A 63,971-nucleotide genomic window follows, 5' to 3' on the forward strand; every position below is an offset into this window, starting at 1 on the left:
GTGACAGATTGGTTTTATCACCTGTGGTAATTCTTAAGAAAAGCTTGTTTGGAAAAACCAAGCGGCTATTGCCATTTCTGTTCTGCATACCTGTCAACCTGTACAGTTTTGCCTTACAAAGTACGTTTTTTATGCATTTTAAGACGAGTACGACGTACAAGGAAATCTGTACGGAAAAATGCAAATTTGTCAATGATGGGTACCATCCGGTATACACCGACTATCACGAAACGGCAAATCAATCAAATCAAAGGATTTCGCCGCGGAAGCCTCTATCTCGGTATCGTTTTTTTCGTTGCAAACGAAGCGAGCGATTTGATGCTACTGTGCGCATGTGTCTGCTGCCTGGGGATTTCCCATCATGCATAATTCCGAAAAAAAAAAAAAAAAATGGTGTACAATTATTTTGTATTTTGTTCGGGAAAATACGACAGTTTGTACGGTCATGGAGCCGTGGAGGTTGACAGATATGGTTCTGTGCCGTCTGTTGGACATCAACAAATAAGTTGAACTTTGTCTTCTTGCTATTTTCTCTGGTGAGGTCAGTTTGCAAGGATCTTAGAGTAATAAAAAAATGGAGGATGATATCTATTGCTGCTTTTATTCAAACGGAGCAAAGTAAACCAATAAAACGTTTTTTTCCCCCCTATGCTTCTTTCTTGCTGTGCCAAAGAAATAATGAATGAGATGTAAGTTAATTTGTTTGTAAACCTGACTGTGCCTCACCAGACACGAACCTCATCGCACCTCAAATTCCCACAAATATCCACTGCCCACTGCCCGATGATTGCTGGGATGGGCTCCAGCACCCCCGTGACCCTACTGAGGATAAGCGGTGCAGCTGATGAGATGAGATGAGATGCATGAAAATGAATGTACATATTCTGTCAAAGCAGGTTGCTGTTATTATTCACATCAGGTGTTTACTCACCGTACCGGTTGGGTTGCAATTTGGGCCTATTTAATCTCCTCGTCGTCATGTCTTCCAAATGTTGAGTGAACTTAATACAGATGAGGCGACCCGACCAAAAAAGGAAGCACAGCAGGGAAACATGAGAGGGAGGCTGGATGCCAATTTCTAGTTTATTCAGTCGTTCTCAAGCTAGCATTCAGAGGAGAAGGGATTTCAAAATCAACAATCCATTGCAAAGCAAAAGCACTGTTCAAAGCATGTACAGATAGTCGCTAGGTGCAACAGCTCGAGGTGCTGTAGTTCTTGAAAAATATATAAGCCCAAAATATATAGCAGTAAAAGTATAATAAGGTCATTAATGACTGACAGGCAGTGACGTGCAATGAGGTTCATGTCTGGTAAGGGACAGTCAGAGTCACAAATAAATAAACCTACATGTCCTTCATCATTTCATTGGTAGAGCAGGAAATCAATATATATAGAAAAACAATGTTTATGTCATGATTGCCGATTCAAGGCACCAGTGACTGCCCAATTGGCGCCAACAGCCCTGAAAGCTGATTGGCTAAGAGACTCTTTTTAAACCCCCGGCTTTCAAGAGAACACCGTCAGATCATTGCGAACCGATGCTCCCATCTAGGCAAGCTCACACTTTCAGATATTTTTCCTGCCCTGTTTTCCTCTGCCTGATACCCGTTGCCGACCTGTTTCTGGACCCGTTTCTGTCCTGTTCTGCCATCCCGATATCCGACCTGTTTTGCCCCGCTACCTGCCTGACACCTGTTGCCGACCTTGTTTCCTAAATCGATACCGCCCTTGCTCTCCTGTCCCGACTAACGACTAGTATTCCTGCAATTCTACAATCCTCCTCGCTCGACACGGAAGTGCCACTTCCGCGTTTCCAGTCACCTGCTACCCTGTCCGTCAACCATCGGTTCGTGGAAGCAAGCCCTACTCTCCCTCTTTATTAATAAAACTGAGTAAACGAGCGCTATTGGGTCCTGTGTCTGTTTCTGTTCTGTGACAGTTTTATTGTCTTACCCTAACTTTTTATTAGAGTCTATGTGCTGCTCCTTTTAAATATAAGCAATAGATAGGTAACACTACATTATGAAAAAAAAGGTCCATGCAACAAAAAAAAGACTTGATTGCTTGACTTGCTGCTATCTTTTTAATACTATGGCTAATTCTATTGTATGAGGTTAAGATTTGCGCCGAATCGGAATATTTTGTCTCACTATCGTCCTCTGCCATGAGGCAAGAGAATTGCATGCCTCACTCTACATCTGCAGACGCTCAACACAGTAATACGTTACATACAAATTGTTTTAAAATATTTACAATATAATGTAAAAATTCAGCTATATTTACAAATGAAATCTAAACGTTTTGAAGTTAAATGAGGACCAACTTTAACATTGGATACATATAACAATACAATATATTTTTAATTATATATTTTGATGATGGCAGGTGAGGCACAGGCTAATATGCCTCCCCTCACTACCAGTCACTCTTTAGCCAATTAGATTTCATCAGCAACTCAACAAACTCGGACTGGCTAGGAGGCCGTGATTTACCAAAGCGATTGCTCCTACAGCCATTAAACTAGAAGAGAATGAGTAGCACAAAAGAAATATATTGTTGTGTTGTTTCAAGATGGACTAATCGAAAAAAGCTCGACATCTTTTAGAAAAGTCGGGCAACTCTGAAACGTGCAAACCTTTCGCAACCTGGAAATAGTTTTGTCTGCCACTTTCAGCCAAGAATTAGATCTTCTTCCCGAGGCTAAAATGTCAAATATTACGGTTTATCTCCCGCTGACTTTTTAAAAAAAATTTAATTACCGTCACTGTTCTTCATTGTCTCTGTTTATACAGTTTTGTTTAACTTAGATTTTCTTAGAAAATGCATGACAGGCTTTACATGTACCCCAATGCCCCACTAAGCCCAACTAAACTTTTACTACTATATACGAAACTGCACAAATATAATAGGAAAATTCACTTCCGAGGCCGATGGAACCGGTTCAGCTTAAGGCCAAGGAATGAAATGCATGGCCTGTCACTGCCCAAGGATATAAACTTGTAATAAAGACTTAAAAAATAAAGGACCAATACATATTAGTATAGATAGCAAATAATTGCAGAGTAGTGGTTATAGACAGGCTTAAGTAGGCTTAAGTATATACATTAAAAAAAATAGTGCAATGACATTAGCAGCAACATTGTGCAAAAAAAAAAAAAAAAAAAGTAAAATTTGAATACAAATTTTCTTTTACAAGATTTTTTTTTCAGTCTTTTGTGCTTGTTTAGGGCGTTGATGGCTCTGAGCCTGTTTATTGTTGAGTAAAAAATAATTAAAATGAGCAAACTAGCTTGTCATGAACTATGCTCATTTTGAGTATTACAGATGCTGCCCTACTTACGAACAAGATCGTTCGTAAGTTGAATTTGTCCTTAAGTTGCTTCAGTGCTACATTTTGTATGCTTAAGGTTTATGTAAGGATACGGCTTGTATAAGTAACCTGTATTTTTATGTACTAATATGCCCCATAATGATGAATAAAAGTTAAGTTTAACTTACTCTTGGAAGATGAGCTTCAAGATTTAGGCGACTTCCTCCTCCGTGGTAGAAAGTGTCAGAAAAAAAGCAATCCAACCATTTTCTCAACCACATCAAGCTTTCTTATTCCACTTTCATTTCAAATGAAACAGCTCACCTCTTCTTTACACTTTACACTAACGATATTGAATGGACGCACAAGATATTAAACAGCACTACAGTACTGTCCTGTACTCAGAAAAAGGTGCAGACAATACAAAATCTAACTTACAGCAAAGTCCAGAAATGTTTTGACATAGCGAAAAAAAAACTTCGAATCTACAGTTTTTCGTGAGTCAAATGGTCATAAGTAGGGGAGTGTCTGTATTTTTCTCCTCTTAGTAATTATACAGGGAAAGAAAACCTATGCGATCTACCCGATTAGACAATATCAGTTATTTTAAGGATTGTTTATCCTTTTTCACAAAATATGAGCAAATTGAGCAATTGCATTTTCTGCCAGTGGTAAATATTTTGTTTTTTTTATTGTGTTGAACAATCACATGTCAGACTTGTAGTATTAAGTGTTATACAACATTGATGCTAACACACACCAGCAAAAAATGTAAACATAAGAAAATAAAATCATGAAGCAATAAAAAAAAGCCAATCAATCAAAACCACCAGGACACATTTCACAGTCCAATGAGAATGGAACCTACTAAGTTAAACAAATTATTCTTAAAACCTATTCTTTATGAAGGTTAAACATAAAAAGGGGACGAAATGACTGTGTAAACTCATTACTTAGTTAAATAATAGGTGTTGTTTGTGAAAGGGGTCTGACAATCCTGAGTTATAAACAGACTGCAGCAAAAATACATAAAACGATGGGACTTATTTGACTTTCCATCATCAATTTAAAAAAAGAGTTTAATTCTATGGATAACATTACCTTTTTTAACAAACAAAACTACAGTAGGCTTGGTACCACTACTAGTACGATGGCTCTCTCTAGTGGTATGTTAAATAATCTGATGAATTACTGTACTCAAAGTAACGTGTTTCGTAACCTTTTTTGAGCTAAGCGGACATTTTTCCCCGTTGAATACATCTTGTGACACCCCACCCAAAGAAAGAGGTTTCGTATTAAACAAATTATATTGAAATTACTACATTCAAATGTCAATACTTTTTCAAAATATCTTAACATGTTATTTGTTTAACTTTACAACTATTCAGACTTTTACTACTAGCCAGGGTAAAAAATAAAAATAATATTCATAAAACAAATTACAGGTACCGTATTTTCCGCACTATAAGGCGCACCGGGCTATAGGGCGCACCCCGAAAAAATAGTTTTTGGTCCTATTTTTGACATACATAAGACGCACCGGATTATAAGGCGCTACAATGGGAACGTCGACAAAACAGTCAGATAGTTCAGTCAAACTTATTACCCCCTTAACATTTCGAAAGCTTGCAAAGACGCAAATACATGTCGAGAACACGTGCGGATGCGGTGTCCGTACGATGTCACTCAAATGCATCGTTCCATCATTCGGAAGGTTAAAGTCTTGGGATTCAAGAAATGCCAACCATTCCTTAGTTTCTATTTTCTTTTTCGCTCGCAACTTTACTGTGCATATGACAATAAACACTTGGAATTGAGTTTAATTTAAAAATAGACACTCCATTCCATCCATTATCTGCACCGCTTATCACAGAAACATCGCGTTCAGTCTGAAACAAGATACAGGGATAATATATAGCCCGAGTAGCTCACCGGAGTCGTTGTGTTCATAATAATGTGCAGACATTGTCCTCTTATATCCGTGAGTTTAGTAAATCCAGGAGAATAAAATATATATATATATATATATATATATATATATATATATATACATATACAAATACAGAATAGTAAAAAAATGCTTCCTGTATGCCGTCAACCACGTGCTATAGACATTCATCTTTTTCGGCCAATTGCAGGCTTTGTTTTGCCATTTAAGCCTATGCCAGCCTGTAAATGATAAAAATGATCCGCCCCTTGACCTCCGAATAACTTTAGCCAATAGTGATCGATTCAACTGATGATTGACACGTCTTTTTGGCCAATTGCAGGCTTTGTTTTGCCGTTTAAGCCTATGCCAGCCTGTAAATGATAAAAAAGATCCGCCCCTTGACATCCGAATAACTTTAGCCAATAGTGATCGATTCAAATGATGATTGACACATCTTTTTTGACCAATTGCAGGCTTTGTTTTGCCGTTTAAGCCTATGCCAGCCTGTAAATGATACAAAGGATCTGCCCCTTGACCTCCGAATAACTTTAGCCAATAGTGATCGATTCAAATGATGATTGACACTTTGGTTAGCCAATGAAAGGCCGGTAAATAAATCCCAGCATACACCGCGGACTACTTGGCGTTCGGGGGAAAATCTAGTCGGCAGCTGCAAGTTAGTTGGAAGACTTTGCGACTTAATGTTGATCCATAAATAAGGCGTCCTGAACTGGTTACATGACGCACCATAAATAAGGCGTCCTGAACTGAACATCCTGAACTGTTTGCCGGCCAGTCGCAGGCCACACTCGCTCATTCACACCTGGGGACAATTTGGAACGGCCAATTTACCTGACATGCATGTTTTTGCGAATGTGGGAGGAAACCGGAGTGCCCGGAGGAAAACCACGCATGGGGAGAACATGCAAACTCCACACAGGGAGGCTGCAGTAGCTGGTCTTGAACCCTGAACATCCACACTGAGAGGCTGTACGCTAATACAGTAATATAGTTCATGTGTTTTTGTTTATTATTCAAATCAATATTGTATTTTGATGGATACAATTTTTACCATTTTTTTACCCTTTGATGGGGTTTTTTGCACCACTAGACAATGCAAAAAAGAGAAAAAATATTTCTTAGGTGAAAGTACAATGCATTGCTTGGTTCCAGACTTCTGTTTTCTTCTCTGTAGGACGCCACAATTAGTATGGCTTTTTCTGCACACAAAAGAAAATCAAACTTAAATTTGACATCTTGTCATGACAGCATTCCAAATCAAATCTCACCTGTAAGGAATATTTTCTCACTGTGGAGAGATAACACACCAGTCAGTCCTTTTAACTCAATTTACAGCAAAGTGACTTTTGGTTTTATGGCAGACGGAACAAATGTTACTCACCTTGGTGTAGGTATCTTAACATAAAATAGAGGATGGACAACAGTATGACCAAAATACTGCAAACAGTGAATGCGAACAACCAGCTTGTCATTTCTGAGGGACAAAACAAAAGACAAGATGAACTTCTGCACTCAAACTAGCATCGTGTTTTGATACACAGGGTGTTCCAAAATTCTTATGCACATTTGACATAAAATATCTTGGAAATATTAAAGATATTGAAAACCATCTGGTAAATTCAAAATGATCTCAATTTTTACACTGAATGTTCAAAGATGTTCAATGTGAGCACCATTGGTTACATGACGCACTTTAAGTGTCAGGACCAGAACAAAGACAGGACCCACTTGCGTGTGTTTCTCTTAGTTTTATTAGGAAGAAGGGAAAGGGTAGAATACACGATCTGTAGATCGTTGATCGTGGGGGGCAGGTCGAGAGCGGAGGAAATCAGATCGATGGCCGGGACGGGGGAGCAAAAACGTAGTCAAGTTCAGAAAAGGGGTCGGAGCCGGGAATCAAACAGGAATCAGGACAGGAAAGAGTCAGGGTCGGAAGGCTTGCCTAGCGTGAGGTGAGGTTCGCAGATGGACTGACCACGGGTGACGGGCAGCCAATCAGCATCCGAGGCAGTTGGCGCCAAAGGAGCAGACTCAGGTGCCCTGCATCAGTAATCATGACATTAAGCCAATAGTCTGATTCTAGCAAAACGCGTCCCAGAATTGTATTGTCAATGGTCCAATCCTTTCACAAATCCTCACAAAAAGAAAATCACATGGTGTGAGAGCTGGATATCTGGCTGGCCAGGACATTAGATTGTGATCATTCTGCCCAGATCATCCATTCTACCTGTTTGGGAGTATTATGTTCAGAAACTGTCTAACCCTTGAGGCTCCAGGGTGGTGGCGCCTCATCTTGTTGGAAAATGAAGTCACCAGACCCTTACTCAATTCATTCATAAACAAGTTTTCCAGCATTCTGAGTTACGTCTCATCACTGACTGTTGCTTTTTTAAAGAAGAATGGTACATAAAGAGTAAAGCATGATTTGTCATGAACCGGAACAGGATCAGGATCCAAATGCGTGTCGTTTCTCACACAAGCCTTTTATTTTACGAGAAATGGGGAGTCATGCACGTTAGGCCGACGAGATTGATACCAATTGCCCGAGTAGATATCGGACAGAATGGGACAGACAGGATTGATAATGAAACAGGATATCGAAATTAAACAGGACAAACTAGACGGGAATGAAAACTGGAGAGAATAATAAACAAGACAAAAATAGACGGGAACGAAACTGGAAACCAATATTAAACAGGACAAAAATAAACGGGAAAAATACCGGACAGGAAATACCAACAGGAAACAGGACCTAGTCAAACCCACGTCTTTCGGGGCAGAGGTTTGTTGACGGGCTGACAAAGGAAGAGTGAGAGCCCTAAGCTTAAATAGACGTAAAGCCAATCTATCAACAAGCCGCAGCTAACACCACACGGGCGGAGCCAATTGGGCGACAGGGCAACCGTGACATGAATAACAGAAACTGTAGCAACCATTAACAATGCAATGCTGGGACGCGTATTGCAGGAATATCATAGTCGGTTTGATGTGTGTCATGTAACCAGTGGTGCTCACATTTAACATCTTTGAACATTTCACGTGAAAATTGAGTTTACAAGCTTTCTGAATTTAGCAGATGTGTTTTTATATCCTCAATGATTTCTGAGATATTCCAAATCAAAATGTTACCGACACTTTTGGAACACCCTGTATTTGCCTCACCTTCAACTGTCAGGATAAAACTATTTTTAATGGGCCTTCGTAAAGACTGATGGGAGACGATGCATGTAAACTGACGCCCCGATAGTGTGCGTGACGCCTGGAGATAGAAGAAACCCGAGAGCGAATAGGTGTCGTCCATGTTGTACTTGTGACTGGAGAACAGAATGTTGTTGATGGTCTTCGGAATAGGACCACCAACCCTCTGGCCTGAAAATGCAGGATCCTGCTCGTACCACTCAATGTGCACATCCAGGGGGTAGTAGTTCTCCGCCTTGCATAGCACTTTCACCTCCTCGCCCTCTTGCAACGTAAGCTTGGGACCAACATTGATGGACACCTGAGGGGACTCTGGGACAAATAAACAAAAAGGAGATCAAACAAAGTGCAATTTCTGTAGAAATTGCATAGGAATCTTGAATGTTCTCATTTGACACTGTTTTTTTGTTCACATTAGACAATACATCTATCTAGTGGACAAATATTACACAATGTACCTTTAATTTATTTCAGATGCCTTAAAAACAAGTGATATTGCATGAAGAAAATGCGTGCTAATCGAGGTGAGCTATTAGGGTTGTGAAAATAACCAACGTGGAGCATTTCTCAATCAAAAATATTTGTTGTCTTAGGAGTTTGAACGGTGTAAGTCAGATCTTGTATGTGGGAGTTAGTGGGTGGGCGATTTTTGTTCATAGTATGATAGCATTGCCACTATTTATAAACAAATTGCGGTGTAGACTAGTGCCCCTTGATACTTGAATGCACGAACACCACAGCCCCTGGGATAATGGCAGTACAAATAACTTACAAACAGGACATCAAAAAGCAGAACCTACACCCCTTCGTTTTTTGGAGCATTTAGCTCAACTTCCAAGGTACCTACAGCTTTTTTATTAACAACAAAGTTCTCAGTCAGACACCATAAGGGGCCTATTTTGTTTAGGAAGCCATAATTAATATACTCAGAATGAATGCATCGGATTATTGGAGTACAGTAGTCCTTCCTGGCGTCCTTTTTGCAACTGATGGGGCGCAGGGGCTGTTATTACGGATGCTCCTCTACTTACGACCATTCGACTTACGAAAAACGGTAGACACGAAAAAAAAAAATTGGGATGTCGAAAAATATCCATACATTGCTGTAAATTAGATTGGGTATTGTGTGTACCTTTTCACAGGACAGTACTGTTGTGCTTTTTTCCGCCACTACCGGTGTTTGGCGCTGTGAGATGTCATCAGCATTCACCCCGAAGAAGAAATCCACTTTCTCTTCCAAGTTCGTGCTTAAACATTCTATACTGTATCTCCAGCGCGCTAAGAACGTTGACATTTTTATTGTTTAATATCTCGTGCATCCATTCAATCCATTCAGACATACTAGCTTACTCTGCTTCAATTGTCCACCTTTATTGGCTTCAGAAAAATCCCAGGTTAGGTTTTTCATCGCCACTATTCTAGAAACCAGTTTACACCCGAACACACCGGGGAATGTATCATCTGCACTGTCCAATAGACCACATTGGTTCCGATGCTGTGACCACAACCAAGAAGTGAATATTAAGCATCCTAAGAACATCAAAAGGTGACAATTTCGATTTTAAAACTCATGCTATTTTGGTTCGTAGATGGTTTAACTTCGGCTGAATCGCCTGTACGAATGAATAGCCAAATTGAATCCTATCAAAATAGAGATCCCATTCTTTTTAGGTAATATTAACTTACCGTGGTTACCTTACTCACCAGACATGGGGACTTGAGACTTAGTGACTTGGACTCGAGTCGACTCGAGTCGCTGTTTTTATGACTTGTGACTTGACTTGGACTTGGCAATCTAAGACTCGGGACTTGACTTGTGACTTGACTTGCCCAAGAAAAAAATACTTGGGACTTACTTGGGACTTGAAGGTGAAGACTTGAGACTTACTTGAGACTTGCACATGTGTGACTTGGTCCCATGTCTGTTACTCACAAATCAGTCAACTATTAGCTAAACACCTTCCCCCAATCCACATGCCAGACACACTCCATTGCCACTAACTCCCCCCTGTCCTTGTCTCTTACATTGGACACTTATTCTTTGTTTAATTAAATACCATGTTTAAATAAAACCTAGTGTGTGTTAGATTCAACAGCGTGTGCATACTGTTTTCATTCCTTCCGGATTGAAAATTCGTATCAAAATTCGTGAACCGTAGTCAAAAGAATTAATACAAGTTTTGTCTTCTGGTTACTAGAATTGATCAAGCTAAACATTATTGCGCCCGCCAGTGGCAAATTTTCCAACTGCTTCGAATAAAGAATCATTCTTTCTAAAAGCTGCATGGATTGAAATCAAAGCAAAATTCCTGACATAATCAAGCAAGATTGACGGTTCCTCACCTTGAATTTGTAGACTGATATCAAGGCTGACTGGCAGTTGAAACACTGACACCGTGCACGTGTATTTCCCCGCATGTTTGACTTGAGTGAAGGGGAGTGTATAAGAAAGGTCGCCGCCTGCCAATTGTCTCAGATCAACCCCCGTGCCCTCCATTTCCCCCGAAAGGCCGACATGACTGAAGAGAATGCGTCGTTCGCCGTGGTATTGTCTGTGCCACCGCACGCTCACGTTTGCTCTCCTGTGGTCCACAGCGAACTGGCAGTGGAGCTTTTTTCTTAATCCCAGGCCGGATGTTACCATCGGAGTTTGTGTTTTCATCATCACTGCAACTGAAAAAGCAAACAGGACAATTCAAAACAAAGATATTAGTCAACATGTTAACCTTGCTGTTAATAGTGTATACAATTAGATTCGATTAGATTAAATGAGCGAATTAGCAGATATCTATCACTTTTACACCGATTGTTTTTTTGTTTTGTTTTTTCAAAAAACAAAAGATTTTCTCCATATTCTGTACCGTGTCAAATGTTAAAGGTTAAGTGCATTATTTGACCACTAGATGTCACTGTATTGTGTAGTGCAGGGGTCTCAAACATAGCACCCTAAGAGCACTTGAGTAGCCTGGTTGTGAAAATAAAGTGGCTCAGCAGTATGGGTCATAGTGAATTTTTAGGAAAATCGATTTCTAACTGGCATGAGAAAATCAGTGTCTTTAAATACAATGATTTAGTCATTGACTTGAATTATTTTAAATGGACTTCTGATAATTACAATCTGGCAATAACACAATAATAACATTGTAACAACATACTAATAACATAAATTGCTATTTTAGAAAAGCATTTCAAACTGGTAGCCCTTTGCTCTAATTAGTAACAAAAAGAAAGATTGGGCCGACTGTGTTGTATGGTGCAGAGACTTTGAGCCTAAATGCAGATTTGAGATGGAAATTAAATGTTTTTGAGATGAAGTGTTTGAGGAGTATGTTAGGAGTGACAAGATTGGATAGATTGAGAAATAAAATTGTGAGAGACAAAACTAGAGTAGTTGTGGAACTGAGCAAGTGTGTGGATATGAGAGTACTCGGTTGGTTTGGACACATGGAGAGGACGGATGAAGAGCGGATGTTGAAGAGGATCTACAGAGCAGAAGTAAATGGAAGGAGACCAAGAGGAAGGTCGCGATTGACGTGGATGGATGGTGTCATTAGTGCACTGGTGGAACGAGGTCTAGATGTAGTGGAATCTAGGGCTCTTGTTAGTGATAGGAATGAGTGGCGAGGTGTTGTGAACGGATAGTGGGATATTTGGACGTGTTCTAAGGGATGGGCAGGGCACCTGTATGATGCAGCAGGGGTAAACCAGTGAAAGCTGTGGGGCCCTAATGTTGAACAGAAGAGTGTGTTGTGTCACCCTGACCCGAGTGACATGGCCGCTTTCTTGTGTCCCGTTTCATCTGAAGGGACAAAAGGATGACCAACTTGGGTGCTAAGGTGCTTAACATGTTTGGGTGTTTGGGCATTAGGGTTGGCCAACGTAATTTTTTTGGTGTGTTTTTAGCTACCTTTTCCTATCTTTGTTTTTGTGTATGTGTTTTTCTTGCTGTCGGTCACCCCTTTCGAGGGATATAACCAGGGTAGATAGATAGTAGAAAAGATTAGTAACAAAAAAGGTTGCCGACCCTTGGTGTATTGCAACCGAAAACGAAAGCTAAAAATACAAGGGACAATGAAAAAATCTTCTAATTGTTTTGCCCAACATCTAACAAGGTTTTTTGGTTGCCAGTAGCAGCAAAAAAAGCAAACAGTTATGTCAGCTCCCTCTAGTTGAGGCTCATGTTAAGTAATATACATGCCATTTAATAAATAACTACATCGAGAAGACAATGTATGCCCTACGTATGTTTATAAAACCAACACATTTACATGATGGTTCATGTATTTGTGCTTATTATTTAAATCAATAAGCATATTTGTTTTTGACGAATTATGTTTTTGAACACTATGAGGTACTAAGTTATATACATTGTCCCTTTAAGGATCAGAGCAAGTCACTAACAAAGTGACTAGTATTAACAGCTACAATCACTAACACGACCCCCAGCATTTGTTGCTAGGCTGCTAGCATTACCATCTGCTGAGTAAATGTGAGGGCTATTATCTACTTTCAAGACTCCATGCAAGTCGCTACTACTGTGGATAGCATTAGTCGCTAGCATTACCAACGTGGCTGCTAGCATTATTGGCTAGTGCAGTTAGCATTAGCACCTGCTGAATAAGTCAAAGGGCCATTATACATTCCTATGGATCTATGCTAATGACTAGTATCGTGACTAGTCCCTATTAATGTGACTAGTCGCTACTATCTTGACTAGCTTTAGCAGCTGGCATCACCGACACGGCCACTAGCATTACAACCGACAATTATGTCAGCTCTTCGAGGTGAGGCTGATGTTACGAAAAAAAATGCAGATTACTCAACGACAAATATTTTAAAAACTGCACATTTTTATGATAGTTCATGTATTTTTGCTTCTTATTTACTGTAGTTTTGTACAAAAAACAAAAATCTGTATTCAAATAATTACAATACGTTTCATGTTCAGTTATTGTCCAAAAGAACAACAAAAGGGATTTTGCAATGAGCATGTTAACCACAAGAGGGCACTTGAAGATCAATCTATATAATTCTAGAGACTCCTGACTCTATCCTGCCCTGTTTTCTGTCTGATTTCCGTTGCCGACCACTTTTCTAAACCCGTTTACGTTTTTGCTCCTCCGCCCCGGCCATCGACCTGTTTTTCTCGCTCTCGACATTGCCTTCAATCGACACGGAAGTGCCACTTCCGCGTTCCCAGCGATCTGCTACCCGTGACCGACGATCACCGGATCGTGGGTGCAAGTCCTTTCCTACTTCTAAATAAAGCTGAGTAAAACGAACGCAATTGGATCCCGTCTCCGTTCCTGGTCCGTGACATAAAAGGCAGAACAGTTACTGTATTCAGTATCATGTAATTGTAACTATTCATTTTCAATCTATTCCAGTATAAAAGGCACACGAGATTATAAGGCGCACTTTAAAATTTCTGGCCAATTTGGGGTTTTTAGGTGCACCTTATAGCCTGGAAAATACGGTAGATGAGAAGTAAAATGGTGAGTTTGGTCACTTAGGGTATAGGTAGTTTGAATTCTTTTTTATGCTTTCTAGCACTCGTTTTCAGTTGCAAGACAAAAATGCAAAATATTACAGTGTCCCTTAAATTTCTCACAAATTTTAAATGGAACAATAAGCAAATATATCATAGATAAGTGTAGGCTGGTACCTTTAGTAATGAGGGTCTGCCTCTCCTCAATAGCAGGCCAATTCTGGACGTGATCCCCTCCCATGTGAGGGGGGTCACAAGGATATCTGAGGACTGCAGTGACTGTGAACAATCCTTTTTCGTGTGTCAGGGTGATGGTGAACCAAGCATTGTAGCCATGGGACTTCTCACCCGGCCACTTCACATGGACATCCTCCGTGTTGGAGCGATGTATGTCACAAGTCACAAGATCCAATTCCATGTTCTCCAAATAGTGCCGCAGGTCCAGTTTGGACTCTTGACAGAAAACACAACAGCAGTGTCAAGAAATGGAACGTTTTTATTAACAACTTCCCAATATAGAGCTCACCAATGATGAGGAAAGTGACAGCATGGGGGTTAATAGGAGTGTCTCCCGGCTGACCAAACTGAAGGATGCTGGATTTTTGCAGGTGTAGAACATCATCTGTGCCCTCGTAATTAACGAATACAATATAATCATTGAACGTACAAGGCAGTAACGTAAGAGGATGGACATACTGGTCATCTGGAAAGATTAAAAATAAGTTTGAGTTCATAAAGTAGTGGTGGCATAGATTCAAGTACAGCAATCCCTCGCCTTTTCACTGAATGTGTAAGTCTGAAGCACATTGTAAAGCGCTTTGGGAGTTCTTCAGTGATTTGAAAAGCGCTATATAAATCCAGAACATTTAGCATTTTCCATTTCATCATGTATTGTATTCTGCATTCTGATTGGCTAATCAACCTCCCCACCTCTTTTCTGCTTGTGCTTGCCTGCTCGTCAGCCACGCTGCAGTCTAAGTTGTACACGGACGTAAAGCAGCTTGATGAACCTACATGAAGTACGCGCGAATCTTTTTCGATTTTTAATTTCTTTAAAAGCCATCCTGTCAACAAAACGCATAGTTTTTAGGTATCCTTAAACAGTTCAATATTACATACTTTCTATATTAAGTATGTGTTAACAATGCCCAACCGAGTTCAAAGAGCCTTTATATATTCATTTACATGTTTTTCATTGTGCCTATCAGCTTTAATTTAATTACTTTTATCATCTGTGTTCCGGCCACGGAGCGCATAAGGCTGGACGAATCAGGCGGGAAGGGGGTGGAGAGTGATTGCACGTGCGTGGTGGTTGTTTTCATTTATTCTCGGATGAAAATCGTGAAAGTAAGAAAAGATCCAAAGGTTAATCCAAACTCCCCAAAAAAATGATAAGAGAAGAGTTTATACAAGCGCGTTTAAAAAAGACACGTCCATGGTGCACGCAGCACTCAGGCAGCTTGACAGAGGCTGCAATGATAAAACAAGCCAGAAAATGCCGTCAGCAAGTAGAATATTAGCACATAATAGTGAAAAGTTTTACCTGTCACCAGGGTTGGGTAGGGTTACTTTAACTGGATTACTTTCAATTACTTTTGGATTACTCCAATACTAAATATGCTAACAGAAGACAAAATAAACTAAATATGAATAAAATTACAAAATTTTGTGCAGGCTTGGGGAGTAGCGGAATACATGGAACGGCAAAAATGATGTTGGCAAGCTGTTTGTATTTATTTTCATTTTGTTTCTGTCGCATTTTATGTTAGTTTTGCTGGAGATCAAAGCCAGGAGAAAAAGCTTACCACGTGTTGTGAGTCATAATTTTATTCATATTTACCGGTAGTTTCTTTTGTCTTTTATTAGCATATTTGCTATTGGAGTAATCCAAAAGTAATTGAAAGTAATCCAGTTAAAGTAACCCTACCCAACCCTGCCTGTCACTAAGGCAAAGTACATGCAAATAGATAGCAAGCATAACTTTAATCAAATTCGATCAAATTGACTTAAATCATTCGTGCAGTCTTATTTGACAGTCGAGAGTACCTTTACATACTGTCCTCACAAATAAGTAAAATAAATGTTCGGGTTAAACTTTTGATTTTTACTTACCACCACATAGATATAAGAATAAAGTCAATAACTTCAGCAAACTCATGATCCCGAAGTTACGATGTCCCTGGTTAGAGACTTATTGTGATTAAGGGCTATACAAATAAAAATGACTTGACTTGACTTTACAAAGTATGGTTTTGCTTTCACTTTCATTTATAAAACTAACACCGACTTTAGAGTTTAGTATTTGAAATGGAATCTAAATGTGAATAAAAATAAGATGGTACATTTCAAAACATTTGCATTTTATTAAAAAATACATTCAAAACGTAAAGTTTGTAACCCCGGGGACTTCCGGTCTGGTACCTTTGTCATGTTCAAACAAGTCGTAAGGTGGCGCTGTCGGTAAATGGCAGCACCCAGAATCTCCCTAGATTCGCCTTGTTGACTAAAGCCACCGGAAGCGTCTGTTTCCCGCATGCTTACAAGTTTATATATTCACAATGTTGTTTGTTTTCTGTAATGACGGTAAATATAGTTTGTATTCCACTGCTGTTTTGTTTTGACACGTATTAGCTTTTGAATTAATAAACGTAATGAAGCCATCTCCGACAACTTACATTATCATGAATAAAGGTAAAGCTGATTGTTATGTTGTATGTATATTCATTTCGCTCTTAACCCTTCTCGTGTGTTGGGGTCGTCAACGACCCGTTTTGGATTTGAATACAAAAAAAACACATTTGTTTATTGCATCAAGGCTTTTTGGCTTCGTCATGTATGTCTTTTTAATAAAAATAAAATAAAACGAGTTTATTGAAAATAATAAATTTGTATTATTACTGTAGGTTTCAAAATGACAAAACACTTGCTATAGCCCAAACTGAAATCATAAGTGGACTGGACATATTGTCCATCTACTACAAGTAATAGTTTTCCAAAGAAGACACCACAAGTGTCACTTTTTTCCCCACAAATGCATCTTAACACATACTTGCATACGTAGGCATGTTTTTGCACACATAGACTTCGAACTTGGTCCTTCTTGGCTGCTGTCCTTTCTTGCCAATTTAGATTTTGTGTTTCGATTTGATCTGCTTTTTATAGTCAAGTCAAGTCATTTTTATTTGTATAGCCCTAAATCACGAAGAGTCTCAAAGGGCTTCACAGAGTATTACACTATATTACACAGACTATTTTTCAGAATCAAGTCAAGTCACATTTATTTATATAGCCCTTAATCACAAAAATGTCTCAACGGTCTGCACAGGATTACAATTACAAAATTGCACAATTACCTAAACTTAAACCAGCATGTAGCAACTTGTATAAAAGCTCTAATCTAAACGTTTTTAACATTGTCCTTGAAGTAAATATGTATGGGTCAAAACTGACCCTAACACTAAGTGTTTGTAGGTAATAATATTAGAATAAAAGAAATACAAAGACAAAATATTTGACAGAAGTGTTGTAATACCCCTAAGTCATCGTCTGGTAACAAAATAAACTTTTTTTTTTATCTATGGAAAGCTTTAGAGGTTGATATTAACATTTTTTTTCATAATTGAAATTGAGGGGTATACCCCAGAGAGCCACGACAAAAAAAGACAAAACAATATTTTCATGCATAAAAAGGCCGAACAAGGCACTTGTGTTATTATACCTTTAATCAAATCAATAACTTGAGGAGTCTTTTGAGTATGGATACTTTTTTTCCCTTTCAGACTGGGCAGTACTTCAGGGATCTTTCCTCCTGGCTGATAAATTGTGTACGCCCTCGTCCCTGAGCTCCCTCCAGAAATGTGACTGGGGCAAGGTGGGCAGTCCAATCCTGGCTGCTCTGAGGGAAATCTGTGGTGAGGAGAATGTTGGTGATCGTCTCAACGGGGACATACCTTCTTTGAGAAAACAGTTAATTTGTGTCCTGTGGTTGAAGTTGTTGAGCATGGAGCATGTGGAGGAAGCATGGAAGGAAAACCCCTTTTTCCCACTCCAAAACCCCCTGCCGGAAGTCAACTATACTGCCCTGATAGAGCTTCTGAAATCCTTGTCAGCTGCAGACATATTTGCACAACTTTTACTTAGTCTCCCTCCGTGTCAAATGTGTTCTGAGTTGGAGCGCTTGTTGGAACACATGAAGAGCAACCCCGTGGGGGAAGATGATGTGCATTTCTTTCTTGAGTTGTGGTGGCAACTTTGGAAAGGCAGAGATGAGAAATTTGCAGAGGGACACAATGGCTTTGAAATGTTGTTTGCGAAGCAAGTTGCTCGTCTTACTTCTCAACCTTCTTGTTCGACACAACATGCTGCTAAGAGGCTGAAACTGGACTCATCGGCATTAGCAAACAATACTGACGTCCTGGACATTCTCTTTCAAACACTCACAGTTTTCAAAGATGTTATATCCAAACCGGAGCAATGCTTCCAAGCACTCTCTAATTGTCTAGATGCTCTTTACACAACCTTCCTAATGGATCATTTAGTTGTTCTTCCAATCAAAGACAAAGTGGAGTTTTTGTCCAAAGCTATGATCGTCCAAGAGAAAGACGGAAGCAAGATGACTTCTGAGAGTATTCGAGATGCCCAGCGAGACCTCAGAGCTTCTTACACTCCATCCCAATTTCAGCCTGGCAGATTGAGCTTTGATGAGGCCCTTAAGAGTGTTTCAGCACTCATCCAGTTGTGGCAAAACCATGACTTGCTGAAGGTTTCAAGCAACTCTCCTGTCAACAACTCCACTTTTAAACTAGAGCAAAGTACCCGTAGGATGTTAATGGCTCTCGAAAAAGTTACAGTGACGGGGGAACAAGAGTCAGAGAAGGTTAAATTCAGTCATTTACTGGCATCACTGTCCTTCCCCATCGTAGAGAGTTCTCCTGAGGATAGTATGAGAGTTGCGGTGACCATCATCACTCACCGGCTGGAATATTTCTGTGACGTTGCTGTGTTATTTGCCAGTGAGAAGAGCTGGTTGGCCCAAACCGAGCAGTGGCTGGATTGTCTGGAAAAGAATGAAGCGGCCTTCCAGCAGTGTGACGCGGTCATTCAACTGGCCTCCTCTCTCACCAGTCACCTCAACAGCGATGATTTTGGTTTGGACAGAGGCAAGAGGCTCCTGAAAGTCGTCCTATCAGTCTTCACCACACTTTCCTTGGAGGACAAGAATAAAGTTTTGGCCGTTGTTCTCAACTCCTCCACCGAGGGCTTCTTTGGGGGCCCGGGCAGCTCCGGTCTAGCCACCAGCTTTGAGCAGGAGCTCAACATGGCTTTCAATTGCCTCATCCAGGGAGGAGCTTCCAAGGCAGAAGGCAACCTTAGCACAGCAGTAGCTTTAGTCGCCAGAGTGGCTTTTCAGAACCCCAAGGCCACTTTGAGATCCTGCTGTCATTCTGCTATTTTCAATAAAGGGGCCTACGCTCTCATCTCTAAGATTCTTAAGCAGTTGCCTGTTCTTGGAGGTCGCCAAGAAGAAAGTGATGGGAAGAGGTGCCAGACGCGGTTACTGTGCAGGTGTCTGCAGGACGTCGTAAGAAGTCGGTCACTGTCTGACAATGACAAGGAACAATTCCTCAAATTTGTGGCTCTGTTGATGGTGCCAGTGTCATCAGGCAAAGGTGACAAAATGAGTCTTTTGTCACCGCAGGAGCTTGTCAACACTTTTGTCCTTCCTCACCTCTCTATGTCAGGTCAGTGGATTCATCTTTAATATCTGGATAATAACTTCTTGAGAGCTTTTTTTGTTATGCTGTTCAAGTTGTTGCAGGTTCAATGCCAAATTTAAAAAGGCGTGTAGCAAGGATATCCCAACCTTTTTCCAACATCTTATCATGGTATCAATATGTTGTTACTATGTTATTACCAGGTTAATTAGTTGACCTAGGGCTAAATAGACTCAGTCAAACACAAAAAGAATCTTAACTAGAAAAGCACAATGACCCGGCACTCGTGAGCTATTTTCAGAACAGGCCCGCGGGCACGTCAACTGTTTTTAAGGGGCAACGCGTTGGAAATCGCTGCCTTACATTAATCCCTCGTTGGATTCCTAAAAGGTCCCCCAACAGTCAAAACCCGTAAAGTAGGAACTAGGGCTGCAACAAATGATTGTTTTGATAATCAACAAGTCGGTCCATTATTTTTGCAATTAATCTATGAATAGGATTTAAAGAAACATTTTAAATGAATTTTCATTCAAATATTCAAGTGTTGGACAGTTAGACACTTCAAGTTAAGTCACAGTTATTTACTCATTCACACGAAGGGAACATTTGGACCGGCCATTTAACCTAACATACATGTTTTTGAAATGTGGGAGGAAACGAGAGTGCCTTGAGGAAACCCACGCAAGAACGGAGAGAACATGCAAACTCCACACAGGAGGTTCGATCTCATATCCTCAGAACTGTGCCGCACACGCACTAACCACTGTGCCATCGTGCTACCCTAGGTTGAGACAGAAATAACTTATTTTAAACCACTTTTAATGCAAGATTACAACACACAGCTGGTGATTAACTTGCTGAATGCCACTATTAACTTATTAGTAACAATTATTTAATATTAATTATTATGATGATTGATAGTTTTACTATATTTTTTCTGTATTCATTTAATTTTTTGACCACTTGTAACAGTTTTTTTTATGTATCCCAAACAAAGGTGATAATACACAAATTGCACGTCCTATAAGACTAGATACTGTATTTATTTAACGGGGCAGGTAGGAAACTTGGTAGATGGAACTCTAAATGTTTGTGACAGTTTTTTTTCTGACTGGTTTTTATTCGAATGATGTTTTATTGTGAATTGTTTGTACTTATCCTGTGCTGAGTTATTGCGATGAGTCAAAAGGAGCCCCTTGAAAAGGAGATACTAGATCTCAAACGTTATCCTTAAAGCAATAAAAAAAAGAAAACAAATAAGTACCACCTTAGTACCAGTAATTCAAATTTAACTCCTAAATTCTTAATATTAATTTCACGATTTACCAATTTTTTTTGAATTCTTGCTTTCCAAAACTTTGAATCAATACATTTCCCCAACTTTAGTATGAATCATACTGATCTCAGTTGTGCCTTATTCAATGCGTTAAGAGTTACCAACGTGCCTTTCAGATTATACATTTAGCAGTTAATCTTGGTTCATTTTTTTTACATGTTCCCATTTAAACATTTTGTTTTTAATCTCTTACAGGCAACAACTTCATTGATGTCAATCTTAGTCTCCAACTTCTTCATGCTGCCTTATGTGTGGACACCCATGAAGGGGCCTGCTCCTCTTCAGCTCACTGGGTGTTGGAATGCTCCCCATTTCCTTTGCTCTTCATTCTGACTCAGCTGCAAGACCAGGCCCTCAGGTTGATCACACCGCCAGTAGCAGTTTTTTTTCCCATATACAGGGATCAGAATTTTCCGCGGATCCGCGTATTTCCGCTGTTTTTGAACCCCAAAGGCATTCCGACTTTTTCACTTTTTCTCTTGCGTTGCAAACAAATTCAAAATCCGACTGTCTCACTCTTTCCTTTATTGCTCTGGCGCACCCTGGCGGCCGTTAGAAAAATTGGCCGCATTGTCGCACTAGCTGCAGGGACTGAACTGCATTTCAACTTATCTTGCAGTATTTACAAAAAAATCAGTTATGTGGGCAAATTATTTTAATCTTCTAAAAATGTTACTTAAATGATAAATATAAGCATGGTTTTGGACAAGTAAATTGCCTAAAACCCAGGTTTTTTGTGTGTGCCGGGGGGGTTTGGGTTTGGGGGGGCTCCGCCCTGGTTTATTCCTGGACGCTGGCTATTTCAGCTGAAAATGAAAATCTCCAGTCTGATCCCTGCATATATGCTGCAGTCCTTTGTTAACATGGTTAATGGGGACCAGAACCCCCCGCGATATGCAAAAGTCCGCGAAATAGCCCCTCTTCCATTTTTAGCGTGTGCTAGGCTGGTCCTCTGAATAATGGATTCCAGCCACATGGAGGCTGTTCATTTTTGGCGCAAAAAAAAACAGAAAGAAGAGCCCCTCCATGCATGTCACATAATTGCTTTCCAGTCCCTGGCTGCCAGCAAGAGTCAATTAGGGATGATAGGTTGCGGCCGTATGGGTACTGTTCATTTTAGACAGTAAGAAAAGGAAAAAAGAGCCACCACGCAAGAAACGAATTATATCGCGGCCAAAACAGTGCAGTTCATTTCATCTTAGGCGGGCCACAGTTGAATGCTTCAGCGACCAGATCCCAAAACAAATCGCTCTGCCAGCCCCTGCTCTCAGTATTACTTGATTGGAGATAATGGATTGTTGCCACAACCATGCGTTTCCTTTTTTCACTTCTCAGATCAAACTAAGCATTGTACGTGACAAACATTTTGAATACATGCAGCCAGGTGTTCATATATACCTTTCAGGAAAACTAACTTACTTCCCACAATGCCATTCCCTTCATTCAGTTCATTACGGCCAAATTACTTCCCACAATGCAATTCTTGTCATTCATTTAAAAATCTTGTGTGGTTTTTAAAAACTTTGCAAGTCAGCTGTACCACGGGCTAGTTTAATGTCTTACAATATTCTTGTGGACCGGCCCAATAACAACATCAACAATTTGGCACCATAACTAAAAATAGTGTGATGATAAGATAAGACCTAATGCCTTTTCATGCGTTATCTGTATCTCTAGTGGATGGGATCTGGTGCAATGATGTATGTCGGTGGATTTGTTCAGACCGAGGACAATAGACTTTGGCCTGGACGGATCTATTGACACTAACAAAGATGTTATATAATGAAATTGTGAATATGCTTGATTGCTAATAAGATTTTCGAGAAGGGTTGTTCAAACCTCACTTTGTGTTTGCTGTTAAAAACGTCATATTGGAATATAATATTGTGAATGTGCTTAATTGCTGTTGAGATTGTCATGATTGTTTTCTGTTATTAGTGTCAATAAATTTGTTCAAACCAAAAATTATGAGGGCACTTTTCCAGTGCGCCTCATTTATGGAAATATATATCACAAAAGACTATTTTTATGAGGTTGCCCTTTTAATCCAGTTTGCCTTTTAAAGTGTGATGAATATGGTTATCCAATTAATGTACATGATCTATATTGTTAGGATTTGAGGTTCTACACAACATAAAACAAAAATCCTCTGCTGTTTCGTTGCCTTTCTCTGTATCCAGGTGTTGGGAGCAAGCACCAGATGGCGCTCTAAACCACTGGTCCATGGAAAGCAAAGAGCTACTGACCTCGGTGCTAAACACGCTGGCCCAGGTGGTCGGCGCTCAGGTGCAAGCTTCTCCAAGTCGCTGGTCCAGAGCGCTCTTCTGGCTTCGCGATAAGTTGAGCGGACTAGACTGGACTGTTTTCTTCCACATGAAACCCGTGTGGGGAGAGCACTTCAAAAATGAAGTTCCAGCCTCATTGTTGGAAGTGTGTGATCTTCCTGAGCAGGTGGGGGTTCACTTTTCACAACACATTTTTTTTGGTCCGTCTTGTGACTCGAGGCCGCTACCTCTGGCTTGTGTCATGATTGCAGCCTCTCTTGCAATTATTCATGGTGCCTGTGCAAGTACGTGCATGTCGACAGACCCGAACCCGATTGAAAAGTAAAACAAAACTGGGACTAGCACAAAAATGAGGCCTCGTGGAGGATTTGTGTCATATTAAATGAAACAGGATTGCCCAGTCAAACAGGCATTTATCAGGGTAATTGGGTAATTAGGTCCATCCATCCATTATCTGCACCGCTTATCCTCAGTAGGGTCGCGGGGGTGCTGGAGCCCATCTCAGCTGCCTTCGGGCAGTGGGCAGGGGACACCCTGAACTGGTTGCCAGCCAGTCGCAGGGCACACAGGGACAGACAATTCACTCGCTCATTCACCACTAGGGACAATTTGGTTAGGCCAATTAACCTAACATACACGTTTTTGGAATGTGGGAGGAAACCGGAGTGCCCAGAGGAAACCCACACAAGCTCGGGGAGAACATGCAAACTCCACACAGGAAGTTCGATCCCATGACCTCAGAACTGTGCCGCACAGGTGCTAACCACTGCGCCGCCGTGCTGCTGGGTAATTAGGTCAACTAGCATAATTGGTACTGGGTTACAAGGCTAGTTGGAATTAAGCATGGGCAATAGATATCTCTTCCGGAAAAAACAAGGTAACTGTTATGAAATGACTTGATTTTGGTGTAATTGTGGCCTGTGGAGTCCTTTCAGACATTTTGTGATTGGGGCTATACAAATAAATCCTTCATTTTCACCAAATTACTTCCCACAATGCCATTCTTGTCATTCATTTCGGAATCTCTTGTGCTTTGCAAAGACTCTGTAAGTCAATTGTACCACGGACCAGTTTAAAGTCTGACAATATTCGCGTGGACCGGCCCAATAATATCAACAATTTGGCACCATGACTAAAAATAGTGTGATGATAAGACCTAATGCCTTTTCATGTGTGGTCTGTATCTCTTGTAATAATGCACATGTAACTATAGTGCTGGGATACGTTTTTTTATAGGAAGTCCTTACAGAAATTAACTGATACCAACCATACTGCTTTACACCTTACACTACCGCTTTTCTCTTCTTGAAAATGCCTACCGATTAAAAAAGAAATTATACTTCCTTTTCAAACGTAAACAGCAAAAAAACAATCTTGACTCAGAGCTAATATTTTGGTCTACGGCTGCTTTATTCTGAAGCAAGAGTAAGTCTTTGTGCGTGTATAAACTGCTCCATTGATCACATATGATTTCTGTTTTTGCAAAAGTTTGCCACTTATGGTACAAGTAAAAATTGGGTTGGCATGTATGCTAACAGGATTGATGCTAAATTGTAACGCCAGTTGGAATAAAGCATTTAATGGGTATATCCTCCCCAAAAATAAGAAGGTACTTGCTATTCAGGTAACAGCAGTTTTTTTAGGTAGTGCTCTCAGCAATTAACTATCCGGGAAAAACATTATTTTTCTCTCTAGTTTTTCTAATGCAAACTGCGAACCTGTACACAACTGCCAATGTTGCTTTGATAGCTAACAGGTTAGTATTGTACCTTTTGATATTTTGGAGTGCGTAGTTTGTCAAAATTTCGATCCTTCAAGCAACTCCAAGAGCAAATGATGAATCATCAATCATACACTAACAAATATAAATAAAGAAAAAACACAGGGAAGGGAATCACGTCATTCTTTCCATTCCTCCTTCTTAATATGTTCCGCACCAAATAGCCTCGCTAAAAGTAAGATGAAAGCATATTGTCGCGGTGGAAAAAAGAGCATAAGGGCTCTTGGAACTCAGTTGGGCATTGTTGAAACATTCTCAGATGCGGTGCGTTGAATGTATGCTGCAAACTGCAAATAAAAAATGCCGTTTTTATCAAGTTAATCTAGGTTTTAGATCAGTGTATAGTGTTATAATAGTCTGTCCAGCCCTTTGAGACAACTTGTGATGAAGGGCTATACAAATAGACATGACTAGACTTGACTATTTAAATGTTGACTTTTCCTTTTATTTATTTACCGGTACTGTCTTTCTAACTCTTTTTAACAGGACTTACATGAAACATGAAGATAAGTCAGCATGTTTTCTTTACTCCTATGTGTCTTTCCGTCGTCTTTAGGAGTGGTCGGGTCTGAACCTGCCCCAGTACGGACACGGCACAGGCCTTCTGGCGTGGATGGAGTGCTGCGCCTTGTCCGACTCCCTTCAGTCTACAATGCTGTCTCATCTGGCCGTGGACCAGCACCAGGCAGAACACGTCAGCATGTTCAGCAAAGGCCTGCTGGTGGCGCTTGCGCAAACCTTGCCCTGGTGCACCGTTACCCAATGGAGCCGATTACTCCGGACTTTGAAAGAACTGATCATTTCCGAGCGCCTCCGTGTGCCTTTCTCGCTGGAGTATGTGGAATTTCTCCCGCTCCTAGATCTGAGGAAGTTCTCCTACGAGCTTCGCCTCTCGGTCCTCATGCTCCGAGTCCTCCAGCTGCTTTCCGGATCCAGCTGTTCCGATTGGTTGACGGCCGACGGCTGGGCTCACGTCGCCAGATTGTACGCGCTATCGGTGAGGGAGGTGATGACTTCGCTGAAGGACAAAATGATCTTGCCCCAAGGAAACGATGGGGCAGCGAAAAACTCTGGATCCTGTGCTTCGGTCAATGTTCCGAAGATGCCCCAAGACCATTTAGAGAATTTTGCAGAAAGCGAGAAGGATGTGGTGCAAATTCTCAGCCAGGAGGTCCTTTTCGTTCTCAGTCAGATCTTCTGTCATGTGCAACACGTCCAGGTAAGAAAAATGAATATCAGTGATTTCATGAAATATTTAAGATCACGGGATGTCACCTGCTAAAGTCCGAAAAAGAATGTAGTAGTATTTAAAGGGACAGTGTGTATTTTTTGACCACTCGATTTTCATGTATTGTGTAGTCCAACCGAAAAAGTGATAAAAGCACGATGAAGAATACAAAATATGGAGACTCAAAGTAAACAAAACACACCATTTTACTTTTTATTTTTGTGTTTTTTTGGATAGTAGTAACAGAGATCACATTCTTGTCAACTTATACATGTTCCCGTATTTTATACGTTTTTGAAAATGTAAAATTGTGTACGCCACATTTTTATATGGGAGAAAAAGAAAAAAAGACCGATCTCAGCTTGCCCATTTTGGCTCTAGACTACATTGTCTCGGTCATATATTGCTAATATGGTCGCGGTGTTCTACATCGTCTGTCCTGCTGTGAGTAAATGGGTGCTGCGTTGTGGTCGTTATTATCACTTAATACGGAGGATTTACAAGTTGTCTTTCTTTAATAAATTGAACCCTCCGTGAAAGGTTTGCAGTGCTAGGCAATTAGCGTCGCAACCTCGTACCTCGCCTTTGTAGCATCATTTCACTCGCAGAGTCTCGTAAAAATGCTCTGCCATTTCGTTAAAACAACTTCTAGTTGTTTCGCCTTTTCATAGCATTTGTTTCCAGTCGTCAACATGTTTCATCTGGCAGTGCCTCTTAAAATTATATTCTTTGAAAACGGCCACAGTTCCTTGTCGAATTAGGCAGTTGTTTTGGATTTTGGTGAAAAAAATACTCCAATTTTCCCTTGTCCCGAAAGCAGTAGTCCTCACAGGCAACTTTCCTTTTTTTATTTCCAGTCACCATGTCCGAAATGGGATGGCTAAAATTCTCACAAAATGGCAAGAGCAAGTTGGTCAAAAGGCTACTGCCATCATCTGGTGAAATAATCAACAGAAATAATAAAATATACAACAGGAATTCTACAAAGAATACTACTACGGTCATACTATAATCCAGAAATAACACAACAAAAATACAAAAAAATACTATTACAGAGATACTGTACCTCAAAAAACCAAGAACTGTAAAACTACACAAATGGGACTACAGAAATACTAAAAGTATTACAAAAATATTACAACAGTCTATGCAGCCCTTTGAGTATTTTTGTGGTTAAGGACTACATAAAAAATATTGACTTGATTTGCGATCATTAATAAAGGGAGCATTTGGCAGAGGTTGACAGGTATGAGATAAACATGATGATACGTAAGCACTTACTGTACACTTAAAATGAAAGTTACTGTAACTAAATTAATATACACAATTTTTTTACTTGTAGTAGTTTGCATGAGCTAACTGGATCAGCTGATCCTAGCAGAAGGCAGTCATAAGCGTCTCTAGTGGTAGCTTCTGCGGACTGCTCCTGAACTGTTTTTTTTTTGCTGCAAACAAAAACTTGTATACCAAAATGTTCGCTGTTCTAGGTGCTTGAAGAAAGAGGTATCTTAGTAAATGCTTTCCAGAATTAAATCTGTGAAATTCTGACTGCTCAACAGTCTGTTCTTTACTTCATTGGATTATTTCTTGTCTTCACTCATGGATTTTCCACGTGGCTTTAAATGATTCATTTCGTCGTAAGGTGATGATGCCAGGAGGCCCACGTGAACCGCTCTTCCTGTCCAGCCTGGAGATCCTCAGCCATTACCAGAGCATCGTGACCTCTTATCCTGAAAGCTGCAGCCCACTGGAGAGTGAGAACACCAAGCACTTCTTCTGCACCATCACAGACAATCTAGACAACCAGGAAATGAAGTCTGTTCTACAGCAGAAGATTGCGCAACTTAAGTTATCTCCTGCATGATATTTTGTTTCTGATTTTTTATTTTGTCTTTGGGGGTTGGAAATCCACATACATTAAATTTAAAGCATAACAGTAATTTTGTGTTTCATCTGGATGTATTTGTTGAAGATATGAGCAAATATCCTTTCAAAAGTCTTTCAAAATATAAATCCTTGCGTGTTGATGGGAATTTTGTCTCTAGTGTCAGGTGTTTGGGGGACGTTTGGAAGGAAAACACAGAGCTGCTCTTTTCCACCATCCTGTCAACCTTTAATGAAATTTAAAGGTGTAGATTTCATCACACACTGTATTTTTTTGCGCTAAACACAACGGTCTCCAGGATATCAAACAAACCCATTTGCTTGTTTACAACCAAAAGTGGAAACCTACCAAAACGGAAATCTATTGGTTGGAGCGGTTTATTCACGCACAAAGACTAAGAGTTCAAAATAAAGCAGTCGTAGACAAAAATACTTGACTCAAGTAAATATTTTGGGGGGTTATTTAACTTTAAAAAAGCGATATATGAAAAAATATATATCTGAGCGTTTTAAGGGGAGAAAAGTGGCAGTCTAACTTGTAAAGCGGTAGTGTTGGTGAGTTTGGCTCTAAATACAAAACACTGTGGTGACGTCTGAAAACATTTATGATGCCCTTCTAGAAGAGTATTTTTTTTATGCTATTGAGGATGGGATCATATTGGATTGTCCAAACGTAAAGACAGATTTGTTGATTATTAGCCATTGCAAATGATGAAACGCCACAATACTAACGGATTAAGAGAAAGAACAAAATAATGCAAAACTTATTTCCATTGTAATTACGTAATAATTGATATAAGCATCCAAAGTTATTTTGGGGGCTAGTTTACTTGTCTTTGGGTTAAACAAGTCATCCCTGTTTACTTTTCAGTTTTGTGGATTTTGTTGTAAAAGAAAAAAACAGTACAGAACAGCAAAATCTTTTTTCAATATTCACAAATTTCATTATTTCAAAATTTTCACCCACAAATCAACTTAATTTATACCTCCGAATTATAAAACATTTGGAGGTATCAAGCTTTACATCTTCGAATCATCTGCGTCAAAGGCAGGTTGCTGAAGTTTCCTTTAATACTCGAGTCGCAATAAGAGGCAAATACAATTTGGTCCATTACAGCGGCAACCACAAAAGACACATCAGTGTTGCAATCTGGCACTATTTTTCCGCAGTATGGCTGCTCTAGGGCTGACTAGAAATAAAAGGATCAGATTTTACGCGATGCAGCTCTCACTTGTGTATTTTTTCTGCACAGTATTAGGTATGTGCTTGTTTTCGTAATCTTCATTTTGAACTTTCACATAAAAAACATGACGTAAACACCTGAGCAGGTGCTGGAAACGGCGTTAAGGGGCATGGCGCTGTTGTTCTTAAACCTAAGGGGTTGGCGCCAGACTTGGTAAAGAAGACAAAAATTCCAATCATTTCATGCATTTTATTACAGTCATTGAGGGCATTACCATCTTCCATTAGATTCATGGCACACATTGTACATTAGCATAATTTATTATTACGTCATGAAAGACAAATCACAAAAGTTACAACCCCACATCAAAACATTTCACAAAAATGGCACCTCCACACAAAATAAACGTTACACTGCTCCCCATATTACACAAAATATACAAATCCGTATGAAGCTCTCACTCTGTCACTTAGCCAAGCAACAATAGAACACGAATGTGATAATGCACAGAAGACAACAGGTGCATTCTCCAGTTTAACATCTCAAAGGAGAGCATTTAAATCCCTGATGATTTTAAATACTTAAAGTAGACTGCACATGTCTAAATCGCTGAAATGTGTGGAACCTCGTTTGAAATTATCCAGTCACTAAGTGGAAATAAGGAGAAACGGTCTTAATTCAAGGTATCTGTACTTGACACAGCAGATGATACTGGTCTTTTTCAAGATAAGGAACATGAAAGTAGGATTCAAATACTGCATTTACTTCCTGCTACGTTAGTTATTGTAGACTTGAATCAGCAGACAATCCTGAAGCGAAATAAGTGAAAATTTCATGAAATGTGTTACCTATTTCGACACTAGTCAATCACTTCAATGGATTATAAAGTGATTCAAATACATTTTTGTGTCAATCAAGCGTGCATGAAATGTTCTATGGATGCACCAACACTGTTTACAATCCTTAGGTGAGTTATGCGCAAAAAAATTATTCCCATCTCTTAACGTATCACGAGAATAGAAAGATCTTATAGTGTGTGTTGTTGCATTGACAATCAGTTGCGTTTCTTTGGAGGTCCAAAAATGCTCAAATTGAAAATAAAATGAAAACACAAAACGGTTATATGAAGCAGAATTTGAAACTAACAGATTAAACACATGTGGAAATAGAAAAGGTCGAAATTGCCATGCACTCACGATGATGCCGCCGGCGGCATGAAATAAATTTGAATACAGAACTTTTGTATGTATTCAAATTCTATTTACCGGTAGGCTATACAAATATATTTTGGTTTATGTCCACGTTTATATACGTTTTTGTTTTGTTTGTAGTTATTATTTACGTTATTTTATTTAGATCCTTCGAAAATGGCCTGATGTTTGTGGAAGAGAAAAACGTTTTTAAAATAATGAGGATATGTAAAAATAATGCAAAAGTGAAAAATAATTTTTAAAAATGTCAAATATAAAATGTGGGAAAAAAGAGTGAACAAAAAAAAATGGGAAAAATAATGCAAATGTAAAGAAAAGACAATAGACTCTTGATAATGGCCTGACGTTTGTGCAAAAAAATACATGTTTTGAAATCATTGTGGAAATCAGAAAATACAAATGTGAAAAAAAAAATTGAATTATTTGCACTTCGGCTTTAGTTTCATATTCCGAGGATGTTTTCCAAACGTTTGTTTAGTAAGTCCAGTATACACCATTCTTACCCCAAAATCAGAAGATTTAAAGAAATATTGGATTTTTAATGTATGTTTACATTTTTGGGGGGGACCATATACATTGCTTTTATTTTCATTTTTTATTTATTTCAGAATTCTATTTTTCAGTTTTTCATTTATTTGTCTATTCTGGCATTTCTGGTCCTCTGTGCAATTCTAGGTTAGCTGCACTATGTACAATAAAGCTTTGACAATTGGTTCAAAGTCCTAGATGAGTCCAAACCAATATTGTCAAACATACAGCGCTCGCGGGCTGTATCCGGCCCGCTGGATGATTCAACCTGGACCGCCATTCATTTCTGGGTATGTTAAAAAGAATTTCTTGGTGATTTTACTCAAAAGTAAGGATTTTTTTTTTTTTTAATAAATGCAAAGCAGATGCTCTCTCTGGCCGCTGTAGGGCAGTGTTGCGTTTGAATAGCATGGTGAGTAGGCACAGGTGTAAAACTGCATTCCTCAACTCTTAAAACGCATGCAGTACCGGACATGAAAATCATTTTCCGCCCATTGTTTCTGAAATGTGTTTAGAAAATATCCATAGTCATCCCTAGGGAAAATTCGTAGAGCAGGTTACTTCAAGTAGGCTTAATGATAAAGCGCAAGACTGAAAAAGCGGAAAATCTGGAGTTGACATTCTATTACTGATCCCTAGAGCCAAACTGAGTTTGACATCCCTGGTCCAAACTGTTTGTTAAATAAAATGAACGATAAAGCTAGCTCGGATCAATACTGAAAAGACATTTCTTTGAGAGTACGCTTACGGTCCGTTTTGGGTTACTCTTTCTTCTGCCTAAAGACTCGCCGAGCTTTCTTCAGCTGGAGGTAAAACCAGTAAAGCTGAGGAACGAGGATGGCCAGATTGCCCACGTTACAGTGCCAAGGCAGGTGGGAAGGCACTTTGTGCAGGGGGATGTCGAAATCGTGTCCGTACTTCCAGTACATGTAAGGGAAGATCAGGATCCGACACAGAACGAACGTGATGAGGACCAAGATGCTGTTGATTTTGTGCAGCCTGCTGTTCTCCAGCCCCACCTGCAGGTCAGGGAGAAGAACTCGTTTTAACAACACCACCAAATTGCTCTTTGGATAATAAGTCAATAATGATGATGAAACATATCAGAATAAGTCTCTAAAATAAATACATTACAAAAATATACAGTTGCAAATACATAGTATACATGGTTACACAGATTTACAAAGAAAGACGGTTCACCGAGAGAGTTTTCAAAGCTTTAATAATAATATTATAACTTTTATCCCCAACCGTGCCTGTGAAGGGTAGCAAAACGCTACTAGCAACACAGTAAACGGGTCTGTTAAGAAAACATACCGTCCTCATCTTTCTCCATATAATTGACGTCATCAAAGTAGTCTTCCTTCAGTATGGGAAAGAGACTTTGCCATATACAGGGAGTGCAGAATTATTAGGCAAATGAGTATTTTGACCACATCATCCTCTTTATGCATGTTGTCTTACTCCAAGCTGTATAGGCTCGAAAGCCTACTACCAATTAAGCATATCAGGTGATGTGCATCTCTGTAATGAGAAGGGGTGTGGTCTAATGACATCAACACCCTATATCAGGTGTGCATAATTATTAGGCAACTTCCTTTCCTTTGGCAAAATGGGTCAGAAGAGGGACTTGACAGGCTCTGAAAAGTCAAAAATAGTGAGATATCTTGAAGAGGGATGCAGCACTCTTAAAATTGCCAAGCTTCTGAAGCGTGATCATCGAACAATCAAGCGTTACATTCAAAATAGTCAACAGGGTCGCAAGAAGCGTGTAGAAAAACCAAGGCGCAAAATAACTGCCCGTGAACTGAGAAAAGTCAAGCGTACAGCTGCCAAGATGCCACTTGCCACCAGTTTTGCCATATTTCAGAGCTGCAACATCACTGGAGTGCCCAAAAGCACAAGGTGTGCAATACTCAGAGACATGGCCAAGGTAAGAAAGGCTGAAAAACGACCACCACTGAACAAGACACACAAGCTGAAACGTCAAGACTGGGCCAAGAAAAATCTCAAGACGGATTTTTCTAAGGTTTTATGGACTGATGAAATGAGAGTGAGTCTTGATGGGCCAGATGGATGGGCCCGTGGCTGGATCGGTAAAGGGCAGAGAGCTCCAGTCCGCCTCAGACGCCAGCAAGGTGGAGGTGGGGTACTGGTATGGGCTGGTATCATCAAAGATGAGCTTGTGGGGCCTTTTCGGGTTGAGGATGGACTCAAGCTCAACTCCCAGTCCTACTGCCAGTTTCTGGAAGACACCTTCTTCAAGCAGTGGTACAGGAAGAAGTCCGCATCCTTAAAAAAAAAACATGATTTTCATGCAGGACAACGCTCCATCACACGCATCCAAGTACTCCACAGCGTGGCTGGCAAGAAAGGGTCTAAAAGAAGAAAAACTAATGACATGGCCTCCTTGTTCACCTGATCTGAACCCCATAGAGAACCTGTGGTCCCTCATCAAATGTGAGATTTACAAGGAGGGAAAACAGTACACCTCTCTGAACAGTGTCTGGGAGGCTATGGTTGCTGCTGCACGCAATGTTGATCGTGAACAGATCAAAGCACTGACAGAATCCATGGATGGCAGGCTTTTGAGTGTCCTTGCAAAGAAAGGTGGCTATATTGGTCACAGATTTGTTTTTGTTTTGTTTTTGAATGTCAGAAATGTATATTTGTGAATGTTGAGCTGTTATATTGGTTTCCCTGATGAAAATAAATAATTGAAATGGGTATACATTTGTTTTTTGTTAAGTTGCCTAATAATTATGCACAGTAATAGTCACCTGCACACACAGATATCCTCCTAAAATAGCTAAAACTAAAAAAGCCCCACTCCAACTTCCAAAATATTCAGCTTTGATATTAATGGGACTTTTGGGTTCATTAAGAACATGCTTGTTGTTCAATAATAAAATTAATCCTCAAAAATACAACTTGCCTAATAATTCTGCACTCCCTGTAGACGTCGTTCCATGCTCCCTTATTCATAAACACGCTAGCAACACGCTCGCAAAGTAAAGTTTACGTGCATTAGCTCTGTTTCCTTCTTTTTTCGGACTGGTCGATTGCGTTTAGCTTTAAAGCTGCGTCATGTGCCTTTCTTTTTGCAATTTGCATGAGGAGGATATGTCTACGCTAATTTAATTTGTGCGCAAGCTAAGAAGTTGCAGTCTTCCTCTGCGCATATATTCCACCGGTCTAAATCTTACCTTTTGTACTCGAGCGCCGCTGGCGGCTGTTAGAAAAAATACATAAATTGGCCGCATCACTGAATGAGCCGCAGGGTTGAACGTTTGGGAAAAAAGTAGCGGCTTATAGTCCGTAATTTACGGAAAATACTGTCTCTATTAAAGCCCAAATGTGTAATATTTGACCACTAGATGGCACTGTGTTGCCTGGTCTGAGCGAGGGCCGCTGATACCCAACAGTGTGGCGCAGACTCATGTGTTGATTCTATGGTGTGAAAGAAATACAAATTTCTCGACCTGATTTTTTTCCGTAAAAATTAACATTGGTATGATACTTCATGTTTCCATGATGCAGAGGTTAGCACATTCCTCTATCATGCGAAATGTCCCGGGTTCAAGACCTAGTGAAAACGTATGTTGGCCAGGAGAGGGATGGATATGGTGCCCCTACGACCGTAGTGTGCATGAATAAAAAATAGCATAAGCAGACCTTGTTCACGGAAAAGGTATTAATCAAAAGGGGAGGGTGAACTGTCATATTTGGAATCATTTAAAGAGTCTTTATTTATAAACGGAAATATTGTTGCGAAAAGAAAGGATTACAAGACACAACGTCTAACGAAGTAGAAATGTTTAAGGCGGATTCCTATTCATCTGTATCATTGTGTGTTTTGGAGTAAATATTTTACACGATTGGATTTTATGGATTGTCTTTGATGTAACAAAACCATTTTCGAGGAATTTTAAAGATGTTGAAGACGGCCAGGGGACGTAACAGTGAGTTACGCCGGCTTTATAGTTTTCAGGTATCTTGTTTCATCATGAGGATTCTCTGATGAGTATATTTTGAAATGGTCATCATATCTTCAGTGTTCATTTTACCTCTGAAAAGTAATGGGTCCCGGGGACTCGCATGCTCAAAAATCTATGGGTCCCAACAGAGATCTATGGGTCCCCAAAATTTTGTGTTATCGAGGTTGAAATCGTAAATCGGCGACAAATATATAATATAAATCTATATATTCATGCAGTTTTAATCATTAAATTATTAACTCATTTTCTGCATCAAATTATTGTTGGTAATATACTGATTAAAGGGATAACCACAAACCTGTCTTTTTTTAATTTTCTCCTTTTATACTTCCTTTTTTCGTAACTTCTTTATACAACATAATTCGTAATATCAATCACCAGCTCAGTAGCCTAGATGGTAAGGCGCCCGCTTTGAGACTGGGAGGTTCGGGTTCGCGCCCCGGCCGAGTCATTCCTAAGACTTAAAAAGTGGTCGGCGGCGCCCTCTGTTGGCTGCGGCTGCATCGGCTCGCTACAACGGGTCAGGTGCAATCGACATTTCGTTCTGTGTACATTGTTACACAGAATGACAATACAAGGAAATTATTATTATTATTATTATATTATCAAAGCAAGTGAGCCGTTTGAGAGCCGGCTCTCTTTAATGAGTTGAGCCGAAAAAGCCGGTTCTCATAAAAAAGACGGACTTCCTTTCACTACACAACGAGATCGGCGTGCAGATGAAAACTCGAACCGCGAGACCAAAACAACAATGGGGGATCTGCCTGATGAAAAGTTTGGAGTGCAGTAAATCTTTGTTAAAAAAAGTAATCGGGTAATAATGACAATTTTGTGGCAAAAAAGTTGCGTCCCGGGGACGCACGTTGATTTGAGACGATGCGTCCCCAGCAAACATGATGCGTCTAGGACGCAGGGACGCGGGCAAACGAGAACACTGTATCTTGAATCCCAAGACGTTAAGCTTTCCAATGATATGTGGCATGACGCATTTCCTACATGCCGACATTTCTTGTGTAAATTATAACTATAACCTTATCCTCCTCGTTTCATAACCTTATCTTCTCTGTTCCTTTATCTTCTTGGGTTTTTTACCTCACTGTGAATGTGTGAAACTGGAGTGTCATGCCCAATTTTGTTGTCACAATATGTTAACCCATTTTGTAACAATGACAATAAAGGTATATTCTATTCTATTTCGGTGACGAGTGACATCGCACAAACACGAATTTGTCCGTGGTTAAGGTACCGTATATTATTGAAACTCTTTCTGAGTACCGTCTTTCTTTGGAAAAATCTCATGTTTTTATGTGGGCACATGCGGCTTATAGTCAGGTGCGGCTTATGTATGCACAAATTATTTCCTTTAAAAATCTAGTGGGTGTGTCTTATAATCAGGTACACTCTATAGTCCGAACTTTTTGGGAAGTTGTGTTTCGGTAAGCATTTCCAGAGAGTGTCTTACCATTAGTCCATCCCCGATAATGTTAGCGAGTTGCCTACCTGGACAATGATTTTTGAAATGGCAGCAAAAGCCACGCTGAGTTCTGTGATGAACAAACAGCCGATGAAAAAGTCACCCAGTCCTCTCCTGAAGAACTGAAAAAACAAAATATTTAAAGCTTTTTACGCTCCGGTTTGAGGACAATTGGATTCTTACTATGCCGATGGGTAGGAGAACACCGAGCACTCCGACGTGATGAAAGACGGTCAGCCAATATTGGGAAAGGAAGGCCTTCAGCGTCTTCAGGGAGTGCTTGTTGTACATACTGTTGCCTCTCAGCTTGTGAGTGTGATAGTGGCTCATATACGAAGCGTACAAGTCGATGGCCGAATAAGGGTAGCCGAACACCAGGAACTCGCTGAGCACCCAGTGACTGAAAACAGAAGACATTTGTTTTGTGTTTTTCCCCAGTGGAGGTTGTCAACTAAATGCTGAAAACGTCCCAAAGAGTAAGTCATTCTGTTATCATGGTCTTTAACAACGCAATCGCTGATAAGAACAGCGCTAGCATGAGCTAACATGCTAACCCGCTGCTCTGTTGCAAAATTGATATAGCTGACCTCTTACAATTAAGGCTGTCTGTCTACTCTCATTAAACAAAAGAATTACCAAACTGCTACACAGTTCATAACTGCCAATATTACCTCGATAACCAACCCGCATATTGCACAAATATGATCTAAAAATTATGCAAACACCCAATGTAAATATCTTCTGCCTCTACTGTACATGCCCACACTTTCTTCAGATTCATTCAGATTCAGATCTACTTTATTGTCATTCTAGTACACGTGTATACAGAACGAAATGTCGATACATCTGACCCGCACAGTTTCCTTGAATGTACAGATATAAATAAAATGTTGTATTGAGTTGTAGTATTGAGTGCTAATAATATACTAAATAACTATGGCTATGTATAGTATTTTACAGTAGCACAAATAGTGCAAGAGGAGTAGCTAACCAGATGTGCAAAATGTGTCGTCAGGTGAACAAGTCAGGTAAACAGAACAATAACACTGTAACAATAACGCTGTAAGTACAATAGTGCAGAGAAACAGATGTGCAAGGAGTGGCTAGCTATAAAGAACTCCCAGTAGTGCAAAAAGTCAAACAAAACCCACAGATGTACAGATTAGCAGCAGTTTAGATTTACTATGTGTTTGAGTGACCATTTAACAGTCTAATGGCCAGGGGGACAAGACTATTGTGGAACCTGGTGGTCCTGCACCGCACACTGCAGTACCTCTTCCCAGAGGCTAGCAGAGTGAACAGTCCATGATGTGGGTGAGAGGGGTCCCTGATAATGTTCTTAGCTTGGGATAGGCAGCGCTTCTGGCCAATGTCCTGAATGGAGGGAAGAGAAGTCCCGATGATTTTCTCTGCTGTCCTCGTCACCCTCCTCACACTACCATGTATGTGGAAATATTGTGTAAATTATCTAATTTGGTTTCTCGGTAAAATGTGAAACTGGAGTGCCACATCCAATTTTGTTGTCCCAATATGTTCAACTGATTTTGTAACAATAATAATAAAGGTATATTCTATTCTATTCTATTTTGGGGTTGTTCACGCATCCCTTAATCGCCTGGGTCATCGGGGTATCACTGACGATGCAACTCTGGACAGATTTCTCCTCTGCTGAAGGTTCCTGGTCTGTTTTTGGGTTGCGGCAAAGTTGGCAGAAGTCCATTCTTTGATGTTGTCAGCAGTTTTTATTGTGGTCTTCCTCTCCCCCTGCCCCCTTGGACTATGCCCTGGAGAATGATCTTGACCAGTCCTGGTGATCTTGTGACGTGACCATACCACTGAAGTTTCCATCCGTGCAGTTGGCAAGAGTTCTTCGTAGGTTCTAATGTGTCCCCTGATGCTGTTACGCACCATTCGGTTCGTCACATTGGCTATGTTGCTGATGCCTAGAAGTTTTCTGTAGCATCGCCTCTCCAATGCCTGGAATTTCTTTTCCAGTTTTGCTTCGAGGGTCCATGTCACCCAAGCATAGAGGAAGATGGAAGTAATAAGAGCTTGCATGACTCTGATCTTTGATTTCACTGCTATGTCCTTGTCCTTCAAGACAAGTTTAAGTCTGACCAGTGCAAAAGTGGTTTGAGCTATCATGGCCAGGATTTCTGGTTCTGCCCCCTCTTTTGATATGACGGGTCCGAGATATTCAAATTTAGTTTGGAGCATTACCCATCAGCACAATGAATGCATTTTAGTACCATTAGTTATACTGTATTCAACTGATATGTGTCTGTGTCAAACATTTTTTTTCAAGTTAATTATGCAACAAAGTTCATATTTCCCTTTCTGGAAACGTTTTAACGGACAATGAAAGCGACAAGTGATGCGATGTGTATAATACAACGTGATCCTCAAAATTCCAGATCAAAAGGGCTTTTCCCAGTGATTTAGGATCTGGTATTATTTCTGAAGAGGCCGCTTTACACTGACAACAACAGCAACCAGATCATGAAAGTGCTCTATCTGAGTCAGATCAAGAGACTCCTCTTGCTACGGCGAACCATGAGAACCAGTACTATCTGTTTCATTGGGGTGAGCAAACCCCTACCCCAAAAAACAACCTGAAGAGAAATGGGCGCCGCAAGGCTGTACTTGCCCAAGACAAACCACAGGAAATTGTGCCACTAGTGGTTAAGCATTGCTATTGTGTAGGTACATAAATTCAATGTTAAATTCAAAGAGACCTGTCTGTCATGACATGCTTGCATGCTGTGGCGGTGATGGCTCCGCTTGCAGTGGCCAAAGACGCGTGGATGACATCAATGAGCCTGAAAAAGACACAACAGTAAACTACCTTCAGGAAGACAATCACAACCACATCACAAAACTAGACTGCCCATAGTACTACAGAGTTACAGTGCCAATTTTTGAATTTGTTAACACCATATAAAATATTGAATAAATAAAGCGCTTTACAATGTGCTTCACGCTTACAAATTCACACACACACACACACACCAATAGCGGCCATGCTCAAAATGTTCAGTGGCAGAAGACCTATGCATACACATAGTTTTTCATTTATTCCCCTTCCACTTTAGAGAGTACAAGTCCTTAACAATCTTATATATTTAAAAAAAAAACTGAATAGTATGTTCATGAAATTTCTAGGTGAATATTTCATAAAGCCTTTTTAGAGCTTAAAATAATTTTTTTGTACTCAAAGAAAATAAAATGCATATAATATTTACAGTACCTGCGAAGGGTTAATAGAAAATATTTTAATTTCAATTTTTTTAAGGACAATTCAAAGAGAAAGAAAAAAGGGAAGGAAAGAGAAAGAGAAAAAGATACCCATAGAGAGAAAATGAGATTGAAAGAGAGAAAGAGAGAACATGAGAGAACAAGAGAGAGTGAAAACGGGATTAAAAGAGAGAACGAGAGAACAAGGAAAGGGAGAACATGAGAGAATGAGAGAAAGAAAAAGATCGAGAGAAGGAGCTAACAAGAGAGACAACTAAAGAACAAAATAACGAGAAAACGAGAGAAAAGGATAACGAGACAGAGAGAGAGAGAGAGAGAGAGAGAGAGAGAGAACAAGAGAGACCAATTGAGAGTACAAAGAAAACGAGAGAGAGAATGAGAGACAGAACAAGGGAGAGAGAATGAGAGAACAACATAGAGTGCGTGAACGAGAGAAAGCGGGAACAAGAGAAAAAGCGAGAGAGAGAAAAAAAACGAGGGTGGACAAGAGAGAAAGAGAGAGAGAAAGAGAGAGATAACAATAGGGGACGAGAGACAAAACAAGAGAGAGGGAGAGAGAGAGATCAAGAGAGCAAACAAGAGAAAGATAGCGAGAACAAGAGAGAGAACGAGAGAAAAATGAGAGGGGATGAGAGACAGAGACAGAGACAGACACAGAGAGAGAAAGATCAAGAGAGCAAACAAGAGAAAGATTGCAAGAACAAGAGAGAGAACAAGAGGGGACAAGAGAGAATGAGAGAGAGAGAGAACAATAGGGGACGAGAGACAAAACAAGAGAGGGAGAGAGAGATCAAGAGAAACAAGAGAAAGATAGCGAGAACAAGAGAGAGAACGAGAGAAAAATGAGAGGGGACGAGAGAGAAAAACGAGGGGGGATGAGAGACAGAGCCAGAGACACAGAGAGAGAAAGATCAAGAGAGCAAACAAGAGAAAGATTGCAAGAACAAGAGAGAGAACAAGAGGGGACGAGAGACAAAACAAGAGAGATGGAGAGAGAGAGATCAAGAGAATAGAGAAAGATAGCGAGAACAAGAGAGAGAACGAGAGAAAAATGAGAGGGGATGAGAGACAGAGACAGACACAGAGAGAGAAAGATCAAGAGAGCAAACAAGAGAAAGATTGCAAGAACAAGAGAGAGAACAAGAGGGGACAAGAGAGAATGAGAGAGAGAGAGAACAATAGGGGACGAGAGACAAAACAAGAGAGGGAGAGAGAGATCAAGAGAAACAAGAGAAAGATAGCGAGAACAAGAGAGAGAACGAGGGAAAAATGAGAGGGGACGAGAGAGAAAAACGAGGGGGGATGAGAGACAGAGCCAAAGACACAGAGAGAGAAAGATCAAGAGAGCAAACAAGAGAAAGATTGCAAGAACAAGAGAGAGAACAAAAGGGGACGAGAGACAAAACAAGAGAGATGGAGAGAGAGATCAAGAGAATAGAGAAAGATAGCGAGAACAAGAGAGAGAACGAGAGAAAAATGAGAGGGGACAAGAGAGAAAAACGAGGGGGATGAGAGAGAGCCAGAGACAGAGAGAGACACAGAGAGAGAAAGATCAAGAGAGCAAACAAGAGAAAGATTGCAAGAACAAGAGAGAGAACAAGAGAGAGAACAAGAGGGGACGAGAGAGAATGAGAGAGAGAGAGAACAATAGGGGACGAGAGACAAAACAAGAGAGAGGGAGAGAGAGATCAAGAGAAACAAGAGAAAGATAGCGAGAACAAGAGAGAGAACGAGAGAAAAATGAGAGGGGGTGAGAGAGAAAAACGAGAGGGGATGAGAGAGAGACATAGAGACACAGAGGCAGAGACAGAGATCAAGAGAGCAAACAAGAGAAAGATAGAGAGAATAAGAGAGAGTACAAGAGAAAGAGACGGAGAGAGACAGAGAGGGACAGAGAGAGAGGAGAGAGAAAAAAACAGTTTTGCGAGGCGCGAAATGAAGATCCCTATTTGGAATGTTAACCCCGCCTGACCCGCGAGGCTAAACAAGAAACGTTGCCGCTGGGCTGCAGGGCTGCAGAGCTGCCTCCCAATCACAACACAACAGTAATAAATAGCTGAACGTGTAGGCTGCATGTTTAGCTCACAATCCCCGTCGCATGCATTTAATCAACCTCAACATGAAAAATAATATCTTGCATCCAATAAAGTGAGAACAACTTTGTGCTGACTGACCTTTCACTTACTATCAACACATCTGCGTCGCTCCATTGCGTAAAAGTATATCGCAAAACTTTTCGGAAGCCGAAATAACAGCCAGCGAACGTCACAACGCCACAAACCAATGTTTTAAGCATAATGATCAATGGCGTCGCTCACAAAACAAACGAAAATAACAAATCGACAGTGCTTAAGTGTCAATGTTGCTAAACTAGGTGAATGGACGGATGTGACGTCAGATTGAGTGGTCTTTTGTACGGTGCGTCACGTTTTCAAAATAAATGTAAAAATACGACAGGGCAGTTTTAAGATTCATTTACAAAATTACGAAATCAAATGTGTGAATATTACAGAAACAACAATGTGCTTTTGTTTGAAACCGTAAGTGGAAATTTAGGGTCGCGTGAGACTTAAAATTATAGTTTAGATATTGCTATTAGGCAAACACAGGGTAGTATCAGCCGATATTGATACACTACCGATACTTTCTGCCTACAAATGTCATGTTAATTTAATATTTGACTAGGAACAAAAGTCTAGAGGGACAAACTAATAAAAAAGCAGCAATGTAACGAAAATACAAAAACTGTATAACAACAGAAATGGCATAAGTAAAATATCTTCCATTTTACAATATTTTGAAAATCAGTCAGTGTAACAAATAAAGTATAAACTAAATTGGATCAAATCTCAAAGTTAGAGTGACAGTTAAAATGAGAAAACAAAATTGATACTGTTGGGAAATAAATATTACAAATGTATCGTTTACCAAATTGAATTAGTTATCTGATTCCGTTAACCAAACATAACCTTCATTCACCTAACAATGCATGCTCGTTTCTTTTTGTGAAAAGACAGATAGGAGACCGGCATTTCCGCACGGGGGCAGATTTATTTTTTTAAATAATAAACTAAGTGAATTCCATCGAATTAGCCGAATTAGTCAAATTAGTCTTCGTGGAGCCTCCTCTCTCGATTGTCCCTCTCAATCTTCTTCCTGCCCACGCCTTTTTCCCAAGCTGGCGTGTCGTCTCCTCCCATGGGCGGGCCAGAGACTCCCCACATGGACTCCACCTCGGCTCCTGGATGTCTGTCATTGTCAAAACATCCCCGCGCGTTCTCCAAACATCGCCTGCCATCTACGTCAGAATTCTGTTATCAAAATTTCCCAGCCAAAACACTCCGCACTTGGAACGGCGCGACCTGAAGCCCACTCATTGAATATCTTTTGCATTAAATGTAATTTGTATTTGATTGTATAAAATATAAAATCATTCAATACCAAGACGATAGATGTGATCCAAATACTCGCTCGGTATTGATCATATCAATATTTGTATCGATCCACCCACTTTTACGAACAACATTATTTTAGTGATAGTTAATATGCAATCGATTCATTTTTGGTTCTCTTGCCATCGTGACCACATATTTACAAGTTTTTGTTCAGGAACAGCGACATTTCTTCATTTTTGGTTGCAGCTTGTTGCTCTCTGTCAGGTGAGATTTTTTATGGTAATGTGTTTATGAAAATGTGTGGTGTTGCCACAGCAGCATACCGCTTTACCGCACAAAAAACCATGGAGCGGTTGCTGCTGCACCAGCTGAGGCTACAGGTCCGTCACGCCATCGACCCTCTGCAATTTGCCTACCAGGAGAAGGTGGGAGTGGAGGATGCTATAGTATACATGTTACACCGATCCCTCTCTCACCTAGATAGGGCTGTGAGGATTACATTTTTGGACTTCTCCAGTGCCTTCAATACTATACAGCCTCTGCTACTGAGTAGGAAACTGACAGAGATGGGAGTTAGCTCACACCTTGTAGAATGGATTACTGACTACCTGACAGGCAGACCCCAGTATGTGAAACAGGGGGGCTGTACATCGGAAACTGTGGTTAGCAGCACAGGATCTCCGCAGGGGACCGTGCTCTCTCCATTCCTATTCACTCTGTATACATCGGACTTTAAGTACAACTTTTGAGTCCTCCATGTGCAAAAGTTTGCCGACGACACTGCGATCGTGGGATGTATCAGAAATGGGCAGGAGGAGGAGTACAGGAAATTGATTCAGGACTTTGTCCGATGGAGCGACGCAAACCACCTGCACCTGAACACCACCAAGACCAGGGAGATGGTGGTGGACTTCAGGAGAACCAGAACTCACCCGGTTCCTGTAACCATCAAAGGAGAATGTGTAGAATTTGTCCAGACCTACAAATACCTGGGTGTTCAGCTGGACAACAAACTGGGCTGGACTGCCAACACTGAAGCTCTATGTAGGAAAGGGCAAAGCCGACTTTACTTCCTCAGAAAGCTGGCCTCCTTCAAAATCTGCAAAAAGCTCCTGAAAATATTCTATGAGACAGTTGTGGCAAGCGCCCTCTTCTATGCGACAGCGTGTTGGGGAGGCAGCGTCAAGAAGAAGGATGCCTCTCGTCTCAATAAACTGGCTAGGAAAGCGAGCTCTGTTGTGGGCAAAGAGCTGGACAGCCTAACAACAGTAGCTGAGAGACGGGCACTGGAAAAGCTGCGGTCAATCATGGACAATCCATCGCATCCACTACACAGCATTATCTCCAGACAGAAGAGCAGTTTCAGCGACAGACTGCTGTCACTGTCTTGTACTACGGACAGACTGAAGAGATCTTTTCTTCCTCATGCCATGATGCTCTTTAACTCTAACCGGCAGAGTAAAAGCCCACATTAAACCACACCACCTACATTGCATATTACCGAATTTTATTGCAATATGTATTCTGTGTAGCACTATTTAGATATTCTATATAACACGCTACAGTGGGCATTTGCACGTCACACTGGGTATTTGTATATTGTATTCTTTTTTGCTTTACTATTGTATTGTTCTCAGCTCAGGGATGCTGCTGGCAATGTGAATTTCCCTTCGGGGATGAATAAAGTATCTATCTATCTATCTATCTATCTATCTATCTATCTATCTATCTATCTATCTATCTATCTATCTATCTATCTATCTATCTATCTATCTATCTATCTATCTATCTATCTATCTATCTATCTATCTATCTATCTATCTATCTATCTATCTATCTATCTATCTATCTATCTATCTATCTTAAATTAAGCCTGATATTGTCCTTTCTGTAGTTGAAATTAAATTCCACACGGTGCTGTACTTCCTGTTTGCCTTTGTCATTTTTAGTTTTTTGTAAAGGTGTGCCCATACGTTTGGCCCTTTTTCTACCTGACAGACAGGATGCAGCAGCAGGCCAGGTAGGATAGGTGAAAAAAATGTGTCTGTCAGTCAAACGAACAGGTGTCTTAGAGAGTGGTCAGGGGGCGCTAGGTGAGAGAGAAAAGCTGCTTTAGCTTTATAGACAAGCATTGCATTAAGGGAAATTGGTTGAGGGGTGAAGTATCGATCATAGGAAAATAATATTGATCATATACCATTTTTGCTGCATGTTACTCTATCGAGAGAAGACCTAACTTTCCGAGAGTTTAAGGCAAGACTCAGAAGCTTTGAATGCACTTTGCGTTCCTGCAGAAGGCCACGAGAAGTGATGGCTGCGCGCAGACGGGCCATTAAACCAAAGTCTAAAGTAAATCAGAACTTTCTACATATGTGAGAAAGTGGGACACAAAGCGAAAGATTGTCACTACAGGGAGAAAAAAACCCACAGAAAAAAGATAGAAATGACAATTTTGGTGCTGCTGTTGATCATTGGCGGGACGTGAGGGCCTGCAAGTCCTTCTCTGCTGGCTTAATATCTGAATCATGTGATGGTAATTGTATTTTGTCCACCCACTCTTGTTAAATAATGACTGAAGCTGTTTTTGGCACTGTGTCTAAATAAAGGCACACATGTTATGCCAGTAATTCCCAATCGTGCTGCTTCTACATGTGTGCTTTCATAATTAACCATTCAACCCATCACATTTCAGACATACTTAATGCCAGGGTCAAAAATCTCCCCGGATACCAGTTCTGTAGGCCTGGGTACTCAAAAACCTTAAAGATGAGAAGTAAAATAGTGTGTTTTGGTCACTTTTAAGTCTGTGTAGTTTGTCTTCTTCCTCATGCTTTTTTGCACTCGTTTACACTTGTACTAATGGTTAAAAAAATTTGGTTTCTTTTAAGTATTTCATATCCGTTCACACGGGGTCGCTGATGAAATAGAAGCAAGTCATTTACATCAAATGGTTTTGCTGTTTTATTTCAGGGTTAGCGCCATTTTTCAAGACATTCTGAGTCTGTTTTTTCTATACATGTAATGAAAACTGAACATACATCCATTTTTATTTATCAAACTCATAAAACCTTTCTTATTTTGTCCATAAAAGTGCAGTGCTGGCTGTAACAGGCAAACTAGCAGTGCATGCACAAGTATACAGTAACGCCATTCAGATAATCCCTGAGTTGTAAACAGTGTTGTTCTTATTTTAAAATAGCTGCACTCAAAACAATTATCTGTGCTACTCAAACCACCGAATGTTAAAAGTTGTCTCCGCTTTGAGTTAATTCGCTTTACCACGTTTATAGTAAAGTCGTTTGGCTTTCTTCAGAAGGAGGTATAACCAGTAGATCTGCGGTAAGAGGATGATAAAGTTGCCCAGGTTGCAGTGCCAGGGCAGATCCAAGGCAGCTCGGTGCAGGGGAACGTCCACTTGCCGGGCATATATCCAGTACATGAAGGGAAAGATGACAATCCGACACAGGAAGAATGTCAGGATGACGAACATGCCGTTGATTTTATGCAAACTGGTGTTGTCCAGGCCAAGCTAGATCCCAAACAGGAAAGAGAGACAGAGAGAGCGATAGGAATTCAATTCGCAAAAATGTACAAAACCCGAAAGTTTATAGTAGGGCTTCAATGAACTCCATTGTGTGCTATTGTTGCCGGACATGTTTTTCCAAGAGTGATGAATCTCTCTATTAATACAATCTCTGCTGAGATGCGCTCATGCGCAATCTGTCTCAAGCAGTAATAGGGTTCGTACGGATGCTTGAAATCCTTAAATGCTTGACTTTTGGTGTTATAGGGTTCCTAAAGCTTGAGGCAATTAATTTAAGACTTTTAAAGCTTTTCTAAATGCCTTTTTGAAATTGAATTTAAGACTGCGTCAACGAAAACAATATACCTATCATGTGTGTGAATGGGTAAGTGTGAAGCACATTGTAAAGCGCTTTGGGAGGTCTTCATTGACTTGAAAAGCGCTATATAAATGCAGACCATTTACCATCATGCCTCGTACACATTACCTGGCACAGTCTTTAGCGATTGCAAAAAATGTTCGTCGGACAGCCATTTTCCTTAAATTGACACTTTAACATGGTCTAAAGCAGGGGTGGCCAACCCGGTCCTCAAGAGCCGCATGTCCTGCATGTTTTGGAGGTTTCTCAGGTGATGCAAATTTTAAGATTGTTTGCAAGCTGTGCGGGAGCTTGATAATGACCCAGGTGATTGGGATCACCTGTATTTGAACAGAGAAACTCCCAAAACATGCAGGACATGCGGCTCTTGAGGACCGGGTTGGCCACCCCTGGTCTAAAGTAAGCCTTTATGTCCGAAATTGCCACTAAGTACTGTGGGTAGACCTAAGACATGCGTCTGCTCTGAAATGCCCGACTGAAACCACATCACCCTTTTGATAGTTCTGTTATTGTGGTTATGCGATGTTGCCACAAATGTAAATCGGTGAATTATTAATAAAGACAACCGATATGTTACTATCACTTTTTGATCTTAAACGAATATAATTCGTATTAATATGTTCACATTTATAACTTATAACTTATAACTTTCGAAAATTGGATTTAAGACATTTGGATGCCAATTAATACCTCATTTTTAGAATAATGAATACAATGCCTTTCAAGACTATTCAAGGATCTGCAGGATTTCAAGGGTTGAATTTTGGGTTAAGTGATAGTAAATACTTGAAATTGTTGGCATGTTTCTCAACAACTCTGCTCAAAAATGACGACTCCGTCCTCTGGTGCCTTCTTTTATTGCATTTCTTCTCTCGTAATTAACAGCAGCACGCATTAGTTTGTATGGCATTGTCGTATGAAGCGTCATCGCCCCCAACAGGTCATGTCAAGGAGAGCACCATGAAAGGTGTATTATTGCAAGGTTTACGCATTAATTATGGACATTTTTCATTGTCGATTCAGCCAAAAACACTCCTCACAAATAAAATATATAAATATGCGTTTGCTTCGGGCTTGGTCCCACAAATCAAGGTCATTTGTCGGGATCAGGCTGGTTCGGGCTTTAACACCCGCGGGCCGTGACGGCTAAATTTATTTTAGGCCCGATCTTCATTTTAGCACAGTCACAACTAAATGATACTAAATACAGTAACTGTTCTGCTTTTGACAAACGTATAGATTGGTCTTCAAGTGTCCTCTTAAAGTTAGCAAGTTAATTGTTGGTTGCGGCTGAGAGAGACAGAACTTAACCACTATAGCACCAGCGATGTAAATAACATACGAAAAGGCATTAAATGTTATCTTTTTATCACACTATTTTCATGCACAGTACCAGAGATGGATGGCAAAAACAAAAAGTCGTCCTGTAAGATATAAATAAACACCAAAAAAAGCACGACAAGGAAGGAAATTCTTTTGTGTATCTGATGATGTACCAGACTTTGAAGGATATTGAATAAATACATAGTAAATTTTATGTTGGTATTGTGTTTATTGTTGACATTGTCCATAGGGCTTGCAACTAACGATTACGGTACTTTAATAATCGATTAATTGGTTGATTACTCTAACGATTCATTGATGAATCTGATATTTTAAAAAAACATTTTTAATTTCATCCGATATTTAAATATTGAAGTTTTGGACAAATAAATTGAGAAGAACATAACAGAATATTCTATAATAATAAAAAAACAATATTCAAAATTAAAAACCAGGTGACGAATGACTCAACAACAAAAATACATTCAAATGTATGCTTTACTTTCTGTTCCCTTGTTAACTTTATAATATTTAACTATTTCGTGCCAATTTGCTCATGCAATGTTCAAAAAAGGATGAAAAAAAAAATGATACTTTTATAAAACGGTCTCAGGGGGCTCTCTGCCGGACTAAAGTGGTACTACAACTCTACTCATTTGCATTGATTAACGTGCTTCGTGGTTCATAAATTGCACTCTACGACGAAATGATGAGCTCATTAGTTTCCAACACTTTTAATAATCCATTTGAAACGATTTTATCGATTTGTTGTTGCAGCCCTAGTTGTCAATAAATGATTTTAATAATGGCTGCCCCTTGCACACGAGTGGGAGTTATGCACAAATAAATAGTTAATTGTTGTTAAATGATTCTGCATATGTTAACTAAAATGTCTTTGAGAAACAGTGAGTGGTCTTGAGTTCCCTCTTGTGGTTAGCATGTTAATTGTTTATTGTTAAACTTAATTTGAGTGGTGAAATCAGATTTCTCATCTCATCTCATCTCATCAGCTACACCGCTTATCCTCAGTAGGGTCGCAGGGGTGCTGGAGTCCAACCCAGCAATCATCGGGCAGTGGGCAGGGGACACCCTGAACCGGTTGCCAGCCAATCACAGGGCACACGGGGACAGACAACTCACTCGCTCATTCACACCTAGGGACAATTTGGACCGGCCAATTCACCTGAAATGCATGTTTTTGGAACGTGGGAGGAAACCGGAGTGCCCGGAGGAAACCCACGCAAGCACGTGGAGAACATACAAACTCCACACAGGAAGTCTGGAGCTGGATTTGAACCCACGCAGGGGGTTCCCAAGACATGAACTGTGCCGCACATGCGCTAACCACTGCGCCGCCGTGCGAAATCAGTTTTCATGATGTTAATCTATGTTCTATGGAATAAAATATTTTTATTTAAATGCATTTTTATATTTTTGATGCAACCCTAGCGCTTACTGTAGTTTTAATTCCGTGCACCTTATAAACCAGTGCACCTTTTTATAGTGCGGAAAATCCGGCATTTTTCACCGTATTGATTTACCCGAGTAGTTAGCAAAAAAAAAATAGTCGTTAGTTGCAACCCTGATAAATAATTCTCTGATTACCTGAATAAGAATCTTTCCAAAGCAGAGAAAAGGTGTGCTGAATTCTGAGATCAAAAAGCACCCGATGAAGAAATCCCCTAACCCTCTTCTTAAGAACTGAAAAACAGAAAAATTGTTAGCGTGTTAAATAATTACAGTACAATAACTTTTTGACACATTGTCCTATTTCATGCTTTAAACTTCTAGATACGAAAATCCAAAGATTTTCTAAGAATCAACAACATGCAAGACAAAATTCGGAAAAGAAAACACATTTATTAGATATTTAATATTGTGCTAACAAATAAAAAATTGAAAACTAGGCGTTATTTTGGCAGATTTTCTGCCAGAATCGCCCTGTATTTGGCTCCATCCATCTGCCCATCACCTCTGACAATTCTTCCAGTCCCTGCTGAATAAAGACAACCCCATGATGCTGCCACAACCATGTTCGACAGTGGGAATGATGTTTTAAGGGTGATGTTACTCTTATGCCAAACATAACGCTTTGCATTCAGCCCAAAAAGTTCAATTTCAGTCTCATCTGACCAGAGCACCCTGTTCCAACTGTTTGGGTCTCCCATGTAGTTTCTTGCAAAGGGCAGATTTAGGAAGAGTAATGATAGATGTCTAATGCACAGATTCTCCCACCTCAACTATGTATGCCTGCATGTCAGCCAATGTGATCATGGGCCTCTTGGTTGCTTCTCTATTTAGTTTTCTCCTTGTTCTGGCTGAAAGTTTAGAAGGGTGCCCAGGTCTTGATATGTTTTCAGTGGTTTATTGTTTTTTACATTTTGATATTACAGCTTAAACAGTGCTCCGGGAGAGGTGTAAATGTTACGAAATCTTCTTGTATCTCATTCCCTGCTTTGAACTTTAATTTCATGTGTATTGTTTGGTTTTTATAATACGATCTGTCTCCTTTCACAGACCTCTGAGCCCATCACAACAAGAAGGTGCATTTTAAGTGAGACTTAATGACATACAGGTTCACTCTGTTTTTCATTGTGTTTTTTAGGTCGACATTGGACCATTCTAATGTCATCAGGGAACCTATGTAGTCAGTTGGCTGAGCTGAGAGAACAGGGCGCAAATCTTTTTGCAACACTTTTCAATTTGTTGTTATTGTAAATATAATGTAAAATGCTGAAATGAATTGCTTCCACTTCCCGATCGTGTCTCACATGTTGTTGTTTCTTAGATAACATTTACTATATAATAGTTTATTAACTTTAAGTTTGAAGCCTGCAACTTGGCAGTATGACAAACAGTTCTTGTGGGGTCAATACTTCCGCTAGGCGCTGTAAACGATTTTTTGAACGGTAAATTCTCACCAGAACGATGGGCAGGTAAACCAGAACCAGTGCCAAGTGATGGAGGACCAGCACCCATTCTCTAGCCATGAACGATTTCATGGTTCTCTTTGAGTGGCTGTTGTAAAGGCTGTTGTGACTCCGCAGCCTTTGCATGTGGTAGTGGCTCAGGTACATCGCGAACAGGTCGGTAGTCATGTACGACGCACCAAACACTACATAACTGTTGACCAGCCAGTGACTGTGGAGGGTGAGAAAAATTGGTTATCACAGTAAAATGGATTCTTATCTTTTGTTCATTCATAATTATAGTACATTGAACCTAATGCATTTCCTATGGATGACCAATTCTGCCATATGTAGCTAATAAATGAGTAAATAAATACCAGAAAATAGATGCCAAAAAAATAAATGAACACTTAAATAAATCATGTACGTAATCCCCTTGCTGTATCACAATTTACTTATTGTAAGGGAAATAATGGTCTAAATGTGCCTTTTATTCTGTATTCTATCCAATATATACTTTTACTTTTATATTTCTATAGTGCTCAATAAGTGTGTGGTTTTAAGGGTCAGGAGAGTAGGTTTCCCAAGCCAAAGGAACTTTTTCTCTACAATTTGTAGGCCACTGGCGGGCTTCCTATCTGTTATCAATCAGATGCACAGAACTCCATTCGGCTAACCCATACAACCCCAGGACAAGAACATAAGCTTCCCAAGCCAAAGGAACTTTGTCTCTACAATTTGGAGGCGACTGGTGGGCTCCCTCTCTGTTATCAAACAGGTGTACACGACTCCTTTCGCCTAACCCATATAACCCAAGGAAAAGAGCATAAGCTTCCCAAGCCAAATGAACTTTGTCTCTACAATTTGGAGGGCACTGGTAATTTTCTCAAGACTCTTCTCTATTTTCAAACAATGAACTGCTGTGATGTATCGTTTATTATACTCGCACGCTGTCTAGAGACCAACATTATACACTGCTTTTAAATATGTGATTCCTGTCTGAACCAATCAGATTCATTTCATGTGTTCATATAAACCAATCAAATGTGTAGTTTCCTTCTTTCTTTCTTCAATAAATAGGCCTTCTGCCAAAGGAGGGGCGTGTTCTTCTTCCCTGAGCCGACTCTGGAAGCATGCAAGTTCCCGACTCAAGAGTGTGTTCTTTTCTTCTTTCAACTACAATCTCAAGTTTTAACCTTGACACTTATCGTGCAACTTAGCGGATTTTTATCGCCTGTTTAGCACCTGTGATCTAGATACTAAAAATTTAAACACATTTAAACACTAAAAACAATGGATTACTGTGATCAAATTAAAACATTTTTGGGGGGAATGAATAACGTTTTTATTTACGACTAGAAGGCGCTAAACAATACACATTGTGTCTTTGTGTTCGACATACTATGTGCTTAAAGATTTTTTAATGGAGGAAAAATGTCCCCAGGCTAAAAAAAGGTTAAGAAACACTGTTCTATGTTGAACAGAAGGCGCGAAGTCCCGAGCCAGAGAAGCAGGTTCGACCTGTAGGCTACTTGTTTAACTTGAATACAAAGTGGAGGTTGTACCACCCTCGTGTGTTAAGTATTTCAAAGGTTTTGCTTTTTGCATTGCACATCATTCAATATATTGCCATTTTATTCATTTAATGTATTCCCCTGAAAATAATTTTAGAATCCCCTCGTCCACGGAGTGTATTCACAAAGACGTTTGTGTGTAAAACAAAACGGGACTTTGGAGGTTACACTCGTGTACTTTTCTATTATTGCATGGAATTACCTGTCAGTCATGACGTTCTTGCAAGAGGATACCACTGTGATTCCAATTGCAGTAGAAATGCTAGCGTGGATGAGTGAAAAAAGTCTGAAAAAGTAAAAACAAAATACATAAATCATTAAAGGGAAAGTGTGTATTATTTGAGCACAACTGAAATGAATTGTCTTTATTGTTATTAATAACAACGCATGAAAACATTGTATGCGATGAGATAAGACATGGCACGCTGGGGGAAATATATAATAAAGACTTTAATGAGAAAAATACATACAAAACTGTCAGGATAAAGAAAGCAACTGAAAACTAGCGCTAAAAAGCATAAGGAAGAATACAAACTACAGCTACTCAAAAAATGCACCATTTTACATCTTATTCTTTTGCCCAGCCTGTTTGAGGTTTTTGAGTACCGGTTGCAGTAAGATGGCAGACAATCATGTCAACTATGTAGGTGAGCTTCATGTCATGCAAAACAAATAGTAAAATTTTCAACCTATGAGTATCTAAGAAGAAACACTAGTTTAAATGTGAGTTTATGGTGAGTGTTTTTTTGCTTATTTACATAAATGACTAAAGTTTTTTTTTTTATACAACTAGAAAGTGCTAAATAATACACACACTGTCTCTTTAATGCATTAATGCTTAAGGCACACAGACCAATTGTGGTCCGGCACACCATTTCATGTAGCTTACAATGTCTGAGCATGAAGAAATAAATATATCAACTAAGACCTACATTTCCCACAATGCTGGTTGCCTACGAAGTGAAGGATCAGCACTACGACCAATGCCAATCGGTGGAATTGGGAAATATCTAAAAAATGTCCAAAACTGGTCTACTAGTAATCGCAAGAGCCAAGAAGAGAGCCACAGAATCGAGAGTGTTTTCCATTCAGGCCTCGATGTTGTGGAATGCTCTGCCCACTGAAATTCGACTGCAACCTCAGTGGAACTGTTTAAATGGTAAATGGTCTGCATTTATATAGCGCTTAAATCTAAGCGTAAAACACACTTCTATTCTCTAGCTTATGCATGACCAATATTTCATATTGACAATATCTGCCTATTATTTGTTTACTGCAACATCCGTTGCAGCCTGGTCATCCTGGAAGGGGGATGACCTCATGTGCGGTCCCTGTTCTAGGTTTCTTCATTTATCTCATGCTGAGGTTTTTGAGTTTTCCCTTGCCCTCATGTAGGGTTTAGATCAGGGGATGATGTTAGGGTAGTCTGTAGTTTGCAATAATCTGTAGTCTGCGCAGCCCTTTGAGACTCTTTGTGATTAAGGGCTATCTATACAAATAAACATGACTTGATTATGTTTAGTTTATAACATATATATAGATGTACATATACATATGCATATATCATCTGCTTCTGACTAACCCTTTTCGAACATGTTATGTGACATTACTTTGTTGTTGACTCATTGCTTTTGTCCTGTTTTTATTTTAATGTTCGGAATAAAAGTTTTCATTCATTCATTCATTCATTCAATATACACACATACACACACACATTTTTATACATACACACACACACACATATATAAATATATATTGTCCCTAGGTGTGAATGAGCGAGTGAGTTGTCTGTCCCCATGTGCCCTGCGATTGGCTGGCAACCAGTTCAGGGTGTCCCCTGCCCACTGCCCTTAGATTGCTGGGATGGGCTCCAGCACCCCCGCGACCCTACTGAGGATACGCGGTGCAGCTAATGAGATTTTATATATATATATATATATATATATATATATATATATATATATATATATATATGTGTGTATGTATGTGAAAATGAGATTGTCACAAATGCATCTGACTTACGAACAGTGGATCTCAGTAGTTTGAGAGGTCTATTTTCAGGCGGCACAAAGATGTCTCAGAGGTAAGGGCAAACGTCAACTTGTAACACCTTACTTAATTCTATTAAAACCTAATTCTCGTGTTATAACAGCCCGTTTCTGACAGATTACGCAGTGTAGTTTGCGTCACGTCGCCACGAGGTCTGTCGTAAACCGAGGACATCTCTAAACTGGGAAGTATTCTTTGACAATATATAAGCAAATTCAAGCTATATTATACAACCGTCTCTTTCGTTATAAAAGCAACAATTTAAGATATTTTTTTTTTGTATTACAGTGCAAAGGGAAGGCTTCTCGTCAGCACCTGTTCGAATGGAGTTTTAACAATGTCTACTTACTTTTCGCTGACGACGACGACATCTGCTTGGTCCCAGTCTTTGAACTTGTATTTAATAAATTTAACAAGTAAGAAAAAGAGGATAGGAAAGAAGAGGGCGCCGCTTGCCAAGGCAGTCCACATGATGCGCACTTCTTGTCCTTCTGCGGGTCCTACTTCAGAGCGCCGCGCGCGGAAGCTGAACCATTGGTCGTTATGGGCAAAACCTGCTTTGAACAGGTAAACCTGACACTCCCACAAGTCCTCTCCTACGCCATATTGGATGGGGCATTCGCGATAGGGATATGTCGTTCAAGAACGAAGTGGTTTTATGAGCCGACTCTTGGAGGTAAGCGACGGGAGCCGGCTCCTCACTTTCGGGACGCTTTTTCCCCCTCTTGTGATTGATGATATTGTAGTGGGTTGTACATAATTCACCCACAGAACTATTGTTTAGTTAGCGAGTTCCTAGGGGGACTCTTAATTCGACCGGTTCTAGCCACTCTCGTGTGTTTGTTTTGGTTATCGCAAGTTTACATGTTATTAAAGCAGCGTCCTTTGGCACCTTTGTTTGACACTCCGCCTACGACTCCCGTCTCTGCTCGCTACATTGGTGACCCCGACATTAGTCTCGTGGAAGTTTCCGAGGCTGTGCATACTACTGAGCATACCGTCATGGCATACGCGCCCGTTCTCAAGCTCCCCGAGTTCTGGGAGTCATCAGCGCTAACGTGGTTCGCACAAGCAGAAGCTCGATTCGCCCTGCACGGAATCACTAACGATGACTCTCGCTATTACCACGTGGTGTCTGCTCTGGGGAGCTCAACTGCAGCCAGAGCGGTGAGTTTCATCACATCCCCTCCTGAACTGGATAAATATAAGGGACTGAAGGCATATCTCCTCAGAATCTTTGAACTGTCGCGTTCTGAGCGTGCTCGACGCCTCCTTGCTATTCAGGGCTTAGGAGACAGTAAGCCATCGGATCACATGGAAATGATGTTAAACTTGCTTGGCACCGAAGAGCCAAATTTTCTTTTCATTGAACTTTTTCTGCGTCACATGCCGCCGCATGTCCAGACGGCGCTTGCAAATACAACCATTACAGATCCGCGTGCACTGGCAGAGGAAGCGGATCGGTTTTTCCTGGCCACGCATAGATACACACATGAGGTGCTGGCCCCTACACGCGCCTACACACCATCAAGTGCGACGCCCCCAGCCAGCAAGGCACGCGCGGCCACCGACGATCAGAATGTGTCAGGTCTGTGTTACTACCATGCACGTTTTGGGCCCAGGGCCAAGAAGTGCCGTCCCCCTTGCACCTCCAACGCGACGGGAAACTTCGAGGCCTGCACTCTGTAGCGGCCGTGAGTGCAGGCGCAAGAAACCGGCTACTGTTCATCCGGGACGCCATCTCCGGCCAAAAGTTCTTGTGTGACACCGGCGCCCAGAGGAGCGTCCTCCCTGCCACTGTGGACGATGTGGGGGGGGGAACACATGGACCTCCATTAACTTCTGCCAATGACACCCCCATCCGCACATACGGGACACGGACAGTGGACGTGTGTTTTGGGGGTCAGCAGTTTACATGGGACTTTGTCACTGCGGATATTGCTTTTCCTCTTCTTGGTGCAGATTTTCTGTGTGCCAATGGATTACTCGTCGATGTGAAAAATGGCCGCCTCGTTGACGCATTGAATTTCTCCTCTCTCGCGTGTGTCCGCGACAAGGGGATTTTTGAGGGTCTGTCCAGCTCTCTCTTGGACGGTGATATTTACCACCGGCTCCTCGCCGAGTTCCCCAGTCTGGCGAAGCCCACCTTCTCAGCCTCCACGACCAGACATGGGGTTGAGCACCACATTGAAACCAAGGGGCCCCCGGTTCATGCCAGGGCCCGACGACTCAATCCAGACAGACTGGCAGTTGCTAAATCCGAATTTGCTAACATGGAACGTCTCGGCATCATTCGCCGATCAGACAGCCCCTGGGCCTCTCCATTACACATGGTCCCGAAACCAGGCGGTGGCTGGCGCCCATGCGGGGACTATCGCCGCCTTAACGAGGCTACCACGCCCGACCGTTACCCGGTCCCGCACATTCAAGACTTCTCTGCACACCTGGCGGGCAAACTTCTCTTTTCCAAGGTGGACCTCGTGCGCGGATACCACCAACTGCCAGTGCATCCCTCAGATATACCGAAGACGGCCGTGATAACTCCATTTGGGTTGTTCGAATTTCTCAGGATGCCGTTCGGACTGAAAAATGCCGCTCAGTCCTTCCAAAGGCTGATGGATTCAGTGCTCAGGGACATGCCTTTTGTGTTCGTCTACCTGGACGACGTCCTGGTTGCCAGCTCCTCAGAAGAGGAACACTTGGAGCACCTCAGAGACCTCTTCACCAAGCTCAGTCAGCATGGCCTGATTATAAATCCCGCGAAATGTGTTTTTGGCGTACCCTCCATCCACTTCCTTGGGCATCTCATCACCAAGGATGGGGCTTCCCCCCTGCCGTCTAAGGTAGAGGCCGTCTCCACCTTTCCTCAGCCGCCAACAGCACGGGGCCTCAGGGAGTTTCTCGGCATGGTGACATTCTACCATAGGTTTATTCGCCGAGCCGCTGATGTCATGCGCCCACTCTACGAAGCCCTCAAGGGTAGGTCACCCAATCAAGCTGTTGAATGGACCGCTGAGAGGATCAAGGCATTCAAGGACACAAAAACCGCGCTGTGCCAGGCAGCCATGCTGGCTCACCCAGCCCCCGGAGCCCCAGTCGCACTGACTACAGACGCATCAGACCTTGCAGTGGGTGCTGTGTTCGAGCAGTGGGTTGACAATGCTTTGCAGCCACTCGCCTTTTTTAGTCGCCAGCTGGTCCCCAGAGAACGTAAATACAGTGCATTCGACAGAGAACTACTTGCCATCTGGTTGGCGATTCGCCACTTCCGTTTCATCTTGGAGGGGCGTGAGTTCATCGTCTTTGTTGATCATAAGCCTCTTACGTTCTCCATGTCCAAGACGTCCGAACCATGGTCTGCCCGCCAGCAGCGCCAGCTGTCATTCATATCGGAATACACGACTGACATCAGGCACATTGCTGGGAAGTCCAACGTGGTTGCGGATTGCCTGTCCAGAGCAACCATCAGCGCTGTGCAATTGGGGCTTGATTATTCCAGTATGAGTGTGGACCAGGCTTCTGATAACGGCATCCAAACGCTCAAGAGCTCAGACACTGGTTTGCGGCTGGAGGAGGTTGCGGTCGGAAACTCAGGGGCCAAGCTTTGTTGTGACGTCTCCATGGGTTGGCCTAGGCCGCTTGTCCCTGCTGGCTGGCGTCGGGCTGTTTTTGAGGCAATACATGGCCTGTCTCATCCTGGCAGGAAAGCATCCATTAAGCTAGTGGCCCAGAAGTTTGTGTGGAAAGGGATGAGAAAGGACGTCCGGGACTGGGTCGACTCATGCGTGGCATGTCAACGCGCCAAAGTGCACCGTCACATCAAGGCCCCATTGGTACCATTTGCCATCCCCGAACGGAAGTTTGACCACGTTAACATTGACCTGGTGGGCCCACTGCCCCCTTCACACGGTTTCACTTACCTCCTGACGATGGTGGACAGGACGACCCGTTGGCCTGAAGCAGTTCCGCTGACTTCCACCTCAGCTGTCGATGTGGCCCGGGCGTTCATCGGAACCTGGGTCGCCCGTTTTGGACCCCCTGCAGATCTCTCATCTGACAGGGGCGCACAGTTCACCTCCGAGATGTGGAACACGGTTGCCGAGAGCCTTGGAGTCAAACTTCACCGCACCACTGCCTACCACCCCCAGGCTAACGGGTTGTGCGAGCGGTTCCACCGCTCGATGAAAGCGGCCTTGCGCGCCAGCCTGACCGATGGGGACTGGGTCGATAAGCTACCCTGGGTCATGCTGGGACTGAGGACCGCTCCCAAAGAGGACCTTCAGTGCTCTTCAGCTGAGTTGGTTTACGGTCAAGTGCTGCGGGTGCCAGGTGATTTCATCCCAGACCCAACGACACCCTGGGCTGCATCCAGGGAGAAGTCCATCTTGCAGGGCACTGCGGGAGCGTTTGTGCCTATCCCCACATTGCGACACGGCAGGCCAGTTTCACGGGTTCCCTCCAACCTGCGCTCGGCTGGTTTTGTTTTCATTCGCCACGATGCCCACCGCGGACCATTGCGCCCTCCTTATGATGGACCGTTTAAGGTCCTGCAGCATGGCGACAAGACCATGGTCGTGGACATCGGTGGTAGGCCAGAGACTGTCTCCGTGGACAGGGTTAAGCCTGCCCACATGGATATGTCCAAGCCATTGGAACTGGCCCAAGCCCCACGGCGCGGCCGTCCTCCTGCGGCACGACCCTTCGGTCCCGTGGGTACCCACTCTGACCCTCCGCCCCCAGCAGCAACTGTGGGCTTTCCAACTGAGTCCACAAGCTCTCACCCCCCTGCTATTCCAACTCCTTGTACCCGCAGTGGCCGGGTCAGCGTCCCAACCAGGCACAGAGACTTTGACTATGGGTGAATTCTGGGGGGGCTTGTGTAGTGGGTTGTACATAATTCACCCACGGAACTATTGTTTAGTTAGCGAGTTCCTAGGGGGACTCTTAATTCGACCGGTTCTAGCCACTCTCGTGTGTTTGTTTTGGTTATCGCAAGTTTACATGTTATTAAAGCAGCGTCCTTTGGCACCTTTGTTTGACACTCCGCCTACGACTCCCGTCTCTGCTCGCTACAATATATATATAACCAGCTCAGTAGCCTAGATGGTAAGGCGCCCGCTTTGAGACTGGGAGGTTCGGGTTCGCGCCCCGGCCGAGTCATTCCTAAGACTTAAAAAGTGGTCGGCGGCGCCCTCTGTTGGCTGCGGCTGCATCGGCTCGCTACAACGGGTCAGGTGCAATCGACATTTCGTTCTGTGTACATTGTTACACAGAATGACAATACAAGGAAATTATTATTATTATTATTATTATATATAGATATCTCTCTCTCTCTCTCTCTCTCTCTCTCTCTCTCTCTCTCTCTCTCTATATATATATCATCTCATTAGCTGAACCGCTTATCCTCAGTAGGGTCGCGGGGGTGCTGGAGCCCATCCCAGCAATCATCAGGCAGTGGGCAGGGGACACCCTGAACTGGTTGGTTTGATCGATTCAAATGATGATTGACACATTGGTTAGCCAATGAAACGCCGGTACATAATTCCCAGCATACACCGTGGACTACTTCGCGTTCGGGGGAAAATCTAGTCGGCGGCTGCTTGCATTAGTTGCAAGACTTTGCGACTTAATATTGATCCATATATAAGGCGCACTGTATTATAAAGCGCATGGTCAGCTTTTGAAAAAAATTAAGACTTTTAGGTGCGCCTTATAGTGCGGAAAATACGGTGTCTATATATATATATATATATATATATATATATATATATATATATATATATATATATATGTATAAATATATATATATATATATATATATGTATAAATATATATATATATATATATATATATATATATATATATATATATATATATATATATATATATATATATATATATATATATATATGTACAGTAATCCCTCGGTTATCGCGGTTAATGGGGACCAAAACCACCCGCGAAAAGTGAAAATCCGCGAAGTAGCGACGCCCCTTCAAAAATGCTTAAGAAAAATCTCTCTCTATATATATTTTTTAAAAATTATTTTATTTAATTATTATTATTTTTTAGACCCGCGAAGCTCTGAACCCGCAAACGTGGAACCGCGAAGTAGCGAGGTCCCGCTGTATATGCCCCCGCCCCAAATGGATCCCTTATTGTTTACTTTGAATTTGTTGCCTATATTAAAGGTTAAATTGTTTTGTATTTGATCTTTTTTTATTGTTTGTGGATATTTTAAATTGTTTCGCTGTTTTCCTGGTATTATGTGTTCTACGTTTTTTTAACATAAAAAAGTTTATTTTTGTAATTTATAGTATATTTGTTGTTGCACTAAAAAGTAAATCTATTTCATTTTGTTGTGTTTTGCACAGATTCTGGTTTTGCTTGACATTCAAGGTGGTGTTCGTTACTTCAAAATGTTCTACTTGCTGACGCCATTTCCTGTCTGACATCACTATTGCAGCCTCTATCATGAACTTTTGTTGTGTGTGCAAGTACCATGAGTTTCTTAGACGCGTTGAAATAAACTCTTGTTTTTTCATCTTTTTCGGTTGTGTGGGCTGGCATTTAGATAGATAGATGGATTTAGATAGATAGATACTTTATTCATCCCCGAAGGGAAATTCACAATTCCAGCAGCATCCCTGAGCTGAGAACAATACAATAATAAAGCAAAAAAGAATACAATATACAAATACCCAGTGTGACGTGCAAATGCCCACTGTAGCGTGTTATATAGAATATCTAAATAGTGCTACACAGAATACATATTGCAATAAGATTCGGTAATATGCAATGTAGGTGGTGTGGTTTAATGTGGGTTTTTACTCTGCCGGGTAGAGTTAAAGAGCCTCATGGCATGAGGAAGAAAAGATCTCTTCAGTCTGTCCGTAGTACAAGACAGTGACAGCAGTCTGTCGCTAAAACTGCTCTTCTGTCTGGAGATAATGCTGTGTAGTGGATGCGATGGATTGTCCATGATTGACCGCAGCTTTTCCAGTGCCCGTCTCTCAGCTACTGTTGTTAGGCTGTCCAGCTCTTTGCCCACAACAGAGCTCGCTTTCCTAGCCAGTTTATTGAGATGAGAGGCATCCTTCTTCTTGACGCTGCCTCCCCAACACGCTGTCGCATAGAAGAGGGCGCTTGCCACAACTGTCTCATAGAATATTTTCAGGAGCTTTTTGCAGATTTTGAAGGAGGCCAGCCTTCTGAGGAAGTAAAGTCGGCTTTGCCCTTTCCTACATAGAGCTTCAGTGTTGGCAGTCCAGTCCCGATTGTTGTCCAGCTGCACACCCAGGTATTTGTGGGTCTGAACAAATTCTACAAATTCTCCTTTGATGGTTACAGGAACCGGGTGAGTTCTGGTTCTCCTGAAGTCCACCACCATCTCTCTGGTCTTGGTGGTGTTCAGGTGCAGGTGGTTTGCGTCGCTCCATCGGACAAAGTCCTGAATCAATTTCCTGTACTCCTCCTCCTGCCCATTTCTGATACATCCCACGATCGCAGTGTCGTCGGCAAACTTTTGCACATGGCAGGACTCAGAGTTGTACTTAAAGTCCGATGTATACAGAGTGAATAGGAACGGAGAGAGCACGGTCCCCTGCGGAGATCCTGTGCTGCATTTGGACTGTATTCAAAACTGTCCTTTATTCACTTTCATTATTTTCTTCCTTGTATAAAAGAAAACTGCGAGCACAGGCTTAAATTCACTCTATAAGCTACCAACCTTCAGATTTCCCCCACCCTGCCCCGCCCCCTACCTCCTTTCCTCTAGCATAATGTGCCCAGTGACCAGAACACAGATGATAAAAGCAGATCGATGTGGTAGAAAATACTATAAAGGCTCTTTGAACTCACTTAGGCATTGTTAACACATTTTTAAAGACACTTCTAACTCCGCACCTCACCCTTGAGGTTGCTTAGTATCAAAAAGGTGAAATGAGCTAAAAGTTTACTGTAGAGAGAAAAATAAATATAATTTGGTCGAATAGATATACAAAATTATGTAAATTGATTTTGTGTATGTTACATTATTTATAATATGTACCTTTCTTTTCTTTTTCTAGCTTATTTATACATTTTTTGCCTTTTTTGTTATTTTTTTCCATTTTTACTTTTAATTTGTATTTGTATTTTTTTTCCCTCTAGCTTTTCTTTTTTGCTTATTCATTCTTATCCTTTTTTCAGTTTTTTTTTAATTTTTCTTATCTTTTTTATTCTTGTTTAACCCTCTGTTTCCCTGCTTTCTTTTTAGCACTTATAAAAGTCTTGTTCCTAATATTACATAATAATTGGTAATATATAGATTATCATAAAAAATGAATCTGAAGATCCAAATCTCACACCATACAAAGTGTTGGGTAAAATGACACTTGAGAGGAAAATGTCATACAAACTAAATGGGCTGCTGTCGATCTCTGGCAAAGAAGAAATGCAATGGCAAAGCGAAGCCACTCGAGAGCAGCATCTTCATCATTTTTAAACAGACTTGTTGTGAAACATGGCAACAATTTCAAGAATTCACAAGCATTTCACCCAAAATTCAAGCACTTTTTGATCCTGGAAAACACAATATTAAAATTCAAGTATTTCTAGCACAAATACGAATCCTGTAAATCACTTTTACCAGATAAGAAATAAGCACTGCAAAGCTAAGAATTTTGATCAGACAGGGCTCAGGATGAGGACAGAATTTTAAGTCAGCCAGGATGCAACATTGTATAGTCACTATACTAGTGCATTCATTGAATTGAATTGTTTTTATTGTCATTGAGATCAACACAGTATGCCAGGAGATTAGACATGGTACTCCATGAACTAAAGACTTGGAAGAGAAAAAGGATAAAAGACAACCAGGCTAAAAGGCCAAGTCAAATAAATAAAGGAAATAGGTAAGATATGAAAGACTAGCTGGAGAGCCCTTATGCCTACTGGGCCAGAGGTTTCCCATCTCAGTAAACCATGAATAGTTGTAGAAGATGAAGAAGATGC

General features: G+C 41.0%; 4 protein-coding genes across 7 annotated transcripts; 1 reads left to right on the plus strand and 3 right to left on the minus strand.

Annotated features, from left to right (window-relative positions):
- Positions 1-4,056: 4,056 nt before the first annotated feature.
- On the minus strand, positions 4,057-16,127 carry LOC148358560 (tapasin-related protein-like). Of its 4 annotated transcripts, none has more exons than XM_088345440.1 (9): positions 16,061-16,127; positions 14,475-14,651; positions 14,126-14,401; positions 10,804-11,133; positions 8,658-8,772; positions 8,425-8,576; positions 6,644-6,736; positions 6,531-6,550; positions 4,057-6,461 (listed from the first exon to the last, which is right to left on the minus strand). In XM_088345440.1, exons 1-9 carry the CDS (start codon positions 16,104-16,106, stop codon positions 6,447-6,449), a joined length of 1,224 nt encoding a protein of 407 aa, XP_088201566.1. In that variant the 5' UTR covers positions 16,107-16,127; the 3' UTR covers positions 4,057-6,446. The 4 variants fall into 4 exon arrangements, 3 of the variants coding, with proteins under 3 accessions (XP_088201566.1, XP_088201565.1, XP_088201564.1); XM_088345439.1 differs by having other exon boundaries at positions 4,060-6,461; positions 8,425-8,772; positions 14,126-14,218; positions 14,297-14,401; XR_015851495.1 differs by having other exon boundaries at positions 4,062-6,236; positions 6,325-6,461; positions 8,425-8,772.
- A 335-nt stretch (positions 16,128-16,462) lies between these two features.
- gemin4 (gem (nuclear organelle) associated protein 4) lies at positions 16,463-28,499 on the plus strand. Its single transcript, XM_088346376.1, has 6 exons — positions 16,463-16,639; positions 17,728-19,689; positions 21,194-21,356; positions 23,179-23,449; positions 25,620-26,282; positions 27,934-28,499. Exons 1-6 carry the CDS (start codon positions 16,600-16,602, stop codon positions 28,153-28,155), a joined length of 3,321 nt encoding a protein of 1,106 aa, XP_088202502.1. The 5' UTR covers positions 16,463-16,599; the 3' UTR covers positions 28,156-28,499.
- A 2,481-nt stretch (positions 28,500-30,980) lies between these two features.
- Positions 30,981-42,217, minus strand: LOC148358562 (ceramide synthase-like). The gene is made up of 5 exons (XM_088346274.1): positions 42,000-42,217; positions 39,306-39,389; positions 36,754-36,970; positions 36,597-36,692; positions 30,981-32,117 (listed from the first exon to the last, which is right to left on the minus strand). The coding sequence occupies exons 1-5, from the start codon at positions 42,119-42,121 to the stop codon at positions 31,860-31,862; spliced, it is 777 nt and encodes a 258-aa protein (XP_088202400.1). The 5' UTR covers positions 42,122-42,217; the 3' UTR covers positions 30,981-31,859.
- Positions 42,218-46,157: 3,940 nt separating this feature from the next.
- LOC148358563 (ceramide synthase-like) lies at positions 46,158-55,517 on the minus strand. The gene is made up of 5 exons (XM_088345538.1): positions 55,327-55,517; positions 53,131-53,214; positions 51,367-51,586; positions 50,051-50,146; positions 46,158-46,749 (listed from the first exon to the last, which is right to left on the minus strand). Exons 1-5 carry the CDS (start codon positions 55,446-55,448, stop codon positions 46,486-46,488), a joined length of 786 nt encoding a protein of 261 aa, XP_088201664.1. The 5' UTR covers positions 55,449-55,517; the 3' UTR covers positions 46,158-46,485.
- Positions 55,518-63,971: the final 8,454 nt, after the last annotated feature.

The sequence above is a fragment of the Urocampus carinirostris genome, chromosome 10 (assembly GCF_059441175.1).
Source record: "Urocampus carinirostris isolate Australia breed hairy pipefish chromosome 10, RoL_Ucar_1.0, whole genome shotgun sequence".
NCBI lineage: Eukaryota > Metazoa > Chordata > Actinopteri > Syngnathiformes > Syngnathidae > Urocampus > Urocampus carinirostris.

Excerpts from the sequence above, each read along its gene's own strand:
- LOC148358560 (XM_088345438.1), bottom strand. The coding sequence starts at position 16,106 with ATGAGTTTGCTGAAGTTATTGACTTTATTCTTATATCTATGTGGTG. Across the intron at positions 11,134-14,125 it reads GCAGACCCTCATTACTAAAG|TTGCAGTGATGATGAAAACA; the intron begins GTACCAGCCTAC and ends TTGCTTTTTCAG. Across the intron at positions 6,551-6,643 it reads GTTAAGATACCTACACCAAG|TGAGAAAATATTCCTTACAG; the intron begins GTGAGTAACATT and ends ATCTCTCCACAG.
- gemin4 (XM_088346376.1), top strand. The coding sequence starts at position 16,600 with ATGAAGCCATCTCCGACAACTTACATTATCATGAATAAAG. Across the intron at positions 23,450-25,619 it reads TGTGTGATCTTCCTGAGCAG|GAGTGGTCGGGTCTGAACCT; the intron begins GTGGGGGTTCAC and ends CGTCGTCTTTAG. Across the intron at positions 26,283-27,933 it reads GTCATGTGCAACACGTCCAG|GTGATGATGCCAGGAGGCCC; the intron begins GTAAGAAAAATG and ends TTTCGTCGTAAG.
- LOC148358562 (XM_088346274.1), bottom strand. The coding sequence starts at position 42,121 with ATGCTTAAAACATTGGTTTGTGGCGTTGTGACGTTCGCTGGCTGTTAT. Across the intron at positions 39,390-41,999 it reads GTGTTGATAGTAAGTGAAAG|GCTCATTGATGTCATCCACG; the intron begins GTCAGTCAGCAC and ends TGTCTTTTTCAG. Across the intron at positions 36,971-39,305 it reads AAGCATGTCATGACAGACAG|TCACTGGGTGCTCAGCGAGT; the intron begins GTCTCTTTGAAT and ends TTCTGTTTTCAG.
- LOC148358563 (XM_088345538.1), bottom strand. The coding sequence starts at position 55,448 with ATGTGGACTGCCTTGGCAAGCGGCGCCCTCTTCTTTCCTATCCTCTTT. Across the intron at positions 50,147-51,366 it reads TTTACCTGCCCATCGTTCTG|TTCTTAAGAAGAGGGTTAGG; the intron begins GTGAGAATTTAC and ends TCTGTTTTTCAG. Across the intron at positions 46,750-50,050 it reads TTGGAAAGATTCTTATTCAG|CTTGGCCTGGACAACACCAG; the intron begins GTAATCAGAGAA and ends TTTGGGATCTAG.